This window comes from Dermochelys coriacea, chromosome 1 (genome assembly GCF_009764565.3).
Source record: "Dermochelys coriacea isolate rDerCor1 chromosome 1, rDerCor1.pri.v4, whole genome shotgun sequence".
Taxonomy (NCBI): Eukaryota; Metazoa; Chordata; order Testudines; family Dermochelyidae; genus Dermochelys; species Dermochelys coriacea.
The window spans coordinates 153,666,115-153,733,722 of NC_050068.2; the positions used below are offsets into that span (position 1 = coordinate 153,666,115).

Sequence of the window (67,608 nt, forward strand, 5' to 3'; positions counted from 1 at the left end):
TTCTGTAGTAGTGTAGACAGGTTCACAGATCGATAGCTGTAATGTGGTGGCAAAATAAACTCTTGACCTGGTAGTTGCAACATCTCTTCCTGCAGGAAGAATCTTTAACAGGGCAGCGTGTAGTATTCTGTATAAAAAAGGTTTAATGTATAAATAACTCCCTGGTGACAAGGGTAACAAATGAAGGTAATATATCAGAGACCTTTAGGCTATTACAAATTATGAGGCAGGGGATAGGTTATGGCCTGTCAAATCTTCCATTATGAAACCTTAATTATATCTCATATCTGCAAAGGGGCAAACCAACTATTATATCAACACAGATGGACAAGTGGTAATGCTTCCATTCACAGTGTAATGGGTCTAAAGAAGTTATAGATGTGCTGTGATGTCAAAATAATTTTTTTTAAAGTATCAATTGACATCAAATTTCCTTTGAGATGGCTAAGCACCTCTTGATAAAAAGATTCCTATTATTAAGAGCCACATTTTCAAAAGATGGAAATTCAGTGAGCTGAAACCCATGGAGCCACAGGATCTCATTATCCTTAACTGTTAAAACAAATGGATTTGAAATTGAGTTTCTGAAGACTGGTGACTTATGTGAAATAAATTAATTGTCTCAGTTCTGTTGCTACTGGTCAGCTGTCCATATCACAAAACACCATCCCAACTGGCACCAACTAGAATCCTCCATGCCAGGGGTTCTGTGTGTTCCCCTGATTCCCAGGACTCTATATGCCACCCTTTCCCTCTGTAACAATATGCAAGTGCCAGCAGACACTATCAGGCAGCATATTGTTTCCTGGGGGAAACTGTTTGAAAGCAAAACCTCCTAGGAAACAGTCTGAGAAGCCATGAAGCACAAGAAGCCTGATGTAAGCAGCAACAATAAAGCTGGAGTTTGTAAATGAACCTTGTGACAGAGTGAGATCTTAAAATGCAAATGAACCAGACACAAAGCATAAAACACGGTGGCAGTGGTAATTAAATCCAAAACAGTAGGAGAGAACATTCAGAGCTTCACGGCAGAGGGCAGAATACTTCTGTGAGTACATGGCTTGTCTTACGAGAAAAGGCTAATAACAGAAAATGGAGAGTCTGAATGCTTCAGGGACATTAAATCTGCAAGCTAAGAATTTAGCTCAGGCATGGAAGAGCTGAAAAGAGGAATTTTAACCTCTATGTAGTTATTGCTCTGGCAGATAGAGGATGCTGTGAAAATGAAACTGTTTTATTACAATATTGGAAAAAGAGGGAGAAAGATAGGTGAGACTTTGTGCATGGAAATTCCCGAAGCTCAACGCACCTTAAAAGGAATAACCGGCTGTTTTGATATTCACTGAAACCCCAAGAAGCAGTTGCAGAGAGTATAGATGAGTGCAGCATTGATTTAAAAGTGTTAGCAGCCAGTTCTAATTTTGGAATTTTTTAAAAATTCATTAATAAGAGATTGGACAGCATGTGGGATGAAACTCGCAAGTATGAGAGCAGTTGCTGAGGGAAGCTGACTTGATTTTGGGGAGAAACTTGGAAATATGTAGGGCTGCAGAGCTATACAAAAGAGGATTAGAAGTCTGGAAAGGCAGGCAGCAGAAACTGCCCACACAGTACATAAGAGAAATAAAAAACAGATACAACATTAGTAGATAACAACAGTACAGGCACATGCAAATACTGTGGGAGAAAACATGTGAGATAGAACAAAAATAAGTGTCTGACTTATGAGAAAAAATGCCACATCTATGACAAATTTAATCATTTTGCAGCCATGTGTATGTCCAGAGAAAAGAAAAACAAATCCAGAGTAACTGAAGAGAACAATATTGAGTATGAGGACGTTATGTAGGTGACTGAATAGCGGGTAAACACAGTGAAAGGAGACCGACCTAATAAGCACCAGAAACAGTTGTATGCAGTCATGCTACTCGGAAAGAAAGTGATACGATTTCAATTAGATTGTAGTGCAAATTGTAACATTATCCCAATCAATCTGGTGAACCCAGACATATGATTGGAAGAGACTAACCAGTTGTTAACAATGTACAATCATACCACATTAAAGCCCATGGGAAAATGTAAAATTTAATTAAGAAATCCAAGGAACAAAAAGAAATACAGACTGGATTTTGTGGTCATAGATGGTGAGACAGCAGTACCACTTCTGCGCAGCGAGGATGCCCAAGCCATGAACCTGATAAAAGTACAGTTCCAGAACATAATGCAAGCGGATAGCAGGGTAACTGAAGATACCTTGGATGGTATTACCTGGGCCCAGAAGATGATATAGAGGGCACATACAAGTATGTTTCAGGGAGACGGACAGTTAGATGCTTTGTATAAAATAGAGACTGACACCAGCGTGAAGCCATTTAAATCACCAAAAAGAAAAAAGTACCCAGTGCATTACTACAGCCATTAAATGAGGAACTGCTGAGCCCATGGAATCATACGGCCAGTAGAGAAGATCACAGACTGGATAAGCAGTCTCATGGCGGTAAGAAAACCATCTGGAAAACTGAAAATATGCATAGACCCAAAGCTTTTAAATGAAGCTTTGAAATGGGAGCATTTCCCTCTGCCGACAATTGAGGACCATTATTGAGGACAGTTGAGGACTGATATTACCAAATCTGTCTAAAGCGAGACTTTTTATAGTATGCAATATAAAAAAGAGATTCTGGGATATTGAACTGGATGAAGAATCACATTACTTACAACCAACTCCATTTGGGAGATACCAATCAATAGTTAAAGATGCTAGTGGGAATCAGTCCGAGACAGAGGTATTCCAGAGCAGACTGACCCAAGCATTGGAGGACTTGATGGGAATCCGGACAATAGCAGACGATGTGCTGATAGTGGGAGAGGGTAACAATCCAGAACAAATGCAACGAGATCATGATTACAAATTACTACAATTTTTAAAGTGATACATAAAAAAGAATATTAAATTGAACTTAGCAAGCTCAGGTTGACCATAACCAAGGTGCCACAGATTGGACATTTGTTGACCTCCAAAGGCCTGAAAGTAGACCCTGAGAAAGTGAGGGCAATTAGAGAAATACCAAGACCCAGCAATGTTAGAGGAGTCCAAAAATTCCTGGCAATGCCAATTATATGGTAAAGCTTTTCAACCATCTGTCTGAGAGCTGCGAAATCCTGAGACAGCTGACACATGAAAACACCTTATGAGAATGGATAGACCAACACAAGCAAGCATTCCAGAAAGTAAAATAGATGATTGGGGAGGCTCTCATTCTGAAATATGACAATACAGAGAAACCCCTAATGCTGCAATGTGATGCATCCGAGTTGGGGTGTCAGGCTACATTGTTGCAAGGAGGACAAACTGTTGTGATTACAAGCACAGCATTGTCTGTGACAGAGAAGGGCTATGCTCAAATTGAAAAAGAGTTGTTAGCAATACTCTTTGGAATGGAAAAAAATCACCAATATACTTACAGTTGCACTGTGGATACATGATCTGACCATACACCTCTCAAAAGCATTTGGATGAAAGCCATTACTCAGTGTAGCAAAGTGCTTACAGCAGATAATGATAGGACTGCAGATGTACGACATACAGATCAAGTATTGCTCAGGCAGAGACTTGATTTTGGTGCACATCTTAGGCCCATGAATACTTGCCAGAACCCAGTAAGGAAGGATCTGCAGAGACAGAGAGGGAGAAAATAAATATGGTACAGTACCTACCTATCTTGGAAGAAAGGCTGCGAGATATACATAGAGATACAGTGCAAGAGAGAATGCTGCAGACATTGAAACTCATGATCCCACAAGGATGGTGAGGGACAAAAGACCAAGTACTTAGAGAGGTAACACCATTCTTTCAGTAGAGAGACAAATTGTGTGTACGGATGATGTTATATATCAGGGAAAAAGAGTAGTTATTTCAGCAGCTCTAAAGAATGAGATTATGCACAAAGTTCATTCATCACAATCTGGGAATTGAAGGTTGCTTAAAGTGAGCCAGAGAGACTTTACACTGGCCAGAAATGAATGAGCAATTTATGGATATTCATGGAAAAGTGTGATGTATACAGATCCTGGGAAGACTGTCAAACAAAAGAGACCCTCTGGCAACAAAAAGTTCCAGAAAGACCATGGGCAATGATGGGAGTGGATTTGTTTTACCTTTGGGGATGAAGGATACATGATCATTGTGGACTATTTTTCCAGTTTCTGGGAGATAGACTATTTACCAAACATAGGACCCAGAACAGTCATACGGAAAAGAAAAGCACACTTTGCATGGAATCGCATACCAGGTATCGTGTTTTCTGATAACAGACCACAGTTTGTTTCAGAAGAGTTCCAGAAGTTCAGTAAGAACTGGGATTTTGATCACATAACATCTTCACCGGGGTATCCTCAAAGCAACAGTAGATTCAGCAGTAAAAACTGCTAAAGTAACTGTTGAGAAAAGCAAAAACTGCAGCTGCTGACCCATACTTAGCACTGCTAGATCATAGGAATACTCCCTCACAAGATCTAAATTGTACCAGTCCCAAAGACTGATGAGCCAGAGAACGAAGACACTCTTGCCGACAAGCAGAAGGTTGTTAGAGCTTGGGTACTGCGGTGCTTCCCTTGGCGACTATGGAGGAACCAACAGAAAAAGACAAGTGTTTTACTATAACAGATCTGCCAGATCTGGAGTCAGATGACAAAGAGCATATTCAACCATTAACAAAACAGGACAAGTTCTAGGACAAAGCTACAGTGGTGCAAGCAGGAAATCACAGGTTTCATCTAGTCAACATGAACAATGGACAGATAGTGAGGTGAAACTGTAGGCACCTCAAGAAAACAAAAGAAACCTCTAAGGACAATACAGACATCACATGCTAGTGTTCTACTGCAGGAGAATCCCAAGCCGGAGTTGTAGAAGAGGACAGTGTCAGAGGCCTACCAAAAGAAAAACAGGAAGAAGAGGGTCTTTTGGTGGAGACTCCAGTAACACCAAGCCTAGAGACTGTAGTTGACCAGACAGGAGGAAGACAGCACCAAGGCGGTATCAGTGAACCACACTGTACTAGAGGAGGGCAGATTGTTAAAAGACATGCTCATCTGAGGGATTTTGTGTGATGGACTTCCCAGTTGGACAGTTATATAGCTAAACAAACTCGTAAGGTGATGAATGCAGTAACTGCAAGAATGGTCAGCATCAGAAAGGAGTATGTTAGATTACATTATCAGTTATTGCTGGGGTCAGGTGCTAGACAGTTTTCTTTTAAAGAGAACGGATGTAACAATATGAAAGCTAGCAGCCCCTTTCAGGCAGCATATTGTTTTCTGTGGGAAACTGTTTGGAAGCGACACCTCCTGGGGAACTGTCTGAGAAGCTATGAGGCTGAAGAAGCCATGTTGTAAGCAGCCACAATAAAGCTGGAAATTGTTAATTAAATTTGTGTCAGAGTGAGATCTCATATAGCAGATGATCCAGACACAACAAAGCATAAAATCACATCAGGAACTCTATATACCCCCTTCCATTGTTCCCCTCCCCCTACGCAGTGACTTTGTGTGCCCCCATGAAGGGGTCCACACACTGCTGGTGCTTCTGTGTGGCCAGGCATGACATAGCAGCTCTCTCTCCACTGCAGGTCTCACACTAATAGCTGATCCACTTCTGCGGCAACATGCGTCTTCCTGTGACTTGCCCTCTGACCAGGTCACTTAAAAGTCTCTCCTCTTCCAGGGTTGTCTGTGAACAAAAAGCTGGGGGAATTAATGTAAATAAACTGAATTAGTAAGAGATGGAGGGGAATGAATCCCGCTCAGGGTACGTCGAGTCTGGCCCTCATTTCCCTCAGGGATGGCTTCAGGCAGTGGTTGTCTGGGAAGCTCCTGCATTCAGTCAGTCCTTTGCTCAGGGGCTAAGGGTTGACAGTCTGTCCTCTTCCCAGGTATACCCACAAGTGAGCTGCTCTGCTCCCTTTTTAATCTTCTCCTCCAGCCTGTGCATGCCTTGCAGGTCTGGCAGGCTAAGCCCAGAGCAGCTCCTTAACCCCTGGTTGTCGAGTGGGGAGTTCGTATACCACATCACACCCGACTGTCATTTCTTTTGTTTCTGGCTCTGAGATCAGTCATTCAGGGTGTCAGTATTTGAGATGGGGGTATTGTTACTGTGGAAGGTGGTAATGGCTGCCTCAACTGGATTCTGTGATCAGTCTGGTTGAGGCTGATGGCTCTAACCCAGTGTCTGGGCTCTGTGTGCTCCCACTTCTTCCCATTTTCCCCTAAATCAATAAAATTCTGCCCAATGATGCCTTGAATATTCCCTGAAATTTTGCAGTTGATTGGACATGGTATTCAAATGTTATCATGATTCAGATGAACAAAGAAATGCCTTTGAATTTAGTTTAAGGCCTCATAAGCTCAACCAATTATTCACGCTGGAAGAACTTTAAAAAAAATGGTAATAATTTATGTTATTTATTTAGTTTTTACATTGCACTTAAAACTATCAACTTTAAATCTAGTCAATTAAAAACCAAAATCAAAAGCAGCTTCATGAACTACCCCTTCTCCTGATCCCGCCTTGCTACTTTTTGTGGTTGGACAATCATATTTTCTTATTTTTTCCCTGTTGCTGTGTGAAAATCCCATAAAAATAACAGGGGAAACTGATGCTAATAATGCTGCGGACAGTTCCACCTGGGCAGACCCCATGTTATGTACAGAGCAGCTTGCAGGATTGCAGCCTGAGTGACTGGCTATACATAAAGGGCTAGATTCACAAAGGTACTTAAGTATTGCAATATCTAATCCCTAATGTGCTCTGCTGCCTGGTGGAATTCTCAGCCTTGAGTGAGGCACCCAGGCTCTCCTTGCATTGTATGACCAGAGTTAGGCATCCAAGAAAGGAAGTCTCAGAAGCCAAGATGAGCAGGGTGTACCTAAGTTAACCAGGAATGAAATGCAGAAGACAGGGGCAGGGCACAGGACCAAATCCTCAAAGATATTTAGGTTCCTGACCAATGGACTGGAGGGAGGTGCCTTGTTCTGCTTGGGATTCTGAGCTGTGAATGCTCTCCTAGAGTAGGGAACCTAAACCAGCCCTTTCTTGTGAAAAAAACAGCAAGACCAACAACAGCCCATTGGATAGGGTGCTCATCTGGAATGTGGGAGGCACAGATTGAAATCCCAGCACTGCTTGATTTGGAGCAGAGACTTGAGCCCTGGTCTCTTGCAGCTCAGGTGAGTGTCCAAACCAGCATGCTATTAGGTATTCTGGGGTGGGCTTCTCTCACTCTCTCCTGTTGGAAATATTCCATTTTGTATTAAATAAAAAATGGTTACCTACCTTTCTGTAACTGTTGTTCTTTGTGTTGTGTTGCACATGTCCATTCCACTGTAGTTGCATGCCTCGTACTCAGTTGTCAGACAACTCTTTTCCTCAACAATACCCATCAGGGTGGCTCAAGCACCTTCTGTCACCACACATCACTGTGTGCTGGTATAAAAGGGCAGAGTCGACCAGAACCCTTCTCAGTTCCTTTGTACTGCATAGACTCAAACAGAGAGAGGAAAAAGGACAGATCATGTAATGGACATGTGCAACACATCTCAAAGAACAACAGTTATAGGAAGGTAGGTAACCAGTTTTTCTTGAGTCTTTGCACATGTCCATTCTACTGTTGGTGATTACAAACAGACAAACATGGAGGTGGGCTCAGCTTCTAACTGAACAGTGATTATAGGCACCGGTGAGCTGGAGCTGGTTCGCACCGGTTGTTAAATTTTGAAGCAGTTTTAGAACCGGTTGTTAACCCACTTCCCTGCAGGGGGCGCTGAGGCTTTGATGGGCTCCAGCCGGGAAGTGATGTAATTCCTCCTCCGGCCACCGGGGGCGCTGTGCTGCAGGAGCCACCTGGGCTACCGCTTGGCCCTGGGCACGAGCCCTGTTGCTGCTGCTGCTCTCCTGGCCCTGTAGCTCCCGATGCTGCCTGGTGGGTCCCCGGCTGCTCTGCTGGGCCTGGGCTGTGTCCTGCTGCTCAGGCTGCTCCTAGCTGCTCTCCCCATGAGCACCCACCACCCTGCCCGCAGCCAGTCCCTGTCTCCAGCCTCCCCCGAACCCCCTGCATGCAGCCAGCCCCCGTCTCCAACAACCCCCTGCCCTGCCTCCAGCCACCCCCGCATCCCCTACCCTGCCCGCAGCCAGCCCCTGCCTCCAGCCACCCCCGCACCCCCTGCCTGCAGCCAGCCGCTGCCGCACCCCCTGCCCTGCCTGCGGCCAGCCCCCACCTCCAGTCAGCCCCTGCCCTGTCTCCAGCCAGCCCCACACTCCCTTGCCTCCAGCCAACCCCGCACCCTCCTGTCTCCAGCCAGCTCCGCACCCCTTGCCCTGCCCACAGCCAGCCCTGCACCCCCTGCCTCCAGCTAGCCCTGCCCCACGCCCCTGTCTCCAGCCAGCTCCATAGCCCCTGCCCTGCAGTTCCCAGGGCAGTAACCCTGCACACCTGCTTCAATGAGGGGGGGCAGGGAGCAGCTGGGACCCACACATGTGCACACCCTAGGGTGACCAGACAGCAAGTGTGAAAAATCAGGACAGGGGGCGGGGGGGTAATAGGAGCTTATATAAGAAAAAGACCCCAAAATCGGGACTGTCCCTATAAAATCAGGACAACTGGTCACCCTAGAAAGAAAAGGAGTACTTGTGGCACCTTAGAGACTAACTTATTAACTAATTTAGTAAATTTGTTAGTCTCTAAGGTGCCACAAGTACTCCTTTTCTTTTTGCGAATACAGACTAACACGGCTGCTACTCTGAAAACTGGTCACCCTAGCACACCCCCACGGAGTGGCGGGGACCCACACATGTGAAATGGAGCTCATTTCTAGTTCAGGCCCATCTTTTTAAAAAAGAACTTTAGGCAGGGTTAACATACATCCATATTTTCCCTGACAGGTCACGCTTTTTGGTTCTTAAATTGCCGCCAGAAAATACGGACAAATGGTAACCCTGTTGGTACAAAAAATACATACTGGGGCACATCCCTTAAATCAGAACTTTTTATAGGGAACCGGTTGTTAAGATTTTGGCAGTTCATCACTGATTAAAGGACAACCTGCCTGAAATTGGCATCGTCCCTACACTGATGGGAACTGGCATAATGAGAAGCAAAAGTGTGGACCAATGACCAAGTTGCTACTTCACAAATGTCTATGATCAATACATGCACCAAGAAAACTACTGAAGATGCCTGAAAGCAAGTAGAATATGCCAGTACTCTAGCTGGCGGGGTTATATTAGCCAATTAGTAGCATAAAAGAATGCATGAAGAGATCCAGATAATCAAGATGAGATTATCTGAGTGGAAACTGGTTGGCCCTTAGCTCTGTCCACAACAAATAACTGCATGGAGGATCTAAATGACTTACTATGCGTCAGGTAGAAAGTTAAAGCCCTTTTCACATGCAGTGAATGAAGTCTCTCCTCATCTCCATATGTATGGGGGTTTTGGAAGAACGTCAACGAATAGCCTGCCCAGTTAACATGAAAATTAGAGATTACCATCATGTGAAATTTTGTGTGAGGGCGAAGATAAACTCTATCCTTATGGAAAACTGTATAAGGAGACGCTAATGCTAGGGCTCCCAAATCGCCCACCCTTCTGACTGAGATAATGGCAAATAAAAATGCTACCTTCATAGAGAGGTGGAGCAGAGAGCAAGTTGCAAGGGGTTCAAATGGTGGTCCCATCAACTTTGCTAGGACCAAGTTCAGATCCCAAGGAGGTATAGGATCTTGCACATGTGGGTACAATCTGACCAATCCATTTAGGAATCTGGTATGATAGGTTTGAGAAAAAGGGATCTATTATCCACTGAGGTATGGCATGCTGAACTAGCTGCCAGATGTATTCTTATAGAGCTAATCGCCAAACTCTGATGTTTTACACACAGATTGACAGAGCCAGAAGAGTACCCAGAAGTCACCTACTACAGGACAGGCCCAACAAAGAAAACAACAGAACGCCACTAGCCATCACCTTCAGCCCCCAACTAAAACCTCTCCAACGCATCATCAAGGATCTACAACCTATCCTGAAGGACGAGCCATCGCTCTCTCAGATCTTGGGAGACAGACCAGTCCTTGCTTACAGACAGCCCCCCAATCTGAAGCAAATACTCACCAGCAACCACACACCACACAACAGAACCACTAACCCAGGAACCTATCCTTGCAACAAAGCCCGTTGCCAACTCTGTCCACATATCTATTCAGGGGATACCATCATAGGGCCTAATCACATCAGCCACACTATCAGAGGCTCGTTCACCTGTGCATCTACCAATGTGATATATGCCATCATGTGCCAGCAATGCCCCTCTGCCATGTACATTGGCCAAACTGGACAGTCTCTACGTAAAAGAATGAATGGACACAAATCAGACGTCAAGAATTATAACATTCAAAAACCAGTTGGAGAACACTTCAATCTCTCTGGTCACTCGATCACAGACCTAAGAGTGGCTATCCTTCAACAAAAAAGCTTCAAAAACAGACTCCAACGAGAGACTGCTGAATTGGAATTAATTTGCAAACTGGATACAATTAACTTAGGCTTGAATAGAGACTGGGAATGGATGAGTCATTACACAAAGTAAAACTATTTCCCCATGGTATTTCTCCCTCCCACCCCACCCCCCACTGTTCCTCTGATATTCTTGTTAACTGCTGGAATTAGCCTACCTGCTTGTCACCATGAAAGGTTTTCCTCCTTCCCCCCCCTGCTGTTGGTGATGACTTATCTTAAGTGATCACTCTCCTTACAGTGTGTATGATAAACCCATTGTTTCATGTTCTCTGTGTGTGTGTATATAAATCTCTCCTCTGTTTTTTCCACCAAATGCATCCGATGAAGTGAGCTGTAGCTCACGAAAGCTTATGCTCTAATAAATTTGTTAGTCTCTAAGGTGCCACAAGTACTCCTTTTCTTTACACAGGAGATAGTCCAATATGAGGTTCAAGGGTGAATGGTGTAAGAATACACCTTTCTGACAGGACCAAATGGAGAAGCACTTCCATTTAGCCAGGTACGTGCCCCAGTTGAGGGTTTTCTACTATTCAGAAACACATTCTGAACATTCTTAGAACAGGATTTCTCCAAAGGTATTAATCATGAAACATTCATACTGTCAGGTGGAGGGCTCGCAGGTTGGGATGGAGCAGGCAGCCATGATCCTGAGAAATCATGTTTGGCTCCAGTGTGAGAGACAACAGAGACTTGATTGAGAAGTACAGTAGGTTCGAGTGCCAGTGTTGTTGGGGCCACGCTGGTGCTATAAGGATGAGATGCACATGGTTTTGTTTGACTTTGAACAACACTCTGAGCAGCCAGGGAACTGGAGGGAAGGAGTGGGTCGCTCCAGAGTAGCAGAAAAGCATTTGTCAGTAAGCCTGGGCTAAGACCGCCCTGGGAACAAAACTGATGGCATTTTCTGTTGGATTTTGTTGCAAATAGGTACACTTGGGAAGTCCCCCAGAGCTGGAAGATGGATCTGGCAATATCTGGGAGTAAAGATCACTGGTGGAGTTCAGCGAAGGTCTTGGTCAGTTGATCCACCAACGTGTTCTGCTTCCTTGGAAGGTAAGCAGCGAGGTGAATTGCCTCTGGCATAACTGTGCCGACGTGCTCCTCCCTGTCTATGTAAAACATAGTTGTAGAGTTGTCTGTTAGAATTAAAAAGTTCTTTCCTACTATATGTGGGAGGAAAGCTGAATAGGCTAGTCATAAACCATTAGATCCTGAGATGACCAGAGACCTTGAGTCTGCAGGGACCCCATATGAGCCCCCCAGCCCAGGGCTGATGCATCTGTGACTAGAGTTAGGGTTGGTAGCAGGGGGATAAAGGGGATCCTCACACAGGCTTTCAGAGGGGTATCCACCAATCCATGGATGACAAAACTGACAAGGGCATCTAAACCACTTTGTCCAAATGATGACGATTTGGGACATACACCAATACTAGCCATGCATGCAGATTAATGAAATGCAGCCTGGTGTGTCGAACCACATAGGTACAATGCTGCCATGTGACCCAAGAGACTGAGACAGCTGCATGCCATGGTGAGAAGATATGCTTTCAGTTGCAGCACCAAGCCTTGTACTGTTTGGAATCTGGATTGTGGTAGCAAAGCCTTGGCCTTTGTGGAGTCTAAGATTGCTCCAATAAACTCTATCCCCTGTACCGGTTTTAGAATTGACTTGCTCCAATTTATGAGAAGCTCCAGGACGTCGAATGTGGACAGGATGGCGGATACAGTGGATAGCACCTGAGCCTCACACCAATCTCTCATCAACCAGTAGTCCAAGGACAGGAACACATGAACTCCCGATTGTTGTAGATGTGCTGCCACCACTGCCAGGCACTTTGTGAACACCCGAGGAGCAGCTGAGAGACCAAATGGGAGCACTGTGAACTGACAATGGGAGTCATTTGCCACAAATCTGAGAAACTTCCGAAGGTTGTATTGTATTGCGACCTGGAAATAAGCATCCTTTAAATTGAGGAGAATGTACCAGTCCCACTATTCAGGGAGGGAATAATCAAGGCTAGGCTAATCATGTGGAATTTTATTTTCTTCAGGAATTTGTTCAACTCTCTTAGATCTAAAATAGACCTGAGACCTTCTTTTATTTTGGGGATAAGGAGTTAGTGAGAATAGAAGCCTTTCCCCCAAGGCCCAGTGGGACTTCTTCTATGGCTCCTGCCTGAAGAAGCAATTGAACCTTTTGCAGAAGGAGGATCTCATGAGAGTGGTGGAGAAGAGGGGGGTGGGAAGGAGAGGTAGAAATGAACTGAATGAAGGGTATGTGATATTGCACTCCATGTTTTATGAAAATAGGCTTATGAATGTGAATATAATGTAACTGGAATATGCTTTACGCAAAAGGTCTCTTGTAAGGTATCATTACAAAGCTTATAATTTACTGAGTGTGTTCATCCTATTTGTATGCATGTATCATCCTTGTATCTGAAGCTAGAAATATGAAGTATAACTCTGAGGTCCTATTGTAACTATGCAAAGTGTGGGCCATTAATGGTGGTTTAGAATTTTGATAGCTACCATTGACTAGGACAATTGGTTGTAGATGGTTTATTTACCTGCAAGCCTTTCTGTGTACGTGTGGGCCAGCCAGTGGGTAATGAAAAATGAGGTCTTACAGTGACATGTGACCATGTTACATGATACTGGAATCCATCTTAAATCTGGTACTTTTCCAGTTAGACGGAGGGGTGGGGAACCAGAGAGACAAAAGATTCTCGCCTTGTGCCAGAACAAAGGAGGTGGCCAGTCCTGAGAACACCCCTGCTTTCCACCTAAGATGTCTGCTGGAACTAACAAGGACTCTACCAGGGAAAGGATCGGGCCCAGACTAGGAAGGTGTCTAGTCTGTGAAAGAAGCTTATTGGAACATCTCTGAGGGTGAAATTTTACCTGTAATCAGTTTCTTAATGTATTAGGCTTAGACTTGTGTGTTTTTGCTTTATTTTGCGTGGTGACTTACTTTGTTCTTTCTATTACTTAAAACCATTTAAATCCTAGTTTTTATACTTAATAAAATCACTTTTGTTTATTAATGAACCCAGAGTAAGTGATTAATACGTGGGGGAACAAACAGCTGTGTGTCTCTCTCAATCAGTGTTACAGAGGGCAGACAATTTATGAGTTTACCCTGAATAAGCTTTATACAGAGTAAAACGTATTCATTTGGGGTTTGGATCCCATTGGGGTCCGGGTGCTGGAGATAGGAAATCTGCTGAGCAGTTTTTTAGTTAAAGTCTGCAGCTTTGGGGGCGTGGTTCAGACCTGGGTCTGTGTTGCAGCAGGTTAGCATGTCTGGCTCAACAAGGCTGGGTTCTGGAGTCCCAAGCTGGCAGGGAAAACGGGCTCAGAGGTAATCTCAGCACGTCAGGTGACAGTCCCAAAGGGATCTCTGTGACTGAACCTATCACAGGGCATATCCTAGTTCCACCATCCTTAAGACCCACCAATCCGATGTTATGTCGGTCTAAGCACACAGGAAGTGGGTTAAGTGATCTATAAACAAAAGGTGGGAAACAGATAGAACTAGAGTAACTGGTACATTGCCCTTGAACAATGAAACAAAATGTCTGTTGATGGCTGGATGGGATGAGCACACTGATGCTGAAAAAGAGGGTGGCGGATGTTATTTCCTATAACCCTTGCCCTTTCTTTTCAGCAGATCTTGAGACTGGGCTGCATTTACATCCTCCAAACTGTCCTGAGAGCAGTTCTGGCAACTGGCTTGCCCTCATCCAACATTACTGCAAATTTTAGAATGTTCTCTCAGTAGATGAAGTCATAGTGCTCACGAGTCCCTGTTGGTAAGTGCCTGTTGGTTTGCAATTCTGAGTTGCAGACTACCTGTAGAATGAAGTTTGCATCCAAACAAGTCCAGCCTCTTCAAATTTTTGCCTTTTAGCATCAATGCTTGGTGTCATCTCTCCCATTCGTAGCAGCCACCACCACCAAGAAATGGGGATAGTGAAAGTACAAATGCTCATTCCCCTTAGAGGGGATGTAGTACCTCCTTTCTGCTTGCTTTGCTGTGTGGGGTAAGGAGGATCATAGGCATAATTTGACTTCTATATTTGAGGAGGCAAGGGGCTTAATATCAATCAGTCTAATTTCTGGATTTACCAATTGCTAGTGGTAGTTAAATTACAATGTACTTGAAATCACAAATACAATTTATGTTCATTGTGTAGTCACCCTTTTTAAAATTTTAACTTAATTATTTGCCATGTTTACTAGCTACCAGTTAAAAATCAACATTAACATAAAAACAAATTATTGAATAAACAGAACGATGCACTGTCATGTAACTATGAATCATGTCTCCCTGGTTTTAGAGTTACATAAACATTGTCTTAATATAGAAATACTGTATTTATCTTAATGTAGACGCAATTGTCTTTGCCTTCTGTTAGCTTTTCTTGGTTTTAGATATAGTAAAATAATGTGATGGACCTAATTTAAAAAAGAGTAATATTTTACTTAAATTAAAACTTTTAAAGGTCACAGAGTCACTTTTCCATAGATGTTTTGCATCATCCTATAGAACAGGGGTAGGCAAACTTTTTGGCCCGAGGGCCACATTGGGGTGCAAAACTGTATGGAGGGCCGGGTAGGGAAGACTGTACCTCCCCAACAGCCTGGCCCCCGCCCCCTATCCACCCCCTCCCACTTCCTGCCCCCCTCAGAACCCCTGACCCATCCAATCCCCCCTGCTCCTTGTCCCCTGCCCCCCACCCCATCCAACCGCTCCCTGTCCCCTGACTGCCCCCCAGAACCCCCTGTCTCTTATCCAAACCCCACCCCCCCACTGTTCCCCGTTCCCTTACCATGCCTCTCAGAGCGGCAGGAGCTCGCAGCCATGCCACCCGGCAGAAGTGGCAGGCCAGAGTGCTGGCGGCGTGGGGACAGTGGGGAGGGGCTGGGGACTAGCCTCCCCGACTGGGAACTCAAGGGCTGGATGTGGCCCGTGGGCCTGTTTGCCCATCTCTGCTACAGAATGTAATAGAAAATTATATCCTCGATATAGGTTTTTAGAGTAATTTCTCAAGGTGCTTGATCTAATTCCCACTGAAGGCACAGGAGTCTTTGGCAAGGTCTACACTATACCCTTACTGAGGTATAACAACATCACTCAAGGATGTGAAAAATCCAACCCGAGTGACATAGTTATATTGACCCTAACCTTCCCTGTGTAGACAGCGTTATGTCGGCAGGAGAGCTTCTCTCTTTCATCGGCTTAAAGCATCCTCCCCAGACATGCTACAGCTACATCAGTGCAGTTGCACTGATGCAAATTTCTTGGGTAGACCTGCCCTTTGACCTCTAGCTCTTTCTATGGGAACTAGAAGAGGCTATAGAGCCCCATGATGTTTCTAAAGACACCTATTGATTCCATCCCTATTGATTCCATATAACTGCTCCACTTGGGTGTCCAGTGAATGAACCTGGGTCTATTTGTGTACGAGGACCTGAAATCAGATGAACTTCAGTTGAATTCAGCTTTCAGTTTATTCCCCAAACTCCAGGCAAACATGCAGGAGGAGAAGAAAAGGGAAAGCAACATCAACAAAACAAGATTTGTTCAGCCCACTCCAAACTGAGATCTCTATCTTGCACATAAGTTCTCCTTATGGCACACGTATCCTGCATAAAGCAGATCTGCTTGCATCACTTGCCACAGAGTTAATCTCATTTTTAATAACCACTTTGTATTTATTAATCTTACTAAACTGAAATGAAATCCTTATATGACATATGTCAAAATATGTCTTTCAGAAAGACTGGTAGATCAGATTTTCTCTTTCCCTATATTTTTAGAAAGAAATACACCCTGTTCTCCTGGGATGGGAGGGCTACTACCTTTTGTTGTTCAATAAAGCAAGTCTAAGATGTTTTCTCAGCACAAAACAGACCCTGTCCAGTAATTATGGTTTTCTTCAGCACATTCAATACACACACCAAACAAATGTATTGTTGAAGCCTGTCCCCTACCCCTCCATGCCAGGTTCACCAAGATAGCGAGCAAGAGGAACAGAATCTTGTACGCATGTCCAGCCCTGCCCCACAATCCAGGTATGGGGCTAGCCTGGCAGGATCCAAGTATGGAGGAAGGGTTAGTGTGGGGGGATCCACATGTGAGGTGAGAGTTCTGTGTGGGACAGTCTTGGTGTGGGCTGCTCAGTGTGGGGTCCAGATGTGGGGGGGAGGGGGATCTGGGTGCACAGGGATTCATTGGGGAGGTTCAGGGGGAATCGGAATCTGTGGGGGGGTCCAGGTGAAGGTGGCTGGGGCTCAGTGGGGGCTGGGTGCCGAAGGAGGCTACTGTGTCAAGGTGGCAAACATTGTAGGGGGAAGTTTAAATCCAAACAAAATGTAGAAGAAAATGAATTAAAACATCTGTTAACAATACGTTTTCTAGAACCCTTTCCCCTTTAAACACTAAATTTGGGTTCTAAACTACCCAACAGTTTTCCTTTAATCTTAGGCACCATCAGTGATGGAGACACACCTACAAACATTTAAATTACATAAATAGACACATCTGGGGGGAAAACAGACATGCTTTTTTAACTCTGTTGAGACACATTCAGCTAGGAGAGCTTTATGGAGGAACAAAGCAGAAGAATGGTAAATATGTTGCTTAAAAACAGAGATTTTGCTCCTTAAATAGTTGGTTATATGTCTGTGAAAGGGGCTATGTACAATTCATTTGGAGGGTTGTTTGCTTGTACCCAAGTCTGCTAGAGTTTAATCCTAGGAGAGGACTTCAAATTGTAGGGTTTCAACTTTAGGGAAAGTTGGGGGAAGTCTGTTTATGAATTTTGGGGTAGGAGGTGGTTGCAAATCACATTTGAATAGGAGAGAAAGGATTTTGATGCACAGGTGTTATAGGGATAGTACAAATAACAGTAGTAAGTCAACCTATGTTTATGATGAGGTGGGAATGCTCTCCTTCCCTGTGTTTGTAGAGGAAGAACCCCTGTGAAATGGGTGATGTGGCTGTATGTGCCTTCCCCACCCCCAATGGCATCTGTAGCTAAGGGTGTATCTACATTGTGAAAGTACCTAGGTCAAGTAAGAGCACTCACTTGGGATGGAGGAGACCCAGCTTCATTTTTCCCTCTGCTTACTGGGATGAAAGGATCTGAAAGGGGACTTCCAGCCCCATCTCTTGGCAGTGTCCTAACCATAGGCTATAAAATATTCTGATGGGAGTGTGTCTTTTTCAGTCTCTCCTGTTGAAGCTGTTCCACAGTGATGGTTAGGACACTTCTCAAGAGGTCAGAGACCCCTGCTCAAATCCTTATTGCTCATCAGGCAGAGAGGGGATTTGAACCAAGATCTCTGATACCTCAGGTGAGAACTATAACCATTAACTAGACAAAAGGTTACAAGGGAGGCACCAACTCCACTGCGGTCTTATATGGTCCTATGATCCAGTACATGTGCTCAGAGCTCACTTACCAGATCAGGTCTTGCAGGCAAGATAGGTAGGGTAATACCTATCTTCACCTGGCTTGAAGCGCTTGCTGGAGCTTAAGTGTGAGATAGGTGTTTCACATATGCCCAGAAGCAGTATTGTACATACCGTGGAGACTTCAAAGACAGTGATTCTCAAACTTATTTGATCACCCCTTTCTTTGTGTCTGTACTAGATTATGCCTTTCCCCGTGCGGCGCCCAGCCAACAGTTGCCACTCTTGGCTACCCAGCTCTAAAGGCAGAGCAGGGAGTGGTGGTTGGTGGCTGGGTGTCCAGCTTTGAAGGCACCACTGCTGCCAGCAACAGTGCAGAAGTATGGGGTGGCAATCTCATCCCACCCTTATTTCTCTGCTGCTGCTAGGGGTGGTACTACCTTCAGAGCTGGGTGCCCAACCAGCAGCCACTGCTCTCTGGCCACCTCGCTCTGAATGTGTACGATTTCCCCCCACTAAAGCTTCTCATGTCCCCTCTCCCATACATTCCGTGCCCCCCAGTATGAGAACCTCTTCTCTGTGGCAAAAAGCTAGGGGCCAAGGGATGTTAAGCCGCAGCTGAGCAGCCTTTGAGAAACTTGGTAGTGCCAAACTTTTGGACTTAAGTGCCTATGGCCTTTTGTGGATTTGCACCCTAGAGGCCATGATCAGCGCATAATTGTGTTAAGTCCTATACAAATATGTAGTACAAGTGCAATTCCTGGCCCAGATAATTTACAACTGAGGGCTCTGACCTACAAGTTGAGTAGTCTCATTGACCTTGATGGGACTACTCAAGTGATGGGCATTACTAATATCTACAGGACCAGATTCAAGGGTTTTGGATACAGCAGGTGGATGAAACATAAGTTTGTTTTACTGTTACTGCACTTTCTGCACACAATCATGCTCTTGCATAATAAACAAGAGCTAGTTGCCTGCCTATCTAGTCAATGCCGGCTAGCAATACGCCACAGATATTACAGCGCAGCTGAAACTTGAGAATAGGGTGGTGACTTTATGGATTTTGATGGTAACCATGAGAACAGTGCTTATGGCAGAAGCAGAGGTGAGACAAGGCTACCAGCACTGCCAAACCAAAATTCGCAGCTGACATCGCTGCAAAATAAGAGACCCGATGGGTAGAGCGGGTATCTCAAACGACAAGCCGGTGCATTTCTGTGTAGACCCTCGATCTTGGTACCCGCCGGCACAGGCTGGCTGGGGTAGGGGCGCCAGCAGGTGCAGCCGCTGCGGGGCGCTAAAGGGAGAGATGGAGGCAACAAGGGCTGCAGGCTCAGTGCCATGTGCCGGGCAGACGACGGCAGCCGCCGCCGCCACGAGGCAGGGTGCCGCAGCCAAAACCGGAGCAGAGGCGGCTGCCCGGATCCCACCAGCCCCGTGACCGAGCTGGGGCGGGGGGAAGGGGCAAGGCTGGATCTTCCAGAGCGGGAAGAAACAGCGACACTGGGGGCGGGAGGGACAGGCCGGCCGGCGTGGGCAGCTACCACGGGGCATTAGCCCGCGGGCGGGGGGGGCATTCCCCCCCCCCCCCGTTGCCCGGGCTCCGGGTCTAGGTCACACTCGGGCCGGGCAGGTCACGCCGCGCCCCGCTTACACGAGCACTTTCAATCCCGCACCCAGCCGCTGCTCGCAGCGCTCGAGCCCGGGCCGGGCCGCGCCTCCATTAGACCCTGCGCAGCACCGCCGGCGAAGCGCATAACATGGCGGCGGGCCCTCGCCGGGCCGCCCACGTGACCTAGAGTCGGGTCCCTTCTGGAGAGAACGTTCCGTAGCCGCGCGAGAGAGAGGCTGACTGAGCGCTATCGCGAGCTCTGAGTCGAGGGGGGGCGGGGAGAGCGAAAATATCTCGCGATACTTCGGGAGTCTTTTCTCCTAGAATCCGGAGGGGGGGGGGAACTCGGAGGAGATCTCGCGGTACCCTCCAGGAAAGCCGAGCGGCTCCGCTTGGGGTCAGAGAAGCCCATGGTAGGAGATCTCGCGCGACGTCTCCGGAGCCTCCTTCATCGAAAACCGAGGGGACGAGCCTGCAGAGATATCGCGATAGTTCTAGATTCCTCCCCTCCCTTAATCGAGAGCTGCCGGTTCTCTCGCGGGATCCTTGCGGCAAGGGCGGGGGAAGGGAGCGAGCCGAACGGGGGCGTGGCTTGCGTGCTGAAGTCAGCGCGCTGGCAGGGAGGGGGCGGGAGTATATAAGGGGCGGGCCGAGCCGGGGGGGTTTCAGTTAGAGAGGCGAAACGATTCGAGGCGAACAAGCGGCAGCAGCGGCGAGTTCGAGACCCGGCGAATCTGACTCTCTAGACGCGGAGCGCGACCTCCCGAGACGATCTCTCGTTATGAGTCATGTGGCGGTGGAAAATGCCCTCAGTCTAGACCAGCAGGTGAGGGGCCGCTGGGGCCGCGAGATAAGTGGGGGAGGGGGAGGGGGTGAGCAGCATCGAGTCACGATTATCCTGAAACCTGCGAACTCGGCATCAGTCCTCGACGGTGACGTCGCGATATTTTTTTCTTGTTTAGCTCCCTCGCCCGCCGGCTTCTGGCGCATTTAATTGTTGCGCAGTTTCCGCCGCGGGGCGATTTATCGCCGCGTTGGTCTCGATCGCGGGGCCGGGGCGAGGGATAGATGTTTCTCCTGGTCAGCGGGCTGCGCCTGGCGAGCAGGCCCCAGGCCCGGCTTTTGTGTGAGGCCCGGCACCCCTGGCGGCGGCGGCGAGGAACGGCGGCTGCGGGGGGAGGGGGGGGACAATGGCGGCCATTGTGCGAGTGACGGAGGCAGGCGGCGGGCTGGGCCGGGCCTTTGTCTCGCGCGCTCCGGGACGGGCGGGGGGGGGGGGGAGGGGAGACTTCTTTGTTCTCGCGCCCGCTCCTGCCTGTCTGGGCCCCAGTGACGCAGCTGGGCCAGGACGTATCTTACACGCTGCCGGCGAGTGTCACGGGCGGGCCCGGCTTCGCGTTGCCGCCTCCTCCTCCCCTCCCCCCCGCGGGCGGAGCCTCTGGTGGCCGCATCTAACGAAGGGAAGCCCGGTGTCGCCAGGGGACCGCAAGTCTAATGTATTCGTGCCGCGGGGTCGGGCGGCGACGCCGGCCACGTGCCTAAGCAGCGCTTTGGGAGCGCGGAAAGGAAGCGGGGCAAGTAGCCCGGGGAGCAGCTTGGACTGGCCTGGCCTTTTCGCGCTGCGCGCTCGCCCGTTACCCGAGTCCGGCCTTCGCTGGGCGGCGCTGTGACGGGGAACCCGCTCCCCTCCCCCCGGCATTTGCCATTGCGGCAGCCATCTCAGTGCGGCGGTGCAGCAAGCGCTGCTGGCGGGGATTTCAGATACTGCAGGGAGCAGCCTCCCGGCTAATCCGGCAACTGGTCACGTGTTTCCTCGGAGCCGGGACCGGCTGGCTGTCCTACTTCGAGAGGAAGAGCCAGGACAGCGGCTGGAGCGATTCCCGACTCCGCCCCACCCCGTCTATAAGTATTGGGTTAAAATGGCAGGCCGTGTTAAGGATACAATTGAATCTCCAAATCGGAGGAATCTGCGCTTGGTTACCTTCTCCCCCGATCCCGTCTCCGGAATTGGAGTGACATTTGTTTGTCACAACAGTGGTGTCAGTAGGCAGCAAGTCTAAACACCATGTCTCTGAAACTAACAGCACATATGGTGTGTACTTTCTTTGCATAAGATTGGAAAAAATTAACAAATTTTATTTTTAAGTGGGAGTTGAGCATCTGTTACCTAAACGGAAACATCCCCCCGCCCTTACATAAGTTGCATAGTGACATCAAGAACAGTGTGCACATCGAAGGTTTCTTCCACTTGGCTTTTGGCAGCATGCCATCTCCACTTACATAAAGTATCTTCTTACATAATCATGGTTTCAGAGAACATTTGTAGACACTTTTGTAAACCAGCTTAAATGTACTTCAGCCTTTCCAGGAGTTAGATGAGTAAGACTTACTCTGAATATTTTATTTTTTTTATAAATGGTAGCTAGTTTGTGCAACTAGTAGGCTACCTAACCCCACTCCAAGTTGAATCTCAAGCTGTGAGAACTATTGGCAAACCACAGCTTGCCTTGTAATCCTAAAATTTTTTTTGCATGTGTTAATATAAATGAAATCAAAGCTACAAATACAGGCAGATTAATACCTACATTAACATATACTAATGTATCAGTAGTAAAAGCTTGTATACCCACTGAATGAATATATTTTAATCTTTCAATTCAGTTTAGTGTTTAAAAAAAAAAACAACCTAAAACAACCCTTTTCCAGTGCTTAAGGCCTAGATTGAATGCCATATAGTTACTTTGCAAGTGTTACTAAAGCAGTGGCTCCCTTACCCCCCCCCCCCATACTCCTTAGTTTAGTAAAAGGAAGACAGCCATCTTGTATGATTAGCAAAAATCAAACTTTATTTATTGTGCCTTTAAAACTGTTCTGTGCTCTTTTCACTTTTGGCACAAACATGGCTTTTTAAAATTGTGTATTGAGAACCTTGATATTCATTATAGAAAGCATCCTTGCAGCATTTTCTAAAGTGTTCCCATGGTCCTAAAGAAAACTTAGTAGCGTAAGAGGGAAATGACTGCAATTTTTGATTTGATCTTGATTGTTGAATTGCAAGTGCTGGGAGCTAAGTTCTGGTTACCAAGCAGCCATTGCATGTGATGCACTTTCATTTGTGAGCATAAAAGCATTCAAAAAGCAAATTTTCACTGGGCTATGAAAGTAGAATAGCACCAAAGATCATTTTTAATTTTTTTACAATTGCTCTTCCTGTACACTAGAAGTTTACTTGTTCTTATGAACCTCTCCAGTGCTCCAAACAGCAACCCAAGTTTCATTAGTAATCTAATTCTTAATGCCATGATATGAATTGATGGCAATGTGTTAATATAAACTACAGGAATGCTTTTTTTTTTTTTTTGGTAGTTTGCTGGTCTAGACCTGAATTCCTCAGACTCTCAGAGTGGTGGAAGCACAGCAAGTAAGTATATAACTTGTTCCCTTTTGGCTATACCCAGATATATAGGTAGAAAAATAGCTGTTGCTTGTCATGTACAGCTTTGAAAAACAACCCATTTCTGGGCTTTTATTTTAAAAGTGACTTAATGTAAGGAAGGAAATTAAAGGGGTTGTTTTGGTGGGGAAAGGGGATGCACTGAATCAATGAGTAGTATGGGTTAATACTGTTTAAAGGCAAAACCTGTTCAGATCCTTAAGGATTTAACTTGACAGAAGCTGGTCTCCAAGGTTGAGTCTAGTTGTTCTGGCCTTCACCACTGGATAAGTCTTTGAAGCGGGCATTTAGTTAGAAGCTAAGCTGCATGAGGGGCCCCTTCAACTCTCGATTTTAGTTGCCTATTGGGGCTGTTACTTGTTTTGCATAGGCATCTTCATAGTGGTTCTGGGATGCTAATCTCCTTCCACTTAAAGTCGTTAAGTGATGCTTTGAAGACATGAATTGCATCTTCTGGCACATGGAATTAATTGCATTTCTGGGAGGCTCTTTAACTGTAGCACAGGTTTGAGGCCCTGATATGGGTGGTGTAGGGAATCTTCCTTTAGATTGTATGGATTTCACATTTATGATTCTTTAAGAATTCCACTTGAAGCAAGGGTAGCTTGGTGTTCTCTTCTGCTGAGGTAGTGAATTGGGAGCAAAGGCGCAATCATTTTGCTTCTAGTAGTGCTCTGAAAGGGGTGTGGGGGGTTGTCTCTAGATATTTACAGAGCTCAGCATCTGTATGTGACTGATGTTGCTCAAGTAGTAGAGTACTATAGAGAACATCCCTGGGTGGAAAGTAGAACATCTTATTATACTATACTCAAGCCCACCAAATAAACCATATTCTCTAGAGAGGCAACAAGATGTCCTTTCTGAAAGCTTCCTATTGGGGAGGCCAGCAAGAAGCATTTCAATGGACTTACTAGAAAAAGTCCTCTAAAATGGTATTATGTAAGGTCAATGCTTCCTGAAGTGTCAACACGCTAAAACTGAGTTCTACCCTTAGTTTCAGAAGTTGAAAGTTAGAGGAGAGGGTTGGGTCAAATTTAGCTAGCCAAAATGCTGTCAAACTTCACTGACCAAGGAAAACTGGAGAACCAGCCAATTCTCTGCTATGAAGCCACATAGATAACTCGGGCCACACCAACACTATTACATTTGTGTTGAATAGAAGGGGTTGGCAAATGCATTCTTGTGAAACTGTACAGCACAAATACCTATGTCATAACTGCACTGTCTTGGGCTGCTTTTGAAGCCTCTAGAATTGAGGCAGGTTTGGTTGTATGAGGAGTCCCCTGACTAAGTCAGGTAGTTGAACCAGATCTTTCTCAGAATAAAGACCCTTTTGGTGGAGAAGGCCAATCTTTAACAGATGTTGCCACTACACATTTGTATGTGGTTCTTTAACAAAACTAACTAGTTTTTTTTCCTTTTTTTTTTTTTTAGAAGGTCGATACATTCCTCCTCATTTACGGAATAGAGAACCTTCAAAACAGGGTATGTGTGTTTTTGTTAATTGGGTGGCATTAATTAATGCTAATATACAGCAAAGAACAACTGTGAGTATCCAATCATGATTGAACTCTCATATCAATAGTAAGATGCACATTTCAGGTTTTTGACATTTTTACTCTACTCTTCATAGTGTAAATGACTAATATACTGCTAGATTGTTCTGTACATAGTCATAAAAGTCCTTGGCTTTCATTGGCTGCATCATTAGCTTAAACACTAAATTTGTCCTTTGTTGTAGTTGAACTGTCACTTGATTATATTGCACAGGATGTCTACCAAGCTACTTGTGAAATGAGAGCCTGAGACTACATCAGCTTCCAAGTTGCATAGGTCATAAACAAATGGACCACGTTGAAGCAAGATGGACTCTTAGTCTTACAAATTGTTTCACTGTAGTGATCTGTGGTCAGCAGTATTGGTTCTAATCCCTCACTGGTGCTAGTGTGGGGATATCTTGAATGCAGTGTGATATCTGCAAAAATTAGCTTAGCTTCACTCCTGCTGTCGCTTCTGGGGAAGTATACAGTCTGGATGTGGTTTATCTATGGCTTATTAAGAGGGCTGCTTACAATAGAATAAAATTGAGACATCAGATAAAATGAAGCTGTCTAATCTTTAGCTAACTATGGATAGCTCTGTTTGGGAGGGAGGGTAGAAATTGTATCCCTGTCAAAGTAATACATAGGAGGGGAATCCTGACTTAGTGAGTCTGAAAGAGGTAAGTCCTTCAAACAGCTCAGTGAGTGGTATTTGCACACTACTGCAGTAGAGTGTGGACATGATATTCACTTGAACAGGTGGAGCAAAAATGGCACAGGCATAATTTCTGACAATAGAGTAATACAGGGGTAGGCAACCTATGGCACGCGTGCCAAAGGCAGCACTTGAGGGGATTTTCATTGGCCCTCAACTGCCCCAGGGGTCTCTGCATTTTAATTTAATTTCAAATGAAGCTGCTTAAACATTTTTAAAACCTTATTTACTTTACATACAACAATAGTTTAGTTATATTATAACTTTTATAGGAAGACCTTCTAAAACATTAAAATGTATTACTGGCACATGAAATGTTAAATTAGAGTGAATAAATGAAGACTTGGCACACCACTTCTGAAAGGTTGCTGACCCCTGGCCTAATTGGGCAACTAAAACTACATCACCTGGCAATGGGTATTACTGAAGAGTCAATCAGCTGTCACATTACTTCATGCAACTTGCTAGTGGAAAGAAGACTGACTGACTAGCTTGAATCTGGTATCATGCTAAATTTAGCAAAACCACAACAGTAATTCAATAAACTGTATTGTTACTCTTTAATTACAAGAGTGACTTAAAATAGATCTTTATTGTCAAATCTTGACTAGTTAAAACAAATATAAAGCATCTTAAGTAGCATTCATTCTACTTAACTTAGCAACTTCGGATAACCTAGTGAACTCTAATGGAGATCCCTGTATTAATTCACTTCTGAACATTAGGTAGTCTATAAAATACTAGTATTCTGGGATAATGGCACCAATTGATTTTTGGAGATGCTAAAATTCAAGGTTAAAACTGTTGAGCAGAGCACTTGCTTATCTCCAGGTTTGTGGCTGTTGAAGCATACACCTCCCTACTATGACTGACCTTTATCTGTACATTAAAGTACACCTTTTTTCCTTAGGTAGGCATTGCCTAAAGCAGCACCAAGTCACCCTGTTTATCAGTTGAATATGCTGGAATGTATAGAGCCTTTGGGGCTTAAGAGGGGTCTAGTAAAGAAAACTATTAATTCATGTTTAAATTGAAAATGTTCCATATAAATAATGGATTAATAAGTAATAAGATGGGCCAGACCTAGTAGACTGAAGTCCCAAACCTCACTGACTACACAACTACAGGAAGGTGGAGCCAAAGTACTGCTGATACTTCCCCTTCTATGCATGGTAACTCGTTCTAAATCCCATTGTCATTGCTTATGGACATGGATTTTTTTCCTTTAGCCCACAACTTTCCAAACGTACCCATGGTATAGCCCTGAGATTATGGGGATGCCACTACTTCACCTTACTACAGATGGCAGAAAATGCTCTAGTCTGCTTCCAAGACTGTTACAAAAATACATAGCTTCTAATCTTCAGGATGCAGTTACTGATCGGAGAATCCTGGTGCTGTGGATCCAAGGCCATGTTGTGGGGTAGAAGAGAGCTGCTTCTACGTTTGCCTTATTTCTAATGTGGGTACATCCTTAAAATCCTCTTCTGAACTGCTTACGGAGACCATCTTGCTTCACTTGCAATAGAGCCCTTTGATTTTAGCAAATCCTTGACTGGTAGAGTAGGCAGAGTGTTCAAGTAATTCTGAAGTGGAAGTGATTCAAATGCTTGCTGGCCCAAGATAATATTAAAAGAGCAGTGGTAGAAATCTATCTTTAATAGGATTTACATCACTAACTGGTTAAACCACTGTTCAGTCTTACTGGATGAAATGAGATGCTGTACTGTTCAGCTGACTCATGAATGTGCCAGCCACTGTCTGTGGCATGCATGGGAGAAAACAAAAGCCTTTAACTTGTAGAATTTTCTGTCCTCTATGGAAATCTTCCTTCTTTCCTCATTCTTTTGTAACCATACCAGGCAGTTAAAATTTATCTCTGTACAGTTAGCTTCTCTGTAATGCCTCTTTGATCATCAGGTTGATGGAACTATGCTTGATTGGAGAGATAATGGAATGCATTCTGTGTTTTAAGCTTTCTTTAAGCATTTTGGTTTTGACTTTGCTGTATCCCTGGAGTTTTCATGGCTCTCTTTACGACAGGAAATATCTGTAGCTACATGAAAAACTACCATTCCAATTCAGGGCCACTACCAAGAAGCTGTAAGTCAATATCATCAGTGCAATGATGTATAACTATGCTATTCTGTAGCATGAGTTGAAACTGGTTATACAGCAGTGACTTAATGAACTAACAAGTGATATTTGAATTTGCATTTTTTTTTTTCATTTTAAATAAATTGGCAACCACATCCTTGCTGACTGCATTTCAGCTGTTCTGGAGATACATGTATACTATCTGCTGCCTGTCTTAAAATGTTTTTATGCAACACTTTATCAGATTCTACAGACCTGAGATGTATTTGACTATCTTAAAGTGACATATTAAGAATGTACATGTATCTGGTATCCAAGCAAGGTTCCAAAACAAAGCATTTTGATGCTGGCTATTGTTCATGGGCTGTAATTAATGGTAACCTTTAGACCAATTCTAAAGCAGTAGAAAGACATGCGTGTAGATGAGCTCTTGCTTTTCATGAGTACAGTGGGGCTACACTGGTAAGAAATGGCACCCTTGTATACTTTGTTTAGATAATTTGGCTAAGAGCACAACTACCCTAAGCCAGCATGGTTCTGCATTTAATCACCACAGATGGATGAAGAGTAGGTTTAAATGCATGTATGTTTGTTTTTTTAAATTGTTTTTTCCCCATAAGCCTTTGTCCACAATACCATAGTACGTTTAGTATGGCTTTCTCTAGAAGTGGTGTCTGAGGCAATGTGGTCTAGTAGTAATTTTGGGGGATGAAAGGTTGCCATTTCATTACTGTGAAAGACTAATTAATAAAATGACTTTGGCAAAGATTACCAGTAAATAGTTATAAAGCCACGGTCTCAACAAACACTTGCAGAGTAGGTCAACTCCCATCAGACTGTTTCTAACAAACATTGCAGTTCTACTTGCACCAAGGTTTGAGACTTCTCTGTATTTGGAAACTGATGAAAGCCATCCTGCATAATGAGACTCAAAGTTAAAATTGACTTGTACTGGCTTATTTGAGTTGCATTTGCTCATGCGGAGGAAAGTGTGTGCAGTCTAACTTGGACACTTGCATGGGTATAAATGACACTTGGTAAAATCCTGCATCTTGCTTGCCATGTTTTATTTCATAACTAGTGTAGTTCACCATTTAAAATACTGTCTCCTAGTTGTTGCTAGTTAACTGCACAGGTCATTCCTTAAACTTGTAATCTGTTCTGTTTGCCTTCATAAATTTAAGATTACAGGTCATGCAGACTGAAGACTCGCTATTGAATACTACTTTCTCTAGCTAGTATGACATTGACTGCCTTGGTATAGATGTTTGTCTTTGAGTGGCTGCATATCTCTTTACTAAGGCCTGGTTGAAACAAAGCTGTGCTACTTTAACTGAAAGCTGGACTGACTTAAAACTGGCACAGCTTTGTATAGTGACAGTCTAAACCTTGCTAAAACTAATTCACTATGCCCATGTCTGGCTCATTCCCTATAGGAAATGAGGATATCAAAATCTTCACCTCCTGGGATCTGTTCCTTTCTGCACCAGTTAAATCTTAACAACAATTGAGACCTCTCCAGTAATGCAGCTGTTAACTCTCTGGACCCAGTCATTGATTCATTGCTAACTGCATCTATTCCCTCTTCTTAAAACCATTCTTACTATGAGCTGACTTCCAATACTGCCTTGCTAGTAAGGCTTGTCTGACTAACGAGCTTTGCTTATGTGACACAGTATACTACATAATAGTCCAAATTTCTTAGGAGTTCATCCTGTGTAACATACTAAAATCTAGCTTTCCTGACTCTTAAACCAAGCCATCAGGCTTCCTTTATTCTAACCTGTTAACTAAGGAGCACATAAGGTTGGAGAGGAGAATCTTAAATCTCCTTCAATTACTATTTTTCAGTTATCTTCATATGAAGTACTGGAGCTATTCTCAACAACCCAGAGTTCTTGCAGCAGGCTCCAACTTATAGTATGGCAATAACCATAGTGCACAGGATAGTCTTGATGTTTTCTCCAAGTCGCTAACATTCTGACCTATCTAACTTAACTAGCTTTCAAAGAAGCCTTTTGAACAAAAGACTGATTTTGGCTGAGTTTGGAATCTCCTTGTTAAGAGTTTACGGTTTGTGAACAAGTTTTTGTAAACTAGAAACTGTGTTCTTGCCGTGGATCCTTCCCTGTAACCCCAATTAAGGATAGTGACCTAAAAGGATCCTTTGTCTTTGGAAAGATTCTGTACTGCTGCAGCTTTTTGCATTCTGGCAGTAAAGATTACACTACCTCTGGATTGGTGCTGTGGAGCTTGCAATCTGCTCAGTGGCATGAGTGACATTTTTCCTTTAATTGTTTCACTTTTTATTCTCTGCCAAAGATTCCCCCAACTGGGACTCTGGTCGCGGAGGTAATGCCTATATGAATGGCTATGACCGAGACAGCCGGATGAATGGCTATGATCGTGATCGCAATGGGTTTGGATCTAGAGGAGGATCTGGACATGATGACAGAGGTGGGCGAGGGGATTGTTAAACTGTCACCTTTCAGCCAACTGCACTCCACACCAAATTGCAGGAGACGAGATGAGAACTACTCTGCCGTAACATCTTTAGGATAGCTTTACTCCTGGAAGTTTCAGTTCCCTTTAAATTTGTAGTATGTGAGACAGATCTCACACGAATGCTTGTGGCTTAAGAAATTCTGGTTTAGTGCTGAACTGCTTGTCTTCACCTACCAGGATACAAGAAGTAGGGCTTGCAGGCCATAACTGAGATTGGAGTGCCGTTATGTTTTCTGCTATTATATTGTACATGGATAGAAGGTCTGATTTGAAGAGTTTACACTCTAAATGCAGAATAGAAAAGGTGGGAGTCTGCTGCAGTTTAGTCTAAAACAAGAGACGTACTACCAAAGTAACTTGCCCAACATCATGCAGGAAATCCATACTTAAACAAGGAATTAAATTGATTTCCTGGTTCCCAGTTCAGTGCCATAACTACAAACCAGTCTTCTAGCTCAAGTTGAGTAATCAAAATCTCAGATTCTTAACTTTGCCCCTGGAAAGCACCCACAAAATGACAGCATACTGTTGCTTGTGTGTAAGGGATGCCTTTTCTAGTCATTAAACTGTCTTGCTAATAAAGGTTTTTGAGATGTTAGACTGCAGGTTGCCTGGCCAAAATGCAAATATGGTCTTAGAACTATTCCCAAATCAAAACCAATGTGTCAGTGCTTTTTAGTCTCTCAATTACTTACAACTATCACAAAACTTGAACTTTGTTCTTCATGACTCCATACATCTGCAAATCTGTCTTTAGCATTTGTGGTCTCATATTAGACATTTCACTTTTAACCCTCCTGATGTGCTTGCAGGAAAGGGAAGTTTGACTTGGTATTTCCATTTCCTGTCTCAAAATAGGTAGGCAAAGAGAGATAGGGACAGTCTATAGTCTGTGACCTGTAGGATCTTTTTGAATGAACCTTCTGACCTTCAAGAGCAGGAAAATCAATTTCAAAACTTCTGGATGCAAAGATATCATTTTACAGACATAATGACCCCTTCACTTTTGGATGGCGTCTGGGTAGTTTTGCCTGCTTTTTTTGTAGGGGTTGGAGAAATGTGTTCTGTTCAGCAGCCAAAGGAGGTTGGAGCTCAGACTTACACACAAGAAGGGGGGGAAAACAGCTTGATTCCCCAACTCCAAAGTTAGATTTTTCAAGGGTAGCAGTTTGCTAGTAGTTTGTTTTTAACCATGTATGCTAACATAGCGATTGAGCCAGTCATGGGTGTCTTATTTGCAATACAGTGGAACTCTAAGGAATGAGATACTATGGCTGGGGAGTGGTGAAGAGTGGCTTCATTAAGTACCTGTGGGCATTCCTTCCCAGAATGATTACACTAGTAAATTAGAGCTCAGTTTTCTTTCCATTGGTTTTTTTTAAACTGCAGCAATTCAGGTACTGATGTTATGAGCACAACATACTGAGACTATTTTATACTAAGTTGGGTAGCCACATTTACTGACACTCCAAGCCACATATCACTCTGAAGTTCAAGAGCTGGGGTGCACCTGACAGGGCTCAGGGCTTCATCTCTGCTCCTGCTACAGCCCCAAGCCTTGGCAGGTGCACTCCATGGAGCTGAAACTCTAAGACCCTTCCCTATTGGACAGAAATCCCAACCCCACCACCCTGCTGTAAGGTAGAGGTACCAAGCTTCCCTTCTCCCTGCCCACCCTCCATCTGGTGGGGGGGGCTCCAAGCTACACTTCAACAGTAAGAGCTGTATGTGGCTCACAAGCCACACTTTGACTGTCCCTGTACTAAGTCCTGGTTTTTATGTTGTATAGTGTAGATTTAAATAACCACGTAGTTGGACTCTAAAATGTGAATCTCTTGCTTGACCTGTCATTTCATTAGTACTGTACAATTTTCCAGTATTCTCTAACTACGTGAGTATAGCTAGCCATGTGTCTGAAATCTATCTCCTGTGCTAAATCACTCTAATAAAATGTGGGGTGGGGAGAATGTACTCTGACACTTTCTTTTTGGCTAGCTTCTAACCCATGTGCACCTTCATGGTGGCTTTAGATTGAATGGAGTCTCTTGCATGTTAAAATTCGCTTGTTACCCTGAACAGAGACCTATTGACTTTTTATGACTAGAAAAGTAAGCCTTTTCTTTTCCATATCTAGGATTTGACAGTGGGTGGAGTTCTGGTAGAGACAAGGATGCATACAGCAGCTTTGGTGCTCGGAGTGACCGTGGTGGAAAATCAAGCTTCTTTAGTGAACGTGGGAATGGGTCAAGAGGAGGCAGGTTAGTATCTTGCTCCATGCAGTGCAAAACTAACTTTTTTTTACATCCACACTAAGTTTTATGGTAGAACTCTAGCTTCAGGTCTCTAAAGGACATGGAAATGGGGCTACTTAGTAATTTGGGGCAGCAGAATGAGAACCCTGCTTGGAAAACTAAGCCTTTCAGGGTAGGCAGGATTGTAAATAACAAAGCAGTGTTTCTCAACCTAGGGGTTATAAGCAGGGCTGGCATTAGCAGGTAAGAAGCAGGGCAATTGCCTAGGGCGCCACAAAACTAAAGTTCATGGTGTCAGCCCCGTGAGGCAGCTGATTCTTGGAGCCCCACGCTGCAGGGCAACTGAAGCCCCAAGCTTAAGGCAGGGGGTTGCCAGCACAAAGGTTGAGAGAACTGGATTGAGTCTTTGGATTAGCTAATGACATTGGAGTTGTAGTGATTTGCCACTTCTGTGGAAATGGCAATAGGATGCTTGCATCACTGAACACTTGCTAGTTATGGGAAGGAAATGCTTAATGTAAAATGTTCTCATTTTCTCTTTAAAAGTGTAGCTGAGAACAATCTGAGTGAAGTTAATAAAACAATTGGGTAAGACTCTTGCAGGTTCTCTCCCTTTATTTGGTCAGTTCTAAACACCTCATGTTTGTATGCACAAGTGTGGTGAGAATGACCTTTTTCGACTCGTTAGTCCTGTATCCTGAATTTTCTCAAACATGGTTTACCAGACCTAAAACTAACCGCAACCCAGGTAAGGCCCTTTTTTTTTCCCCCCCTACCTTTTATCCAAAGCCCATATTTACAAAGAGGGAGCTTGCCTGTATAATGCACTTACTGACATGACAAAGGGCCAAGTGTACTTAAGTTTAGAAAATTTCCATTTGTATGAGGAAAAAATGTAAGAGCAATTTAAACTTGCCAGCTGTAAAATTTTTACTATAAAGTACATTCAATGAATTAACATTGCTTAATGTGCCTCCCCTTTGTACAAAACTATCACCTTTCTAGAACAGGTGTCCACTAAAACCTGTAATTCAAACTCATGTAAAAGGGAGAATTCTGAATTGCCATTCTACAGGTAAACTGTCAGTTTCTCTCAACTTTTTTTTAAAATACTGTTAAGTCTGAACTCCTATAATTAGCTTCCTATTTTGTTTGTTAGGCTATCTGTGCTCTTGTTTACAAACAGTTCAGCAGTTAATATATGAAGCAGCACTGTTAAGGTTTCCCCAAAAAACATCAGTCACATACTTTGTTTGGTAAAAGTTAATAGAATATACACCAGCTCAATGGGCAGGGCCCTGCTTCATTGAATTTTGTATTCCAAATCTGGAATCACACTACCTTATTCTACCTCCTGTATGGAATTAATATGCAGTTAAGCACAATGGGCCTCAGTTTTCACATCAGACAACCACCCTTGTTGAGCTAGATTTCTAACTAGGTTTTTTTGCTGTATTTAGATTTGAGGACCGTGGAAGAGGCGGTGACTATGATGGTATTGGCAGTCGTGGTGATAGGGGTGGCTTTGGCAGATTTGACCGTGGTGGAAATAGTCGCTGGTCTGAAAAGTCAGATGAAGATGACTGGTCAAAACCACTTCCACCAAGTGATCGTCTGGAACAGTGAGTAACATAACTCCATTTAGGTATCAGCATGCCAATCAAATCTAGGTTAACTAGTGGAATACTGATGTCTTCAATCTTCTGCTTTCAGAGAACTCTTCTCCGGAGGCAATACAGGCATTAACTTTGAGAAATATGATGACATTCCTGTTGAGGCAACAGGCAGCAACTGTCCTCCACATATTGAAAGTGTAAGCTTTTATTAAATTTCTAATATTGAATCTAGACTCAGTTGCAATATACCAAGTAAAACTTCCAGGTGAAACTTGAAGAATCTGAGAGTTGGTGCTTCTTCTAATGCTTAAACTATGTCCAACTCTTTCCTCCTGATGCATAGTGAATCCACCATACTTTAGCGAATCTGAAAGCATGACCGAGCAGTTGGTAAGCAAGCTCTGAATAGTGAGATTCGCATGTTTGACAGCTTCCCTTATGTTTTAATAGCTCCATCATGGGTGTGCAGCTGGAAAGACTTCACTCTAAGCATATGCAATGAAGTTCTTGTAAGTTGTTGGGTTCTTGTGTGTGAAACCTGTTGCAATGTGCTTATAGTCGATAAGGTTAAAGAAATGCACTTTGCACTTGGAGTAGAAGGTGGTGAGGTTTATGGCCCTGAGTTCCTGGGAGACTTCTACTGTCTCATCACCCATGGAGAAGGTTTTGTCTGTGCAGATTTTTTCTCGTTGAGAGTTCCATTGTGCACTCCTGAGGGAAATCTGCACCAGAAAGCATCTCTGCATGGTATTTTAAAATTCTGCACATTTTATTTGTCAAATAAAATGTAGAGGCTCCAGCATGGCAATGGGGAGTGAGCACCCTGTAGCTGGTCCTTCCTCTCCTTCCCCCCAACTCGGCAGTGAAGCTGCACCCAACCCTGATGCAGCACAAGGGCCTGCCCCTCTGTACCAGGTATGGGCAGACAGGCTCAGCTCAGCAGGATCCTAGTGTGGGGTGAGAAGGTTCTGGGTGTGGGCAGCTCAGTGTGGGGATCTGGAGGCACAGGCTTGTTGGGGAGGTTCTGGGTGCAGGGGCAGTGGGATGCTGCACAGGGGGTGTCCAGGTGCTGGGGCTTGGTTGGGTGGGGGTATGGGTTCAGCTGTTTGGGATCTAGATGTGGGATGCTCATTGGGGCAGTGCAGGGGGTGGTATGGTGGGGATGGAGCAGAGCTTCCTGCTGCTGGGGAGGTTTCTGAAGGTGTCTGACCCAGGCCCAACCATTCCTCTTCCCCCTGCAAGGAAGTCTTGTCCTGGCCAGCTTGGGACTAGCAGCAGAGCCTGGTGTAGAGTAGGAGCTACTGGCTGGAGTTTCTCTTCTCCCTTGCACCCCCCCTCCCATTGGTGGTTTACCTTTCTGCCAGCTGCTCAGAGTGCCCAAAACATGCCCATCCTGCTTTGGAGGGGCACATGACTGGTCTTGAGGCTTCTCTGCTTCCCACTCAGTCATTTTTCTCTGAGGGATTGTGAATTATGTCAGTGTACAGTGGTGCAGAGTTCCCCCAGGAGTACGTTGTGCCGGAAGAGTAAAGTTGTTGACACTGTCTTTGTAACTTTAGACAGTCTTTAGGTATCCTGGGCGTAGACCAGGGGTTCTCAAACTTCATGGCACTGCATCCCCCAGGTGGAGCTCAGGCTTCAGCTTTGTCCCTGCTGAAGCAAGTCTAATGCTGGCTCTGGTGACCCTATTAAAATGCAGTGCCAACATTTTGGGCTCTTCATGCACTTTTTTTTGCAAACCACTGGCCTAGACCAAGGAATGCTTTGAGGATAACAGACCTAGAACTTGGCTTCCCATAAAATTTTGAATCAACTTAGAGTGAAGGACAGATGTGATATGCTCACAGTAGCTTGTGTTAGGTGATGAGCTGCAGTGGTTTATACTAGCCAGAGTTTACAAAGTGTTGAAGGTTTTTTCATGCCCAGGTATGGTGGTCTATTGCTGTAGACCAGTTGATAAGTGATGATCCTGAATGAATGAGGCCAGGTCTTCACCATGATGGGACAGTCTCCTGGCCAACTGGAGATGATAAAAGCATTACTTGTGGCTATTGTGATGTGAAACCGTGTCCAAAGGAATCAAATGCAATCCTAGGTTACATGCTGAACTGACCTGTTGTAAATGTGAACTTGCAATCTACACCATGGTTGTGAACTCATAGTTTTCTCTGCCCACTAGCACCACCTGTGTTTTATCCAGGTTCAGTTTTATCCATGAGTTGAGCTCATCCATGAGTTGGGCTATCATGGTGGTTGTGTTGTGTGTGCTGAAGGATAGGTAGAGCTGTCATCTGCATCTTGCTGTACTTGAGTCCATGTGATCTTGCAGTTCACCTGTTAGTTGCATGTTATTGAAAAGGACCATCTTTGTACAACTCTGCAAGCGAGGGTTCTAGTGGTGCAGGTGTAGTTTCTATCACCGCTCTTTGGGTGCATCCTTCCAGAAAGGACTCGGGCCACTTTAGTGCATTACCCTGGACTCCCATCACATCTCTAGTAAGATAGCTTTATTGAATGCTGCAGAGAGGCCAATGAGAATGGATGTCTCTCCTGTATCTGTTGAATGAAAGTGGCACTAATGCTCTCTAAAGCTGTTTCCGTTCCATGTCCTGGCCTGAGTCCAGATTGTGCTGGTCTAGAATGCTGTCTTCAGTTAGATGAGCTTGTAGTTGATCTCTTGCTCATTTTCTTTGAGCTTGCTTGGGAATGGGAGTTTTGCCACTGGACAGTAGATGGCTAGGGCTGAAATCTCCAGGCTGGGTTTCTTTGGTCAGACTATTGTATGTTTGAAGGAGGAACAGAAGATTCCTCCTCTGAATCGGGTGTGCATGACCCATTCACAAGCCAGGAAGGGCAAGGATTGGTTTCATTTCCTTGGAACTCCTTTAGGGGGTGTTGAACTACTTGATGAATCCCTATACTGAACTCTGGGAATGCAGTAGGCTTTTGGTTGGGTTCATTGTTTCATCATGTCTGAATCAGCCTTTGTTTTCCCACCATGGGCGCTTGAGGTTTCCACACCTCTTCTTGGTTTTTTTTGATACCCTGCAACACATGGACATTTTGTGTAGGCAATGGGGATGGAAGGGGCTGTTTGGAGGCCAGTGTAGAATGGTAACAGTTCAGTCCTTGACTCCTCGTCCTGTGGGTGGGGAGCTGTTGTCCTTTAGCAGATGTTGGAATCCATAAGTGTCTGTGATTGAATAGGATCATCTTTATTTGTTGCCCAGGCACTGGAAGATCTTCAGCTGCCATAATGAGGTAAATTGTCCAAGGTTCTGGCTGGGTTGTAATGTCCTCTGTGCTTAGGTCTAAGCACAGGTCCAGGGTATGACCAGCTGTGTGGTGAAATTCCTCAGGGGTGGGGGGTGTGTTGGGTGGTCCTTTTTTTTTTTTAATGGATTTCATAGCATATTGTCTGAGCTGGCACTTCCAAGGCCATGAATAAGAACTCAGCAACTTGGTATTTTAAAATCTTTGCCACTCAAGAGTCTTCCTGGAAGTAGATCTCTGCAGCCCCATCAATGTGAAATGTCCCCACTTCTGCTCTTGAGGGAATAGTTTAATCTCCATGGGTGGGGGCACTCTCTTTATCCCTAGGCCACTCAGTTGTACACTTGCTTCCACACCATTGATCTTCAGGGCTTTGAACAAATGGAAATAAGCAAGTAGTAGCTATCCTAATAGCATCTTCCTAGCTAAGGCAAGAATGATTCCTGGACCTGCTTCACATCTGAGTGTCTTTGTCTTTCCCTTGTAGCAAATCTCTGGAGATAGCAGGACACTTAATACCATAACCCATCTCATTTCTATACCATAAGGCATAGTTCCTTAACTGGTTCTCTGGCATAGAGTTGGACTGCTGTCCTGAGGTTCAGTCCCTACTCCCTGAGCAGCAAGGAGAGAACCCATCTAAAAAAGTTGAGGATGCTTTCAAGTCTGGTGTATCCATCAATCTGTATTCCTTTCTGAATCTCACCTCACAGATGTACTTGATAACCCTAGTGCTCTTTAAATCCAGCAGGTAATCACCTAAGGTAGTACAGTTTACTTGGCTGCTATTATATAGCCTCTTATCCACCAGTCAAAGGACTGTTTTTACTCACTCTACCATATCCAGGTTCCTTAGCATGTTGTATAATCTGATTCCTCACTTAAGGAACTCTCTCTGTTTGAACCTGTTAGGTAGCTGTTTACTCCTCCACCTGTTCCTGGAGACATTGATTCTTAATCACCATAACTTTGGCCAGAAGGGTAGGGAATCTGGGGGCACTCATGGCTGACCTTTTCTATACTGCCTTTTTACCATAAGGTGACCCTATACTCCATCCGTGTTTCCTGCTTGAGTGCTTTTCAGAATTCCTTATCAATCATGATGGACCACCCATAGGGACAAAACATCTCAAACTTCAGTTACTGTACAGATAAATTCTACTCTATGGTGAAGTAGGGTAGCAACAGGTGAACACTGCTTTCTGGATACTGCTTTGAACACTGCTTTCTGGGGTTTTTATGACTTTGGTGGTTCTCAGCACATGTGATGGCCTGCCAGTATGTCAATGATCAGGAGACCTGCTATGTAGCCAGTCTACAAGAGCTTTGAGACAACTAATAAACTTTTGCAATATCTGATTAGTGACTGCCTTTCTAGCATCTTTATAATGAACTAATCATGACTTGCAGGTTTCTCAGTTTACCATACTGGTCTTTTGTGCAAGATGAAACTCTGAATTAAGGACCACTGCGGTACTTTAAAGATAGATTTCAAGGGAAGGGGGCAGAGAAGGAACTAGTGATGGTCTTCTGCTACTCTACTGCTGGGGGGGGTGGGACAATTTAAATGCCTGAAAGATTTTACTGGAGGATGCCTTGGTCTATAGAAGTAGTGCAAGAGCTCCTTGTTCCTTTAGTTGTAGGAATGAGGTTGGGGGTTTGTCACTTTTTTAAGCTGGCTTTCAAAGGATTTTTAGATGGGGTGTCACATCAGACCACTAGTTCTATGGTTATGCATAAGTCTCATTTGCTTGGAAGCCTGACTTCTAATATGAGATTTCTACTTGGTCTTAAACTTTTATGCTGCTTATACACAGGCAAAGAGGAACAAAGTAAATCATTGAACATGTCAAGTTTAAAACATTGCTAAGTTTGTGGGGTTTTTTGTGTACATGTACTGAGCAGATTAATCTTATGGATACATGAGTCACTTGGGCTGAGTTGTATTTTCAGTGAGAAGGTTCTGAAGTCAATCCTCAACTTTTTTCTTCTTACAGTTCAGTGACCTTGACATGGGAGAAATTATCATGGGCAACATTGAGCTCACTCGCTACACCCGTCCTACTCCAGTTCAGAAACATGCTATACCTATCATCAAGGACAAGAGAGATTTGATGGCCTGTGCCCAGACAGGTAGGTTTCTGACCTTGCACCTATAACAGTATCGAGTTTCCAGTTGAGTTTGAAATGGGTGGGAATTGGATCAAATTGCCAAACTGCAGATAAAAATTACTAAAGAAAGGAAGCAACTGCTTGCTCATGACAGGCAAACTTAATGCTCCTGAGTTTCCCTCATACTAGGAACTGTAGCCTGCTATCTTTGAGCAAGAACACACTAGCACAAAATCTGGATTGACCAGTAATAGAGGTGAGGGTGACTTATTTGTCATGTCCTCTTCTAAGGGTGCCAGGTGCCTCTTAATACTCAGAATACAGCGTTAAGGCTTAGTACATAATTTAATGGCAGATGGTGGCTTCTGTCTATTGAGACGACTGCCATGTTTTTATAGTGTTTCTTTGGCCCAAGTGGGAACAGTATTAACTCAGAATGTAGTGAAAGATAGTTTTACTCCCCCTATCAGCCTTGACTCAGCCTTGAGTACCTGGTGGTTCTTATGCCTGGTCTACACTGGGCAGGGGTGGTGGCAGGCTAGCTAAGTTGGTCTAAGTTAGGAAACTTCAGCTATGAAAACAGCATAGCTGAGGTAGATATATTTTGATCTACTTACCGCAGTGTTTTCACTGCAGTAGGTCAACTGCTGCTGCTCCCCTGTCAACTCTGCCTATACTTCTCGCTCCGGTGGAGTACTGGCATCAATGGGAGAGCACTAGACACAGTAAATCAACCCCCCATGGGATTGATCACTCGAAGTAAGTGTAGGCATGACCTTAGAGTGGTTGCTAATGTCCATTCTGGGGCAGGGGGGGTGCTTACCACATGCACTCATGCCAGAAGCTTTTTCCTGTCAGTGGTATCCATAGGGAACCAGCTCTGGTACAGTCTGGATTGGCACATGTATGCATTGGTATAAGGAGCATTGTCAGCTCCCCCACCCTCAGTTCCTTTTTACTGCCAGTGACACTGCTGGAATGTCTCCTTGCCTCTGCAAGTTTACTCTTCTCAACTGTGGCTAGCTGTGAACTTTCTGTATATAGTTATTTTATAGTTCCCTTTGTGTAGTTTTAGTGCACCTGTTAGTCCCAAACAGGACTTAGCCTAGGGACAGGGCAGGCCCTGGTCCCCAGGCTTCAAATCTTTTGCCTGTTGTAAGATACCCATGCCAGTGAGTGATTCCCATAGAACAGGGATCAGCAACCTCTGGCACACAGTCTGCCAAGGTAAGCCCCTGGCAGGTTTGTTTACCTGCCATGTTTGCAGGTTCAGTAGAAACCCCTTGCCACTAGATAAATAGAGATGAAGAAACGTAAGCTTTTGTTTCCTTCCGTCTTTGTGCTCTCAATAGAACTAGTTCCTTTTGTAGTGTCCGCGATGGAACTCTAGGAGAATGTAGCACTTCTGAATTGATGAAGAGGCCAAGACATTCAAAGTGCTCAATTTCACTTCAAATGCTGGGTTACTCTTATGACTGGTCCTATTTTCTTCCCACTGGCCACAGTTTGCTGCTGCAGGAAGGGGCACAGGCTGAGGGATGTGCTGGCCACCGCTTCCCACAGCAGTGGCCAACACATTGGACTGGGACAGCAAACAGTGGTCAGGTGGGAACCTGCAGATGCTGCAGGTAAACCGGCCTGACCTGCCAGGGGCTTACACTGGTGGGCCACTTGCCAAAGGTTGCTGATCCCTGCCATAGGACCTGTTTGAAGTACTTGGGGGAAACTCTTATTAGCTGCAAGTGTCACATTTGCAAGAGCTTCAGAACACAAAGGAGTGGTATATTCATCTCTGGGTGCTCCTTATGGAGTCTGCCCTTACTCCAGCCTCAGAGCCAACCAGATTGGATTCTGCTCCTAGCACCACAGCCTGGTTGCGGAGCATGCTGCTGGCACTGGTCTTAGACAAGCACCAATCCCCCATCCCCTGCTACTGGCTAAAAAGCAGAGGTTGGGAGGGGATGTTCTCCTACATCCCATAAAGGGAAGGAGAGGGCTGGAGAAGAGCGAAGACCTGTGAGGGCTGAGCAGTTGAACCCCAGTGCCAGGAGCACCTGAGCCACTCCCAGCACATGGCACCAATCCAGAGGATTGAGACACCAGTCCGTAGATCCCCATTGCTGGACCACTGGTACAGTTCACCACAAGCATGTCAGCAATCTCAGACATGTCAGTCTACTCACATTCCCGCTCAACAGAACGGCATCATTTGCTAAGCACAAGGCATCAATGGCCAGGGTCACAGCACTGGGAGCAATTACCCTTGTACAGATCCTCTGCAGAGGTTCAGGGCCAGAATGGACTATCTGGATAGACAGGCAGCCTTGGCACCATCTTGGTCCCCCAGATGTGTATCCCCTCTCCTCAGGTTCCAACAGCAAGGAGGAGATCCTGCCTGTGGCCTAGGACCACCCATCAATGGCATCAGCATTCCCACCAGCATGGCCCCAGGGCCAGTAGCCTGTCCCTGCCAACTCTGGAACCCCTAGGGATTTACTCCACCATCGCAGGATCATAGGTATCCAACAAATTCAGGAATAGCCTCTTGCCCACCCCCTGACTTGGATGTAGAGTCAGAGCAGGCTTCCTGGGTTTAGCCAGCCTCTGCTGAGGATCCCATGGCAGAGTTGGCAGACACATCTGTCTCCTCATCCTCACCTGATGAGGTGATAGCAAAGCACTTTCACCCTGTTCCCCCAGGACAATGCCAAGGCTCACCAGGAGCTACTGAAGATGGTCACCTCAAACATGGGGCTGGAAGTCAAGGAGTTCTCGTTTGAGTGCCATGGTGGCATTGTTGGTGCACAAAGGAGTAATGAAAATCACTAAGGCCCTGTGGCAGACATCTTCCTTGCTGCCCCCATTTCCAAATAGGCAGAGTTAACAGGGATGTGGTATCTTTATACCCACCCACCCCAAGCTCACTGATTGTGTCAGCAACTAATGATCCTGGTTGGCCCTGTCTGTTTGTGCTCAACACCTAAGGAGGCAGCAAAGCAGCTCAGTCTTTGGTAGAAGAACTTATTTTACATCTCCAGCTGAGTGGCCAACCACCAGGCCTTGTTTAGCTGCTATGATTTTAATAATTGGCAGTCCATGGCCAAGTTCTGACTCCCTGCCACAGGAACTGAGGAAGGGTTTCCTGGCTATCATGAGGGCAGGGTGGTGGCCAGGGCAGCCCTACAAGTGGCCTCAAATGCAAACCAGGGATTTTGGTGCAGAGGTTCAGCCCAAACCATGGCCTCAGCTATTTCAATGAGGCAGGTGTCCTAGTTGCTGTTATCAGGCCTTTCAACACAGGTTCAACAGTCAATCCAGGACTTTCTGGTCAATGGTCTGATGTTTTCAGAGCAGGCAAACAGTAAATTGCATAGCCTGAAAGACTTGAGGGCTACCTTGCACACTGGGCTTGTACATGCCAGTAAGGAAGTGGTTTAAGCCACAACAGACCCATAGGTTTGAGAGCCAACCTCGGTCAGAGCCCCCACAAGTTCACCAGCCATCATCCTCTGCTCACTTGAGCTCCACCCATAACCAAGTGGATGGTAAGTCAGCATTTTGTGGGTGTAGTCAAGGGTGACTTTCCAGCCTGTGTCCTGGATCCTGCTCGCCTGTTTTCCAACTCTCATGGAACTGGCCATGGCCTCTGCCCAACCATCCAGACCTACTGTCACAGGATCATTGTTTGGAGTGCAGGAGCCAACCATATCTCTCCACCTCACAGCTTGGATGCTGCATTGCTGAATCCAGAGGAACAAGCTTGCTCTAGTCAGGTACAGGAGGTTCTCTTGGAAAGCAGAATGCCTTCCACCAAAGCAACTTACCTGGCAAAGTGGAAGCATTTCTTTTGCTGGGCATCAGAGCACAACATTTCCCTGACCCGGTTATGATTACTTGCTTCACTTAAAGCACAAGGGCCTTGCTTTTTCTTCAGTCAAAGGGCACTTAGTAGCCATATCGGCTCTCCAATCTCATGTCCAAGGTAAATTTGTATTCTCACATGAGATGTCAATCAGGTTCCTGAAGGGCCTTGAATAGCTTTCTGCCAATGGGACCTCAGCTAGTCCTCTACAGGCTCATGGGGGGGCTCAAAGGGAGGGCATGGCTTCTTGCTCCCTTTCCCATCTGTCATAGAAGGCTTGCGTTCCTTGTAGCAATTGCCTCAGCAAGGCATGTATCGGAAACTAAAGCACTCTCTTCAGAGCCACTGTATATGGTATTCTACAAAGACAAGGTCCAGCTGCAGCCCCATCCAGCTTTCCTACCTACAGTGGTGGTGCATTTCCATGTCAACCAGGATATCTTCCTCCTGGTGTTTGAGTGAGGCTATGCACAGAACCAATAGGGAGAGGCAGTTTCAGACTCTGAATGTCTGGCATGCCCTGGCGTTCTACCTGGAGCACACCAAGCCTTTCCACAGACCAGCTCAACTCTATCATGACAGCTGGCAGGATGAAGGGCCTCCAGGTGTCCTCTTAGAAGATTTCAAATTGGATCACCATCTGCATCCATACTTGTTACAAGTTAGTGGAGGCTGTGCCTCTGATAGCAAAGGCTCACTTGACTAGGGTTCAGGTGTCTTGCACCAGGAAGGCAGCAGATGTCCCTATCCAGGAGGACATCTGTAGGGCTGCCACGCGGTCTTCATTGCACATGTTCACAATGCATTAGGCCAGGGATGACACTGGCTTTGGCAGAGCATTGTTGCAATCAACATGTCCATGAACTCCTAACTGCTTCCAGTGGTACTGCTTGGGAGTCCCTTACAATGGAATGGACCTCAAAGAAAAGACTTGACTTTTTGTAACTGGCGCTCTTCAGGAGTGGGGTCAAGAATAGACCAGACTACTACATCTTGGAGTTTCCAGCAAGAAGGAACTGAGGGTGGAGGGGAACCAGCAGCACTACTTGCACCTGTGCACACATGTGCCACACCAGAGCTGTCCCTTGCAGATACCACTGGCAGGGGGACTTCCAGTGCACATGGTGAGCGAACACACAGACAATGGAATGGACATGAACAACATCTCAAACACCAGTTATGAAAAGGTAACCATTTTATCTCCTGCTTTGTTAGCAATGTCAGGAGCACAGTCAGTTCAGCTAGGTGTTTAAAATACTGTGAAAGGTGTTGCAGCTGATAACTTGATGGAAGTATTGATTAACCTTTGTATTTCTTAATAGGTTCTGGGAAAACTGCTGCATTTCTTTTACCAATATTGAGTCAGATCTATACAGATGGTCCAGGTGATGCTCTGAGGGCTATGAAGGTAAGTTCTTGTGCAGTCCCAGAAACGTTGAAACAAGCTCAGTCCACCAAAGGATGCTTTCCTTGTCTGCAATTCTTCTGTTTGTTCGTTCTAGAGATGTCCAATTATAGCATTCATACTAACGAGCAGTCTGTTTCAGCAAGGCCTGTGTCCAATTTCTTGCTCCCAATAATTTAAAGGGCAGTTTCAAAGAGCTGCTCATTTGTTGCTTGCCTGCTCACCTATAGGCATTGTGGTCATCATGGCTTTTTTGTATTGGCTCACAAACAAAGCGTATTGTCTAATGAACAAATCTTGTCTTCATTCAGACAAACATTCGTACTATAATCAAGTTTTTATAACAAGAGGAACACCTTAAAACTGCTTGAAGCCAAATTTCTATTTAGTTTAGGCCCATAGAGGACTACAGAGCCATTCTTGAAAGTCTAAGGACTAAACGCTTCTTTAGGACTAGTTGCATAATCTTCAAGAAGAAAGGATCTCTTGCAGTGTGGCTTCCAGAATGAAGGTTGGAAAAAACCATACTGGTAATAAGCATGTCTTGTAGCCTTAGCCATCCACACTGAAATGTGGCTATTTTTAAGTAAAGTTACTCTCTGGTGCAGCAGTAAGACTTTTTTTTATCTTTTCTCCAATAAAAGTCAGAGTACTGAATCCCTTTTTTCAGACTTTAAGTAATGTTCACCAGGAGTTTTTAAAATTTCTGTAGTTCTGCCCCCTAAAGATGTGCTGTTAGCATTGTCACCTGGCATACCTGATAGTGTACCTGGGACACAAGTCTTAAGAACCAGTGCCTAAAGCATGATTGAGACCTTCTCCAGTGGAAGACTTCCTGTACTCCTTTTTAACAACTCAGCAACAGGTCCTTTGAAATATAAATAGCATTAAGAGCCTTGATTGCAGGTAGTGGTCCAGTTTAGAGCAAAGAAAGCTGCTGATGGTCTATTTTGTCTGATCCAAGCTCAGCCAAGAGTGCTGTGCCGGTGGCAAAGTTCCAGAATTATGGGGGAAGCATGTGTGCAGGGTTTGAAATGGCTCTAGTTTCAAGTATTTATTCTAAATGTCTATTCTTCAGGAAAATGGAAGGTATGGACGCCGTAAGCAATACCCAATCTCTCTAGTCCTGGCTCCAACTAGAGAACTGGCAGTGCAGATCTACGAAGAAGCCAGAAAGGTATCTTTGGCAACTTGTCAGTACAATATCTTGAGCTTTTTAAAAAACAGAAAATAACTATTTCTGTTCTTGCAGTTTGCATATCGTTCCAAAGTTCGTCCTTGTGTTGTCTATGGTGGTGCTGACATTGGTCAACAGATACGTGACTTGGAACGTGGATGTCACTTGCTTGTGGCAACTCCAGGACGTCTGGTTGACATGATGGAGAGGGGAAAGATTGGATTGGACTTTTGCAAGTAGGTGAAATGGTCTTGGAATTTGAGTCTTATAAATGTCTATGAATTTCTGACAAGATCCTGGGATTTAGCTGTTTTGTAAACTGAAAAAACATCTACATGTAAATGGTAGCAATCCATACGATTTTTTGATGTTTTGCTAGACATTTAGGAAAGGCTTACTAGTTGAACAGTTAGATTTCACAATACAAATCCTTTATACCTCTTGTATGAATAATGAACACGTCCCAGGGTCAAAAACATGACGATAGTTGCATAACACCATTTCTCTTCCCCTCCATCCCCCAGTATTCCTCTGGTCTTGCACTCAGATAATGCTATTCAGAAGTCTCCTACAAATTTGCTTCTTGTACTAATCTCTCATGCTGTGGATGAGACTCTCTCTAAGCCAGTATTTCTCAAACATGGCCACCAGGGCCTTCTCTTGGGCCCACTGCCTCCTTGGTGGTGATTGGGGGGGTGGTCCCCTCAGCCTGCCAGAAAGAGTTGGGTCCTGCCCCCCTCTGGAGCCAGAAATGCTGGAGGGAGCAGGCAACTGGTGCGAGTTCTCCACCTTCCTGGTGGCAGTGGGGCTTGGGCTTGTGGTTCCAGCCACATGGTGGTGAGCAGCGGGCCCCAGGCTCGCCACTTCCTCTCCCCCTCCTTTCTCAAAAAAAAAAGCAACCCCATGCCTGGCTCCTGCTGCTGCCTTCGGCCCTGGACTTCAGCCACAAGGCAACAGGCTCTGGCCCCAGCCATGCAGTGGCCTGTGTGTGCTGGCCCCAGGCTCAACACCACCTGCCTGTAGTCCATGGCCCCCACTGCTGCCTCTATCTCTGGGCTGGGTGTGTAGCAGTGGACTCCATCCCAAGGCTCCAGCCACAGGGCTTTGGCCTCTGGTCCCAGGCTCACCCATTACCTTTGGCCCCTGCTGCATGTTTCAGCTGCATGATAGTGGGCTCCTGGTCACAGGGCTTCAGGTGCTGGCTCCAGGCTCACCCCCTAGCTTCCAAATCACAGCTGGCCCCTGCTGCCTTCTTCCCCATCCACAGCTTAATTTGTCTCCTAGCTTGCCAGTGCTGAGTAAATGTGCTGTGAAAAGTGATATTTGTGTTCGTTAATATTTTTCACAGAAGCAAACATGCTTAGTAGCTAGCAAATGTGCTGCTTTTTTTTAAAAAGGTCAGCAAAAGAAACAAAAGATAAGAACATGCAAAGCACCTTTATTCTTTTCTGTTTAGGTTAGGTAAAGCGTATACAACTACTTTATTTTTATTACTGAGTTAGCAACAAACCCAAACTCTTCATAAATTACAATGGTTTGGGACATTTATACGCATGTTTTTTTCCTAAAGTTAATCATATTTTAGGAAAAATGGTCAGTAAGTCAAGAGTTGGTGGCCACCAAAATTTGTTGAGAAATCCTGCTCTAAGCTGAGGTTCCAGTGGGAATGATCATACTGTGGGCAGAGAATTTTACTGCCAAACATTTGTAGCTGTCAAATTAGCTGTCAAACATTTGTAAAAGCATGCCTTAATACTGTTAAATTGACTAGTTCTGTCACTTAAAGCTACATATAGCTCATAAATACATCCTGACTCACATTGGGTTGTACAAGCTTTCATTGAATAATCCTGGCATACTGCATTAAATAGTTAATGGTGGTTGGAAAAAATAGCCTGGTTTGTGGATTTTTTTTAAAACAAAAAACCCCCCAGTTTTCCTCACTTTAAGCAATTTTGATCCTCTTCATCTACTCCCAGATACCTGGTACTGGATGAAGCTGATCGCATGCTTGATATGGGGTTTGAGCCTCAAATTCGCCGTATTGTTGAACAAGATACTATGCCACCAAAGGGAGTTCGTCATACCATGATGTTCAGTGCTACTTTTCCCAAGGAAATCCAGGTACTGTCTGGTTTGAGGCTTTTTTGACCTACAAGCTTAATGTAGTACTTTCTGAACTCCCTTGTCTTTGAGAGACGAAAAAATTCCCGCCATTTTTTCCATCTCCTAGATGCTTGCCCGTGACTTCCTGGATGAATATATCTTCCTGGCTGTTGGCAGAGTTGGCTCTACATCTGAGAACATCACACAGAAAGTAGTATGGGTGGAAGAGTCAGACAAACGGTCATTTCTGCTTGACCTGCTAAATGCCACAGGTAAAGACTGTTTGGGAGAATTTCAACACAGCTCTAATGGCTCAGGTAATGAGAATCTATGTTAGGTGGAGGAAAAGCTGTTAGTCTTTTCCTCCCTGTTTTTTCATATGTTGTGAATGTTTTTTGCTTTGACTTAAAACAGTATGCATGCAAATAAACTTCTTGGGTAATATAAACATCATGGGAGGGGGAAATGGCCTTGGTACTCATCTCATTGAATGAAGTAATTTAATAAATACACAATTAAACTGCAACAGAAGATACAGAAACTACCTTTTACCAGTTGGGGGTGCTAAATATTTGCAGATGCAGCATTGCTGGTAGCAAATCTGTAGTTTAACTTCTTGCATTAGGCAAAGATTCACTGACTCTGGTGTTCGTGGAGACTAAAAAGGGAGCCGATTCTCTGGAGGACTTTCTCTACCACGAAGGATACGCTTGTACAAGCATCCATGGAGATCGCTCTCAGAGAGACAGAGAGGAAGCTCTGCACCAATTCCGCTCAGGCAGAAGCCCAATTCTGGTTGCCACAGCAGTAAGTCCTTCGTTTTTCTTTCTGAAGATGCATGTTAAATTTCACTTCATTCTTGTGAAGCTTTGCTAAGAGCTGACAGTTGAACTTCTTCACCATTAGGTTGCAGCAAGAGGATTGGACATTTCAAATGTGAAACACGTCATAAACTTTGACTTGCCAAGTGACATTGAAGAATATGTGCATCGCATTGGTCGTACAGGCCGTGTGGGAAACCTTGGTAAGACTCTTAAAAGTGAATTTTCTACTGAAGATGCTCTTCAGGTGTAGTATTCCAGTTGGTTATAAGTAACGCTAGATTAGCTATCAAGTAAACTTGAACTACAAAACAAAACTTACTTGAGCTACTGCTTCAGACAAACCCACATCTAGTCTTTGTAGCAATAATCTTATTTCCAGGTTTATTAAACTGAGCAAAATTCCATGCAAGTCTTTTATTGCTCCAGTCTCTTCTCCCCCCCCCCCCCCCATGTTTAAAGCTGTTCCAAGCTCATACAGCACACCTTAGTAGAATAGGTAGGAAAGCAGTATGGAAAACCAGTAGGTGTCAAGTGATTAAAAAAAAAAAAACCCACAGTTAATAGAATACTATTTAAATTTTTGATTTCTAAGTCTTCAAATATATTGATTTCAATTACAAGTGTACAGTGCTCATTTTATATTACAAATTGTGCTATAAACAAATACTATTTTTCAGTTCACATCATACAAGTACTGTAGTGCAATCTTTATCATGAAAATTGAATTTACAAATGTAGAATTATGTACCAAAAAACCTGTTTTATTTTTGGCTTCAATCTAAAATGTTAGAGCCTGCAAGTCCACTCAGTCCTACTTCAGCCCATTAGTCAGACAGGTTTTACAGTTGCAGCTGCCCGCTTTTTGTTTAGTGTTACCTGAAAGTGAGAACAGGTGTTCACATGGCACTGTTATAACCAGTGTCGCAAGACATTTGTGCCACATGCAGTAGCTTCATATATCCCTTTGTGATTCAATCACCAGTCTAGAGGACATGCATCCATGCTAATGAGGGGTTCTGATCATAGTGATCCAAAGTGGTGCAGACTGATGCATGTTCACTTTCATCATCTGCATCAGATGCCACCAGCAGAAAGTTGGGGGTGGGCGGTGTGTGTGTGGTTTTGTGTGTAGTGGTGGTTCGGGTTCTGTAGTTTCCACATCAGGAGTGTTGCTCTTTTAAGACTTCTGAAAGCATGCTCCACACCTCATCCCTTTTAGACTGTGGAAGGCACTTCAGATTCTTAAACAGTAGGTCAGGTGCTGAACGAACTTTAGAAATCTCACAATGGTACCTTCACTGCAGATTTTGACACAATGCAAAGAGTGTTCTTAATGAACAACACGTGCTGGGTTATTTGTTATAGCAGTCTCAGATATGGTAGAATGCAGGTAAAATGGAGCAGGAGACATACTATTCTCCCCCAAGGAATTCAGTCACAAATATAATGTGGCTTTTTAAAAAAAAAAAAAAAAACGTTCTCTGGAATGGTGGCCAAAGCATGAAGGGGCATGTGAATGTTGAGCATCTCTGGTACTAAATACCTTGCAATGCCAGCTACAAAAGTACCATGCAAATGCCTGTTCTTGCTTTCTGGTGACCATGGTAAATAAGAGGGTGGCATTATCTCTGTAAATGTAAGCAGACTTGTTTGTCTTAGCGATTGACTGAACAAGCAGTAGGACTGAGTGGACTTGCAGGCACTGAAGTTTTACGCTGTTTTTTGTTTGAGTGCTGTTATGGAACCCAAAAAAAATCTACCTTTTGTAAGTTGCACTTTTCACAACAAATTACACTACAGTACTTGTATGAGGTGAAATGAAAAATACTATATTTAAGCAGAAATAATTTTAATAGAAGTTCACACTGTATATGGTTGTGTTGTGATTGAAATCAATATATTTGAAAATATAGAAACATCCAAAATATTTCAGCTGGTATACTATTGCTTAACAGTGCAATTAAAACTGATTAAGTTTTGAGTTAATAGCATGTGTTAACTTATTAAATAACAGCCCTAGAAACCAGTATAGCAGAGCTCCAGTTGGCTCTTCTTAAGAAAGCTGCTAAATTCTTGCATGCAAGTGCACGTGGACCCAACTGCCATTTAGGCATGTTCTGTTAAAACACAAAAATATTTGGAATGCAGTCAGGCTGTTGCAAAGGCTAGTATAACACCATAATCTGGATAAAATTATACTAAAACCTGTAGGCTGGTTACTTAACATCAGGTTAATAAGACTTGCTACAAGAGAAGGCTCACTGACACTTCTGCTTCATTGAGAGAGAACTCTCAATGAATTCCCAGGGAGGGAAATGAACAAACATTTGGATGTTGGCTGATTTACTGTAAATCTCAGAGGAAATTCAGCATCTGCTAGGTATCTTCCTATGCGATACCCCAATTACATAGTATTCTAATGTTTTGTATTGCCTGAGATCCTCTCAAGTAAAGACAAACTAATTTGTATGCACTCCAAGCCTAGTGGTGTCTGTGACAGATACTTATTTTATTGGGCAGCTTCCTGTCCTAAGAACAATTTCAAATATCTTTAAAGTTCAGTACAAGCCTAGCCTGTTCAATATAAAACCCACCAAGTACTTTTTTTGTCCTTCTATTCAAGTACACATTCATCTGAGCTACACAGAAATAGTGTCTTGAAGCATCTTACCAAGTTACCTAATGTTGAGAATCCATTTTATTTTTTTTTAAAGGCCTTGCCACCTCATTCTTCAATGAGAGGAACATAAACATCACCAAGGACTTGCTAGATCTCCTTGTTGAAGCGAAACAGGAAGTACCATCGTGGCTGGAAAACATGGCTTATGAGCAGATTCATAAGGGTGGTAGCAGTCGTGGGCGTTCGAAGAGGTAACTTGAATAGGACTCTGACTACTTGAGGGCATAATCCATTTTATGGCAGTTCCATGGTTGCAGATTCAGGTTCCTATTCCCTAAACCTTTGCTTTAATTAAACTTCAGATAGCTAAAACTGTCCTCCATGTTGATATATTCTAGTACTGCTGTCTGATTGCAGTGTGACTCTTCTAAACTGCTCCAAGTTGGTCTTAACGTTTTGCCTTCGTTTGTATTTCCAACTCTCCTATAAAGGAACTCTGAGAATTTGCTTTTCCATTAGAAACGTTAGTTTTTCCTTCAGTTTCAAAATGAGCCCCCCTCACCATAGGAAGCCGCATCTTGGCATTAAAGTCCCCTCTATGCTAAAATCTCCTATTCTGAAAGTCTCCAAAATCCAGTTAAACTAGATAGGAATAACTCCTCTTTTAAGAGATGAATAATCATTTTTGGGAAGAACAAATAAGACCCAGATTTTTTTAACACATTAGAAACTGTTGGAAAACCAGAAAAGGAGTACTTGTGGCACCTTAGACTAAAATTTATTGGAGCATAAGCTTTCGTGAGCTACAGCTCACTTCATCGGATGCATAAGTGAGCTGTAGCTCACAAAAGCTTATGCTCTAATAAATTTTAGTCTCCAAGGTGCCACAAGTCCTCCTTTTTCTTTTTGCAAATACAGACTAACAGGGCTGCTACTCTGAAACCTGTTGGAAAACAGTGTGCTTTACCACTTGGAATAGATGTGCTGTTTTTTTAAGTATCTTCTGCTATTATGCAGTAAAAAGCAAGGTCTCAGTCATATTGCATCAACTGAGACACTTCTTCCTGCTGTATGGTATTTATTCTGTCCTATTAACCAATAAATTGCTGCCATATGGCCAAGAATATTTCTTGTTGCAGTGATACTGTGGGTTCCAAGCCAGTAAACATAGGGCTGAAGATATGGTAGCCATCTTTTTAGATGGCTATAGATTAAGAGGGAGTGAACTCCTTCATATAGAAAAACAACTCTAGATGGTGCAGCAGAATAAATGAGCAGCATAATTGGGGGGGGTATTAAAAAACAAATGCCTATGAAACATTCATTTTCATATTAATGATATGTAGTTATCAGTTTTTTGAGTGAATTAGTGAGATTTGTCACTAGTTCCTTAAATAGCTAGTACTGCTCTTCAGCTGCTTTCTCTTCACCCCTGTACAACTGGGGGATTGTACTGCATCAGACCTATAAATGAGCTCTGAAACAACTCTCTCAGTAGTATAGGAGTCTACGTTCTTGCCATCTGTTACAGTTTATTCAACTGAAAAGTAAGCTGCATAGACTGACAGTAGCGCCTTTTCCTCTGCTTCTTTCAAATGGAGCATGGACAGTCTCATACTGTCCAAGTAGCAGAGACTTGCAAGCAACAAACAGTGGTGCTGAAACTAAGCAATAAGGGCACTGCTATATTCTGCAAAAATTCATTGTAAACAGCTTTACAAAACTCTACCCTAGATTTCAAAACAGCTACCTTAATAATTGCATTCTGCCAGACCGCAATAAGAACAAGCTGTGAATGTTTCTTTCTGTATAGTCGGTTCAGTGGAGGATTTGGTGCCAGAGACTATCGAACAAGTAGCGGTGGCAGCAGTAGTAGCTTCAGCAGTAGTCGACCAAGCAGCAGCCGCAGCGGTGGTGGTGGCAGTAGCAGCAGCAGCCATGGAGGCAGCAGAGGATTTGGAGGTAATTGTCTCTGTCCTTGTAATCCAATACAAAGGAGGGGGCCGATGATGGCAGCTTCAAAACAAGCTCTGAAACTTTTTTTAGGAAAACAGTCTTGTCTTGAAACATTTTATAAAGTAGCCAACTCTTAAATGTTTGTCTGTGTAAGGGCTGTGAATTTACTACAGCCTGTTACGCTGAACTTTACAACTCAGAGGATGAGTTAGCTGGCACAGTATATCCATTGTGGTACCCAAAATTATTGTAAGCTGGTTACACACTGAAGCTTTCCTAATCTTTTTTTTTTAATTTTTAGCTTTACAATACCATGAATAGTCAGTATGTTCTCATCCACTGCCTCTCTTCTTCCTCCTCCTCCTCCCTCCCTCTTCCCCCCCTCCCCCCATCTTGGTCCACAGAAAGCTGCTGTCCAGGGAAGGAAAAAAGGGGTAGACTGTAAGGATATAAAGGTTTTAGTAAGTTGATGTGGCTTTGTTCTTTCCTAATAGGTGGTGGCTATGGAGGCGGCTTCTACAACAGTGATGGATATGGAGGCAACTATAACTCCCAGGGGGTTGACTGGTGGGGCAACTGAGTCTGCTTGCAGCAGACATCCCACCAAACAAGCTAATATGGAAACCACATGTAACTTAGCCAGACTATACCTTGTGTAGCTTCAAGAACTCGCAGTACATTACCAGCTGTGATTCTCCACTGAAATTTTTTTTAAGGGAGCTCAAGGTCACAGAAGGAACAAAAGGAACAAGCAGCCCTATTTTGAAGGTGAAGATTCCATTGCTGTAGTCAGGATTAACTCCCCTCCCAGCCAACCCCAACCCCAAACTGCATTTCTAATTTTGTGACTGAGGATCATTTGTTTGTTAATGTACTGTGCCTTTAACTTTAGACAACTTTTATTTTGATGTCCTGTTGGCTCAGTAATGCTCAAGATATCAATTGTTGACAAAACCAAAAATTACTGAACTTGAGCTAAAATCAAACCTTGGCACACAGGTGTGATACAACTTAAACAGGAATCATCGATTCATCCATAATATTACAAAAACTTATGCGGTAGCCTGCATTAGGGCTTTTGATACTTGCAGATTTGAAAAAAAACAAACAAACATCTTGAAGCATATCAATGGAATTAGTTTCTAATGTGGCAAAACTGTACTAAGTTAAAGTTCTGATTTGCTCACTCTATCCTGGATAGGTACTTAGAACCTGATAGTCTTTAAGCCATTCCAGTCATGATGAGATGATGTATGGATACCTGCATACATTAAAAGCACTGTTTTTGAAGTTAATGCAAGTAAATACAGCAATTCCTTTTTCAATATTTAGGCAGATCATTAATGTGAGCTAGCCAAATGTGGGCAGAATATTACAGGGAACGTTTAAAGGTCTGATAACTTGAAATAGTTTTTAGGAGAATTCATCTATTTAGACTTTTTAAAAATGCCTGCCATATGAAATTGAAATGGTAGAATGGCTGACCACAACAGTGACTGGTCCTCCTTAAGGGCCTGACTGATTTTGGTCTAATAACGCATGCTAGTGTTGATGTTTTTTGGTCAAGAGGGTATGAACAGGAAGAATTATGCAGCAGGCTTTATTTTAATGCAGATTCACATTACTCTGTTCAAGCTGCGTTGAGATGTTAAACTGGCTTACTGTAGACTTTGTAAAATGGCTCCAGAAGAGTAACAAACAAATCTTGAGATCACAGAGGTTGGAAATGTACATAACTGCACAAGGTTTCAATTCTGCTATTAAAGTGCAGTTTTAGTCAGTTTTAGTTGCATAGGTTTCCATTGTATTTATAGTCTGTTTATGCTAAATCTGGCCAAAGATAAGTATTGTCCACCAGTAAAATGCCTCTGCCACTTGGAATTTCTGTGCTAACTTTTGTGGCCAGAGCCATTATCAACTCTTAATCTACAGTGGCATAGGAAAATGGCAAAAATCTCCTAAAGTGCAATAGATTTTTTCAAGTGTATTGTGCCTTGTTCTAAAACTTTTATTAAGTAGGTGCACTTGACAGTATTGAGGTCATTTGTTATGGTGCTATTTCAATTAGTCTAGGTTTAGGCCCTTGTACATTTTGCCCATAACTTTTTACAAAATACTTCTTTTATTGCACATTCAGAGAATTTTATATATGTCTTGTGTGCGTGTCCTTAACTTCCAATCTTATTTTGTCTTGGAGATTGAACGCAGCTTGTCTAAGGAGAAGGAACTAGATTCTAAAATTTATTTGGGACCATGGGAATGATAGCTGGGAAGAAAACTATTTGCACACGAGATTTCTAGATACTTTTTGCTGCTAGTTTTGTGTAATATTTATTGAACATTTTTGACAAATATTTATTTTTGTAAGCCTAAAAGTGATTCTTTGAAAGTTTAAAGAAACTTGACCAAAAGACAGTACAAAAACACTGGCACTTGAATGTTGAATGTCACCGTATGCGTGAAATTATATATTTCGGGGTAGTGTGAGCTTTTAATGTTTAAGTCATATTAAACTCTTAAGTCAAATTAAGCAGACCCGGCATTGGCAGTGTAGCCATAACTTTCTGATAGCAAAACAAAAATTGGCAACTTAAAATTAAACATGCCAAGGTTTTGATACACTTGTCTTAAGATATTAATGAAACACTTCTAAACACTGATGTGAAGTGTCCAGATTCTCAGATGTTTGTTTGCGTGAGTTTTGTTTAGTTGTGTGTGGTTTTTTGTTTTTGTTTGTTTTTCAGTGAATGTCTGGCACATTGCAATCCTCAAACATGTGGTTATCTTTGTTGTATTGGCATAATCAGTGACTTGTGCATTTTAGCAAGTTTTATCAGCCAACTATATTTTCAGTTCAGAAATAAGGATTAAAAATTGTATGCAAAGAATGGGTTTAAACTTGCTGAATGTAAAAATTCAACTTTCAAGTCACTGTAGGTTTAGTAATTGCTTATTGTATTAGTTTAGATGCTAGCACTGCATGTGCTGTGCATTAATCTTGATTTTATTAAAATAAAAAGTTGAACTGCACAGTCCACTCACTTTTAAGCATCACTATTTCATGTTGTATCGGTAAACTGAACTATTTGGTGCAATCTCTGATCTTGTAACTTTGTAGCACATTAGAGCTGGCTGATATAATGGAACACAGTCTGGCACCTGACATCTTTATGCAAGTATATAATATAGTGGCAGAGTTGTCCTGTATAGCTAGCTATCAGCTGAGAGGGGTAAGTGTGGCCTCAGTTGTTTGTATATGGGAGAGCAGTAGTCTGCAGTAATTAGACAGGGGAGGTGAGTGTGTTTGTGGGTTTTTTGTTTGTTGTGTCTCCCTCCCCCCCCCAATCCCTTACTCCAGCCCCTGAATGTCAGGTAAAGGTGCTCTAAAAGTTTCTGGTTTGGCCAGGGATCACAATTTGCTGAATCTGGGGCAGATTGCCACAAGCTTTTTTTTTTTTTTTTTGAGGACCACATCACAAATGGGGGTTTAGGGTATGCAGTGGGTAGGAGAGGGTGGAACAGCAGCACTTAGATTCTGGGCAGAGCTGCTGGCCCCTGACTGTCAGTAATAGCTGTTCAACTTTTAGAGTAGCCTAGAATTGGGAGGGTGCAAAATGTGTTACACATTAGGCTTCACCTCACTGGGGCTGCAGATTCCAGGCAGTCCTGGAGACACTGATCATAGCAAAAAAATTAGGTGGTTCTTGTGGGATTAAAAAGTCCAGGACCTGTGTGTGCTTCTCTAGGAAACACTACATTGTCTTGGACATGTTACAGCTGCATATTGACTCACAAATTTACTGTAGTAAATGTCACACCACACATGAAACAGCTTAAAGTCAGGTTAGCCTGAATTTTCATTTTCAGAATGATTACATTTTTCATAAATCAGGATCTGCCTATTGTGAAAGACCTATTACACAGGCAAAACTGGCTGTTCAAGATCTCACCCCTTTTTTTTTTTTTTTTTTTTCTTCAACTGAAGTACACAGCCACCATTGCTGAGTGGCAATTAAAATCATGCCTCCACCATGCTTGGTGGAATCTACCATACTGAAACTGTAAAGGGTCTCAACCACACATTCAGGGATAATGTGCATTGGCTAATGGAAAGAGCTTCTACTGTAGAAAGATTGCAAGAATTAAATATTGTACTTTCCAATATCTTAATGTACTGATCTTGGAAATGGGGTAAAATTCTAGTGGTGGTATAGCCCTCCTTAATGCCTTAGCTTTTGTTCAGCTAGAGCTATTACCTTTAGCAAGGGTTTGTTAAAATGAACATGGCCCTCTAACTAAATTTCCATCTGTGCAATGGAACAGGCCAGGCTCAGTTTTATGAACTCTTTTTTAGTGGTTCCAAAAACTTAGCACTCTTTAACCACTTCCAATTGTGTGTAATCAGTTTTATGTTTTAAAGTTTAGAAATAGCAAAGGAATGCTGAATAGACTCCTTTTACCACAAGGCATATGCAACTGACAAAAAGGCTGGCTATATGTGCACTAAAGCTGTAGAAATGAAATGGGGCCCTTGAGCTAAAGGGACAGATGTCTTCAGGATTGGTACAAATTCTACATACTGTTCTAAAATGTGATTTGGCAGATGTGGGGATATTTGGCCTTGCCAGAAACTCTGACTAGAGGACAGGATGGATCACATGATAAACCATCCTGTTCTTTCTTTGCCTCTGAGAAACATGGGGCTGGATGAGACTGTTAGTCTGATCCAGTATGGACTTCTAATGTTCTCCAATCTGCTGAGGTGAAGCTCGAGCAATTGAAGGACAAGGCTGCTTTGTGAGCATTTATGGGGAACTCGTATGCATTAAGGGTGGTGGGGGCAGAGCCTCCCCCTACATTCTCTTGAGTCTTAATTTAAAACAGACCAAATAGAAAAAATGTAAGGAGCCTCAAACTACCAAACTACAGTGCAAGGTCAATACATTCATCTCTTAATGATAGGCATTCAGCTACTGCCTAATGATTCAACTGGTCTTTCACTTCAGAGAAATTGGTTACTGGGGAATGATTGTACTATAGAGATACAGGAACTATGATAGTATCTCAGGAAGGGGAGTCTCTGCCTCAGTGGATTGTGGTAACAGCTTTCTTAGCCCTGCTACCAAAAGTCAAGGTGGCTTTTGCCTGACTTGAAGGGGAATGGAATCAGAGCTGCTAATTAGCCCATCCAAGGTTTGTAGTCAGAATGCCTTCATGAACTTTAATGGGCAGAGTTAGTAAAACAGGATTAATTTCTACTCTAGAGGCAAATGTCTCAAGGGAATAGTAGTGTGATGCAGAAATCGTCAAAAGACATCTCATAAATACAGTTGAAGAATTAAGCACAACTAAAAAAGTCATGACAATAGTATCTGAGTTAATTCATGGCAAAAATGAAGTCTGGAGCAGTTGCAGTATCTTTCAAATGAGCTGCACCTGTCCTTGATCTAGTCAACATTTACAGTAGGCACCATCCTAATGCCTGCAACATGATTTCTTTTTTCATAGCAAGACTTGGCACTGTACATGGCCTGTGTGTCTAGGGGGCAAAGCAGCCATGAACCATCTGACTGCAAAGGGTGGAGAGGGAATAGGGTGAGTAATTTGTCTCCAAGCATCAAATTAATAATCGAGCCTAGTTTGTGAAGACAGCTCATCTTTTACCCTCCTTTTGACATTCTTAACCTGAAAGAACCCCCTGTGGACTGGGAATGAGGCACTTTATGCTAAACTCTAAGGATTTAAACTATGGCTGACCTCTATAATGACAGGTTTGAGAGTAGCAGCCGTGTTAGTCTGTATTCGCAAAAAGAAAAGGAGTACTTGGGGCACCTTAGAGACTAACAAATTTATTAGAGCATAAGCTTTCGTGAGCTACAGCTCACTTCATAGTGATGCATTACCTCTATAGACTCATTTCCTTGGTCAATAGGCATAGCTGATAACTTTCTTAGGGTGGGGGGGAGTTTATATTCCCCAATAGGCAGTGAGTGTGTAAATCCTTCACCTGCAGGACTTGCAAATTGAGGGACATAAGGGTAACATAACAGTTAAGACCGAGAGCTGCCCTTTTCCAGAGAGCCCAAAGGATGAGGCTTGGTGAGTGAGCAGATACCACCCCTTCTGGGCTACCAGCAAATGAAAGGCAGGGAAGAAAACAGACAGAGAATGCCACTGATCTCAGCAAATCTGGCAACATCACCTCCAACAATCTAGTACTGACACATTACACCCTAAGACTGAAAGGAGAGATTAGGATGCATAGAGGAGACTGTGACCAAAGAAACCTGGATGCCAACTGGCAAAGCACATTGGGCTCCCCCTGGTTCTGTACTGAAAGCCTCTGTCATACTCTACCTCGTGCTTTTCATAACAACATAGCTATGTGAGGTGGTTGGTGCACACACATTCTTTAGGTATGTAGGTGAGGCACAGTGAAGTGAGAGAGCCACTTATTGTGAGGGGAACCACTGTGTATGTCCTACAAGTGGGAGGAGGAGGTGTCTATGTCAAATGTGAATGAAAAGCTGGCAGACACAACACTTAACATGACATGGGGGAGGACCCTATCTTGAGGGGCACGTCAAGGATCCATGCTAGTATATATAGGAGTGCAAAGAAAGAGACTGGCATCCTTCATCTTAAGCAGTGGTCCTCAAACTGTTCAACACACCCCCTCTCAGGGAGTGCTACCTAGCTCCATTCTTACCAGGCTCTGTCCATGTCCCCCTGGGGCTGAGCCTGAGTCCATTGCAGGGGTGGGTTGGGCAAGTGTAAGAAAAGTTTAGGTGCCCCTAACAGCAGGTTCGTATCATGGAAAAGCAATCTCAGCCAGGCTTGGTTGGAAACAGCAGAGAGAACATTGGGTGAGTTTAGACAGAACTAGTTTATATATAACCACTTGGTTCTGATATGCCCTTGAAGCACTGATCTTTTATAATAAACTTTGTCACTATAAATACAAGCACTGTGCCTGTGTGTTCAGCCAAACTGTGGTCCAAGGCATAACCAGTAAGCTGCAGTTACTCCTGGAGGAACGTGTAGACCCAGAATCCCCTGAGCTCTCCATCCCCAAACACCACCCCATTGAGCCTCAAACCCCCTGCTGAGACTCCCACCCCCAGAGCCCTCACCACTTTCACCTGGGAAACACACCTCTGTGCATCCAGTTCTTCAAGTGATTGCTCATGTATTCCACAATATGTCTGCGTGCTTGGCCCCAGTGCCGGAAGTTTTTCCCCTAGCTGTACCCTGAAGGAGGAGCATTCCCCCCCAACCCCTGAGGTGGTACCTGCCTGGCACGGTATAGGGGGCTGCGCTCCCCTCACCCTCAGGTCCTTGCCACCAGTGAAGGTGCGTCAGAACTGTTCAGCTCCACCTTTGCTGCAGCGCCTCCCCAGAACTTTGAATTAGCTGACTACAATCAGGTACTACTGTTTGGGCTGGGGCATACCCCGTGCCCTGGGCTTTAAGGCGTATGGCTCTTGTAGGCACTCCATGCCAAGGAGCAACCCACATGCAGATTGCTTGGGAGAAACCCGTATCAGCGAAAGTTGCAAGTCTTTCAAGCCCCAGACCAAAAAAAGAAAGGGACATTAGGCTCTGAGCAATCTTGATGGAGTCAGCGCTGACCCTGGCACACCGCTCTGAACCGGAACCCAGCTCCGTGGTGTCAGGACACAGAGACCCTCCGGTACCATCATTCAGTTGGCACCGCTCCCTCTCCACGGGGCATGCCACGAGGACTGGAAAGACTCCCTCTTCGTAGCAGCACTGAGGGAAGTCTGCGTCAGAGGCTAGGCCCATGTCGGGTAGTCCTTGATCCCCATCGGGCTCTAGGCCTCTGACTCACGTTGAGCAGAGTAGCCTAGCCCCTTCGGAGCAGGCCTCTCCGGATGTAATCTATGCCCAAAGCCCTCCAGCCAGCCAGAGACATGTCTATACTGATGTTGGCCCCACACGCCAGAGGCAAGCCACTGCTGGGATCACCGCAGTCGCCACTGGCCCAGTACCGCTCTCGGTCGAGGGAATGTTCCTGACACCGCCCCGTGACCGTTCAGAGCTCAGTCCACATGGATTGTCCTTGACGCCGGCCAGACTGTCTGGATGGGTGCTGTCCCGACTGGGACTCCCCGCACTGCTCGTCTTCGCGAAGCGAATACCTACGGGACCATGGCAGATGTTGCCAATGGTCCTCGTCTCGCAGGAGATACCACAGTCGGTCACGGCATGATCGTCGACACCGTTCCCGCTCAGACTCCTGTTCCAAGTCCCCACCAAGGCACCGTAGCCCCAGGCGTCAATTGCTGGTATGTAACCAACGCGGGTCCGCCCAATGAGGCCGTTCGCGGTGCAGCTACTACAGTCGGTGCCGCTCCTCCATGTCAAGATCATGGTCCCATGGCCGATACTCCCAGTCCAGAGACAGCAGCGATCTTACACCAGCCCAGCCTCCCCTCACAGCCACCCATCTACAGGCCAAGCTAGCCAGCCTGAACAGCTGGCCCTGCCAGTGCCTCAGCAAGCGCAATGGCACCAAGCATTGTGGCCAGCCCAGTGGGCACCATGGCCCGGTGGAGGCTCGCTCAATGGTTGGGGCCACAGAAGCACCATCAGCGTCCATCTTTCGACCACCAGAAAAAAGGTCGGGGGGACCTGTGTCCTCGGTACTGTGCCCAAAGTCCGACCAGGTGGTGGATCCTTCAATGCCGGACGACATCCAAAGCACCGCACGGACCTCGCCCCGTCTGAAGGAGCTGATTGCGGCCCCATCCCCCTCCATTCCACAGGAGGACTATCGGGCCCACCAAGACCTCCTAAAAAGGGTGGCAGCAAGCCTCCACCTCCAGGCTGAGGAGAGGGAAGATCCCTCAGACTCCCTGTTCAATGTGCTGTCCCCTTCAGCACCGGGCAGGATGGCAAGAATTTCAAATGCCCTGTGGCAAACACCAGCCTCATTGGCTCCCATCTCTAAAAAGGCGGAGCTCAAGTACTTCGTACCCACTGAGGAACACGAGTATCTGTATACCCACTAGACGCCCAACTCCTTGGTGGTGAAGTCGGTCAATCACAGGGAGCAGCAGGGGCAACCAGCTCCAACCCCTAAGAACAAAGACTCTCGGAGGCTGGATACTTTTGTGAGAAAAGTTTATTCGTCATCAAGCTTTCAGCTACGAGTAGCAAACCATCAGGCTCTCCTGGGTAGCTACGAGTTTAACGTCTGGGAATCCCTCCCCAAGTTTGAGGACTCCCTCTGGGAGTGCGATAAGAAGGAGTTTAAGGCGCTCATGGAGGAAGGGGCAGTGGCTGCAAGGGCATTCCTGCAGGCCGCTTTGGATGCAGTGGACACGGCTGCATGGTCCATGGCCTCAGCAGTGTCCATGAGACGGGTGTCATGGCTTCTGCTCTCTGAGCTCTCCAGCGAAGCAGGATCTCCCTTTTGATGGAAAGGCTCTGTTTGCTGAGGAAACAGACACAAGGCTGCATGGCATGAAAGACTCCCGTACGACCCTCCAGACCTTGGGCCTCTATGTCCCTCCTCTGGCAAAACCCAAGTTCAACCTGCAGCAGGCTCCCGCCGAGGCCGCCCACAAAAAGCAGCGGGACTATAGAAAGCGCGCGCAATGGCAATCATGGCCTGCCCCACAGCCTGGGTCTTCTACGGGCAGGAAGGCGGGCAAAAGGTGTTTTTGACGGGATGCTCAGGGGTACCCTGCCAATTCTCAACAGGTACCTACCCCCAATAAAGCTCCTTTTTTCCAGTCAGTTATGTGCTTTCCTGAAGGAATGGTTGCGGCTCACCTTGGACCGATGGGTGCTCAACACCATCTCCTGAGGTTACACCCTTCAGTTTACCTCCTCCCCGCCCAATCACCCTCCGCCCCGTCCCTCCTGGGGGACCCCTCTCACAAGGCTATGCTCAAGCAGGAGGAGGGGCTGCTCCTGGACCTAGGAGCTATAGAGGCAGTGCCCAAGGAGTTCCTGGGCAAGGGGTATTATTCCTGGTATTTCCTTATCCCAAAGGCGGGCTCAGGCCCATCATGGACCTGTGAGGCCTGGACCACTACACAGTGAAACTCAAGTTCCTCGTGGTTTCCCTGGCCTCCATCATTCCCTCCAAGTATCCCGGGGATTAGTACGCTGCCCTTGATCTACAGGACGCGTACTTCCACATCCATACATTCGAGGGGCCCAGACATTTCCTCCATTTTGTGGTGGGACAGAGTTACTACGAAGTCACAGTCCTACCATTTGGTCTGTCCACTGCCCCCAGGGTCTTTTTACAAAGTGAATGGCGGTGGTAATGGCCTACCTCAGACGGCAGGAATTTCAAATATTCCCATATCTGGACGACTGGCTAGTCAAAGGCACCTCCCGGTCGCAGGTGAGGGATCATGTGGTGCTCCTCCTGTCCACATGTACTGCCCTGGTCCTGTTGATAAACAATGCCAAGTCCACGTTAGTCCCGGTTCAATGCATAGAGTTTATCGGGGCGCTACTGGATGCAACGTTGGCCAGGACCTCTGTCCCACCAGACAGGTTCGAGACCGTGAAAGGGCTCATCGACTCAGTCACAAGGTTCCCAGTGACAACCAGCCAGGGCTTGCCTGCAACTGCTGGGTCGCATGTCTGCGTGCACATATGTGGTCCGTCACGCCAGACTCAGAATGAGGCCCCTCCAGCTCTGGCTAGCCTTGCAGTTCTCCCAGGCCATGGACAGAATGGACAAAGTCCTCACCGTGCTGAACTCGGTGATCACCTCCCTGCGGTGGTGGTCCACCCCAAACAACATGCTCTAATGGGTCCCGTTCAGGGACATGGCCTTGTCGTTGGAGCTGGTGTCCAACGTGTCGGACCTGGGTTGGGGGCCCATGTGGGAAACTTTCAGACCCAAGGCCTGTGGTTTCTGCAAGATCTACCCCTTCATATAAATGTCAAGGAATTCAGGGCGGTGCGACTGGCATATATGGCCGTCTGCTCGCACCTGGAGGCCAAGGTAGTCAGGGTCCTCACGGACAACACGGCCTCGATGTTCTATACCAACAGGCAAGCCAGGGCCCAATCCTCAGCCCTCTGCCATGAAGCCCTCAGTCTGAGGGACTTCTGTATAGCTCACGACATCTACCTAAAAGCCTTCCATCTGCTGGGTGCCCGGAACATGAGGGTGGATCACTTCAGCAGGAATTTTCCTCTCAGCACAAGTGATCTCTACACCCAGAAGTGGCCCACCAGTTCTTCTGAAGGTGGGGTACTCCCCAGATGGACCTATTCGTGACCAGGCAGAACCAACGATGCCCCCGGTTCTGCTCCAGGGGGGGCCTAGGGAGGGGCACTACCTCCGATGCCTTTACCGTGTCCTGGCCAGGCCAGTTCCTCTACGCCTTTCCCCCGTTCTCTCTGATCAGCAAGATCCTGGAGAAAATAAAGATGGACAAAGCCAGGGTCCTCCTCGTTGCCCTGGCATGGCCCAGACAACACTGGTATGGGACCCTCTCATGGCTGTCAGTAGCTCCGCCATGGCAGTTGTCGCTCCACCCGGACCTGCTTTCTCAGGACCAGGGCTGCCTCCTCCATCCCAATCTAGCTTCACCTCACGGCGTGGTTGCTCAGTGGCTAGGTGGCGAGGAAAGGACACGCTCCGAACAGGTTCAGTGTGTCCTCCTTGAAAGTAGATGGCCCTTCACTCGGTGCTCTTATGTGGTGAAGTGGTCTCGGTTTTCGAGGCAGGTAGCAGGCCAGGGTGTTTCCCTGACGGCCGCCCCGATCCAGCTCATCCTTGATTACCGCCCACACCCTGCATTCCTCCTGAAGGTGGTCTCCGCCTACTACATGGGTCAGGACATTTTTCTGCCAGTCCTCTACCCCAAGCCTCATGTGACAAGGGAGAAACGCCGTCTCCACATGCCTGACGTGAGGCGAGCTCTGGCTTTCTACCTCAAGCAGACCAAGTCGTTCAGAAAGTCTTCGCAACTCTTCGTCGCCTCGGCTGAGCTTGCGAAGGGTCAGCCAATTTCCATTCAGCGGCTTTCTAAGAGGATCACTTCGTGTATCCATTCCTGTTATTAGCTGGTGGGAGTTCCCCCGCCGCCCATTGTGAGGGCACACTCAACTCGGCTGCAGGCCTCGTCGGCTGCCTTCATGGCCCATGTCCCCATCCAGGACATTTGTAGGGCTGCCACATGGTCTTCGGTTCACACGTTCACCTCGCACTGTGCAATCGTCTCCCAGGCCAGGGATGACGCCAGGTTTGGCAGGGCTGTCCCCCATTCCGAGAACTTGTGAACTCCTACCCACCTCCAACAGATATAGCTTGGAATCACCTATTATGGAATACACAGGAGCAATCACTCGAAGAAGAAAAGACAGTTACCTTTTCCGTAACTGGTGTTCTTCGAGATGTGTTGCTCATGTCTATTCCACATCCCGCCCTCCTTCCCCTCTGTCGGAGTTGTTTGGCAAGAAGGAACTGAGGGTGAGGGGAGCGCAGTGCCCCTTATACCGCACCAGGCAGGCGCCGCTCCAAGGGGTGCAGGGGCGCTTCCCCCTATGGGTACTGCTAGGGGAAAAACTTCCGGCACCGGTGCACGCACACCTCTTGTGGAATAGACATGAGCAACACATCTCAAAGAACACCAGTTACAGAAAAGGTAACTGTCTTATTCCCCCCACACCTAGATTTCTGCCCCCCCGGGCTGCCTGTACCCAGATTGTCCCACACAGAATCCTCTCACCCTACACCTGGATTCCCCCCACATTAAGCCCTTCCAATAAAAAATATTACCTCACCCATCTTGTCTCTCTGTAATATAACTAACCTGGCCAGAGAGGCAGAGGGTTACAGAGGCCTGGAAGCCAGTGCTTTTGTTGCCACAGGGTGGTGGTTTTTAGGGAGCTGATCCACAGCTGGCACAGACAAGACTCATCAACACGCACTAAGGGCAGGTGCCGCAGAACCCTGGATCCCCTGGGAAGAGGCACAGGGTATGTCAACATAGCAACTAGACACCCACGGCTTGCTCCTGCCAGTCAACTCAGGCTTGCGGGTCTCTGCCAGTGGGACTTTTTCATTGCCGTGCAGACTTCCAGGCTTGGGCTGGAGCCTGAGCTCTGAGACACTCCCGCTTCACAGGGTCTTGACCCTGGATCCGAGACCAAGCTCGAAAGTCTACACAGCAATGAAACAGCCCCATAGGCCAAACCCTGTGAATCCGACGCAGATGACATAAGCCAGCCATGGTGGGCGTCTAGACACAGCCTGAGGACAGAAGCCTGAGCAACATGCACAGGGCCGAAGAGGAGGCAAAGGAGTTGCTAATGGAGCTACTGGAGAAGCAACAAGCAAAGTAGGGAAACCAGGAAAGCACGGTGTCTCAAAAGTGCAGGAGGCAGCATCTGGCGGTGTTGAGAATGGCAGAAAGTCCAAAACAGGATGAGTAAAAAGGACAGGCCTGGACGGAGGGTGAACCCCTCTTTCGGGCAGGCTAGCCCCCTGGCCCTTCCATCCAAGGCCCCGTCCCCCCACCCACCAGAGACCCAAACATCCCCCCCCCCCCACATGGCCGGCACCTCAAGCCGTCACTGCCCCGACCAATGTTCCCTCTAATTTTTGACTGGCCGTGTGTGCAAAAAATGTCTTCTGTGCCAATTATTGTGCTTCTGTGCAAATTTTTGTGCACGTGGTGTTTCGCCGTGTACGCAGGGTTTAGGATCTGTGTGCGCGTCCACATGCTTAGAGGGAACAGTGCCCCTGACTAGTGGCCCAAGCCCCGAGGTCCAGGCCACTGGCTAGCTGAGCCCCTCACCAGCTTTGCGGGAAAGGGAGAGTGAGGGCAGGGTCTCAAGGCAGAGCCATGGGTTGGGTTAGGGGAGGCTTAACCTCCCCGACCCTTTGATATCAACCACCCTGAGGACAGGCCCTTCCAGTTAGCCAGACATAGGGAAGTAAATGCCATTAGTGGGAAGAAACCTGGAGGCAGAGAATCTAGGATGGGGATAGAGGTGAGGAATTCAAGAGCTCACTGGACTATATAAGCCTGGTTCTTCTTTGAGTGCTTGCTTATGTCCATTCTACGTCAGGTATGTGCACTTATCACATGCACCAGTGCCGGAAGATTTTCCCCCAGTGGTATCCACAGGGCTGGCTCTAGCGCCCTCTGGAGTCACATGCATATGCTCTGCCAGCCTCCCTTCAGTTCCTTCTTACTGCCAATGATGGTACGGGAATGTCCTCTTGCCTCAGCAAGTGGCTCATACCAGTGGTCTTTCCTATCTATTTTCAGCAGTGATTTTAGTGTATATAGTTGTATATAATTAGTGTAGTTAATTTAGCGTAGGTTGTTAGATAGTCCCCTGAAGGACTTCACCCAGGGATGGGGCATGCCCCCATCCCTGGGCTTTAAGCCGTGCGAGCTGTACAAGAAGCCCAATCCTGTCGGTGATCCCCATCAGAGAAGCTTGAGGTGCCTTGGGGAGACCTATGTGT

At 45.2% G+C, this 67,608-nt stretch overlaps 1 protein-coding gene and 1 long non-coding RNA gene across 5 annotated transcripts; both read left to right on the top strand.

Annotated features, from left to right (window-relative positions):
• Positions 1–816: 816 nt before the first annotated feature.
• On the top strand, positions 817–15,084 carry LOC122458262. The gene is made up of 5 exons (XR_006278214.1): positions 817–1,048; positions 10,981–11,070; positions 11,499–11,624; positions 12,236–13,465; positions 14,247–15,084. It is a non-coding gene; the product is annotated as an uncharacterized LOC122458262 (long non-coding RNA).
• A 4,639-nt stretch (positions 15,085–19,723) lies between these two features.
• Positions 19,724–56,156, top strand: DDX3X (DEAD-box helicase 3 X-linked). Of its 4 annotated transcripts, none has more exons than XM_038387485.2 (18): positions 20,204–20,437; positions 22,978–23,032; positions 24,500–24,550; positions 29,741–29,875; positions 32,058–32,181; positions 33,636–33,797; positions 33,889–33,988; positions 39,062–39,197; positions 44,361–44,446; positions 45,522–45,620; positions 45,696–45,856; positions 47,600–47,744; positions 47,854–47,998; positions 48,352–48,533; positions 48,633–48,750; positions 51,265–51,421; positions 52,984–53,132; positions 53,621–56,156. In XM_038387485.2, the coding sequence occupies exons 1-18, from the start codon at positions 20,393–20,395 to the stop codon at positions 53,704–53,706; spliced, it is 2,136 nt and encodes a 711-aa protein (XP_038243413.1). In that variant the 5' UTR covers positions 20,204–20,392; the 3' UTR covers positions 53,707–56,156. The 4 variants fall into 4 exon arrangements, with proteins under 4 accessions (XP_038243415.1, XP_038243417.1, XP_038243413.1 ...); XM_038387483.2 differs by having other exon boundaries at positions 20,266–20,437; positions 47,854–48,043; XM_038387487.2 differs by lacking the exon at positions 29,741–29,875 and having other exon boundaries at positions 19,724–20,437; positions 47,854–48,043.
• Positions 56,157–67,608: the final 11,452 nt, after the last annotated feature.

Bases quoted from the DNA above. Each gene is read 5' to 3' on its own strand.
- DDX3X (XM_038387483.2), top strand. From the start codon at position 20,393: ATGAGTCATGTGGCGGTGGAAAATGCCCTCAGTCTAGACCAGCAG. The intron at 20,438-22,977 runs GTGAGGGGCCGC...TTTTTTTGGTAG, and splicing joins CCCTCAGTCTAGACCAGCAG to TTTGCTGGTCTAGACCTGAA. The intron at 33,989-39,061 runs GTAAGCTTTTAT...TTCTTCTTACAG, and splicing joins GTCCTCCACATATTGAAAGT to TTCAGTGACCTTGACATGGG.